At 40.6% G+C, this 64,606-nt stretch overlaps 1 protein-coding gene and 2 non-coding genes across 4 annotated transcripts; all 3 read right to left on the minus strand.

The window, feature by feature from the left end:
• Nucleotides 1-13,177: 13,177 nt before the first annotated feature.
• Nucleotides 13,178-56,193, minus strand: NAP1L4 (nucleosome assembly protein 1 like 4). 2 transcript variants are annotated; one of them, XM_063117179.1, is made up of 16 exons: nucleotides 56,100-56,193; nucleotides 52,188-52,221; nucleotides 50,391-50,452; nucleotides 48,983-49,082; nucleotides 46,829-46,970; nucleotides 44,331-44,417; nucleotides 43,234-43,365; nucleotides 40,759-40,830; nucleotides 34,997-35,136; nucleotides 34,189-34,334; nucleotides 31,825-31,847; nucleotides 30,997-31,116; nucleotides 28,944-28,973; nucleotides 27,704-27,760; nucleotides 26,499-26,536; nucleotides 13,178-14,770 (listed from the first exon to the last, which is right to left on the minus strand). In XM_063117179.1, the coding sequence occupies exons 2-15, from the start codon at nucleotides 52,199-52,201 to the stop codon at nucleotides 26,531-26,533; spliced, it is 1,131 nt and encodes a 376-aa protein (XP_062973249.1). In that variant the 5' UTR covers nucleotides 52,202-52,221; nucleotides 56,100-56,193; the 3' UTR covers nucleotides 13,178-14,770; nucleotides 26,499-26,530. The 2 variants fall into 2 exon arrangements, with proteins under 2 accessions (XP_062973249.1, XP_062973248.1); XM_063117178.1 differs by lacking the exon at nucleotides 26,499-26,536.
• On the minus strand, nucleotides 43,924-44,050 carry LOC134393832 (small nucleolar RNA SNORA54). Its single transcript, XR_010025116.1, has one exon. It is a non-coding gene; the product is annotated as a small nucleolar RNA SNORA54 (small nucleolar RNA).
• Nucleotides 46,084-46,210, minus strand: LOC134393831 (small nucleolar RNA SNORA54). Its single transcript, XR_010025115.1, has one exon. It is a non-coding gene; the product is annotated as a small nucleolar RNA SNORA54 (small nucleolar RNA).
• Nucleotides 56,194-64,606: the final 8,413 nt, after the last annotated feature.

The raw sequence follows: 64,606 nt of genomic DNA on the forward strand, positions 1-64,606 counted from the left end.
AGCACTGCAAGTCTGTGGGATGAAACAGGCATAGATTACAGCCATTACTAACATTTCAATGGATTTTGAAACACTTGTCATAGCAAGCCCTGTGAACAATAACAATGCCTACACCATCACAAGTAAAAACAAAAGCCAGTCTCATTCAACATAAAATCAATGTTAAATTGCATTTTGGCCCAATGAGACATTTCCAGAAATACACAATCAAATCTTTAACAGCTCTTTTCCAAACGGAAAAATTGCAGGCAGCTGTCATTTTACACCAAGACCAGGTTGGACACACTGAATTATTTCCCCACATTTTGCCCTGCTCTCATTTGTATCTAGTATAGCACCTGCAGCTTTAACTGTTGTGATGAAGAGGGAATTACACCCGGTGCTGCATGCATACAAATGACACCTGCTGAAATTCGCTTTTCAATACAACTGTTAAAGATGCAGGATCCCTGTCCTCCTTTTCATGTGGTCACCCTATAAAATGAGAATGTATTTTTCAAAATGTAGATACAAATCAGATTTTGAGCAAAAACACACTTTTTGAATGAGGCACTCATTTTAAGAGATGACCCTCAGAATATTTTTTTCTTTTTGTCCTTTTGTCCTAAGCTGGGTTGTCTTGATATCCTTATCTTTAAATTAGAACTCTATCCTGGTCTGAGCATTCCTCTGCTTCACGCCCACACTGCTGCCGATGTGCACTTTGTACAGGAGTAATCACTGACCTCTGTGTTTCCAGCTAAACACATTTTCTTTCTCCTTCACAAGAGACTGAACCAAAAGGGCCCTCAGCAACTAGGAAAAACAAGCCTATCTTACTGGAGATCTTTCCAATTTTATTTAAAATGTCACAGCACTTGCAGATGAGGGATTAAACATTAGCTGTAGGAAGTTCAGAAATGACTGAATTAATACACACACAAACTCCCAGAAGCTTCAGTCAGTGCATGTTTTCTTTAAGGCTAAATAAATACACTGTTTCACCTGAAAGTGCCCAGACAAATATGGAGAGAGCTGGCTGAAGTCTGTTAAATGGGCTGAGATATTGAAAGCAAGGAAGCCTTTGAGCACAACAGACTGCCTTTAGCTTCTCTGCATCACAGGTTTTTACTCAGGGCTTTTGTCAGCAGCCAGCATCATTGGGCAGCTGCCACGGTCCCGGGAGGACCCACAGCTCATGCCTCTCCTGGGTTCCACTTTTTTAAAAAAATCCTGGCCTAGCACTGAGCAATACTGGGTGGGGAGCCACATTTTTAATTCCCTCACCTAGTGTAGCTCTGGGGCATTTTGGGAAATGCCCTACAAACAGGCGGGGAGAATGCGGGGAGATACATAGTTTGCTCAGGGCCTCCTCAAACATGGAACTGACCTTGTTTTCCCTGGCTATTTTGCAAAGTTTTGTGTGCAAGTGTCAGGAAGGAGCATCTCCCAGAGCCTGAGCACTTTCTCAGAAGGAAGAGTCCTCCGCACATGGGTCTAAGAGGTGTTGGCACCCTCTAGCGGGGACTTTGGGACAGCAGCCCCAAGGATGATCTACTAACAAATCCAAAGACTCAGATGTACACTCTTCTTTACCCCTATTCTCACATGATCACTCCCTGGACCCAGGCAGAAGCTATCATTAGGGGATTCTCCACTTTTAGCAGAAATCCCGCAGCCATACCAGGGCTTTGACTTCTGGAGTCTTTGCAGGTTTGCCAATTAGCAAAATAATTCACTCCCCCAGCCTTCTTTTCGCTGATTCCTTCCCATATGTTTCACTTTTACCACCAGTAGATGGTGCAGCTTTATACCATGAGTTCAAGTTATTGCTACACTTTCAGGGTTTTATAAAATGGCACTTTCCAGCTTGAAAATGGTGGGAGGGGCATCAGAGGTTGGCAATATCATGAAAAGGACCAGCAAATTTCCATGAGGGGCCAATCATAAGCGTGCAATAAATCACTTGTATGGTGAAGCTCTAGAAGGCAAAACACTCACCTGGCATCATCATCATCATCATCATCATCATTTATTGCAGCTTGTTAACCATGTACTGTGGCTTGTTAACCATGCTGAACAACCCAACAACAAACCATGGGTTCTCAAGATGGTTTGTTCAAATAAAATAAGCCACACTGCATGATACTACCTGGGCACTGTTATTTATTCACTTTCATTGTGGGAGTAATTTCCCAGTGTTGGTATCCCAAAAACATTTTGGTAAGTCATTATTTTTTTAAATGGTCAGCCTGAAATTTGCAATAATAATAATGATGATGATGATGATGATGACAACTTTATTTTGCTAGTTCAGAAAGAATGACCAAATAACAATTTGAATATCCATTCTCCATTTAAATCAAGGTTTAAACAAAAAGGGCAAGTTTTATTCAGTTAAAACAGCTATAACATAACAAAAGGCATACAGATAATGTGCTACTATTGTATTTATTTTTTCTATCTTTTTATTGTGTCTATGAACAACGGACTGGTTTAAGATTGGGAAAGGAGTATGGCAGGGTTGTATACTCTCACCTTACCTATTCAACTTGTATGCAGAACACATCATGCGCCGTGCTGGGCTTGACGAATCTAAGGCTGGAGTTAAAATCGCAGGAAGAAACATTAACAATCTCAGATATGCAGATGACACCACCTTGATGGCTGAAAGTGAGGAGGAGCTGAGGAGCCTTATGACAAAGGTGAAAGAAGAAAGTGCAAAAGCTGGGTTGCAGTTAAACCTCAAAAACCAAGATTATGGCAACCAGCTTGATTGATAACTGGCAAATAGAGGGAGAAAACGTGGAGGCAGTGACAGACTTTGTATTTCTGGGTGCCAAGATTACTGCAGACGCTGACTGCAGCCAGGAAATCAGAAGACGTTTACTTCTTGGGAGAAGAGCAATGACAAATCTTGATAAAATAGTTAAGAGCAGAGACACCACACTGACAACAAAGATCCACATAGTTAAAGCAATGGTATTCCCCGTAGTAACCTATGGCTGCGAGAGCTGGACCATAAGGAAAGCTGAGCGAAGGAAGAGAGATGCTTTTGAACTGTGGTGTTGGAGGAAAATTCTGAGAGTGCCTTGGACTGCAAGAAGATCAAACCAGTCCATACCCCAGGAAATAAAGCCAGACTGCTCACTTGAGGGAATGGTATTAAAGGCAAAACTGAAGTACTTTGGCCACATAATGAGAAGACAGGATACCCTGGAGAAGAGGCTGATGCTAGGGAAAGTGGAAGGCAAAAGGAAGAGGGGCCGACCAAGGGCAAGATGGATGGATGATATTCTGGAGGTGACAGACTTGACCTTGGGGAAGCTGGGGGTGGCAACGGCCGACAGAAAGCTCTGGCGTGGGCTGGTCCATGAAGTCACGAAGAGTCGGAAACGACTGAACGAATAAACAACAAAAAGGCCACTGAAGAAGACAAAATTGTCAAAATGCATTTATTTAATTTATATGATGCCCCATAGCCGAAGCTCTCTGGGCAGTTTACAAAAGTCTAAAACAGTGAACATTAAAAAGTATACAAAATTTAAAACCATCAAAAATATAAAAATAACAGTAGAAAACAGTATCCATTTAAACAACAACAGTTCTGGGGGCCATTAAAAAACAAACAAACTTAGCATATGTTGTTAAATGTTGTTAAATGCCTGGGAGAAGAGAGAAGTCTTGACCTGGCAGCGAAAAGATAATAATGTTGGTGCCAGACAAACCTCATCGGGGAGATCATTCCATAATTGGGGGGCTACCACTGAAAAAGCTTCCCTCGGAGTAGGCACTCGGAGGAGGACCTTAGATGTTGAGCGCAGTGTAAGGGTAGGTTCATGTCGGGAGAGGAGTTCTGTCAGGTATTGTGGTCCCAAGCCTGTTTGTGATCCGTTTTTAATTCTTATGTAATAAATATTTTTGTACACATATTTGGTGACATATTAAGTTGCAACTGCTGGTACCATTTATGTTGTTTTCCTTAACTGTTTCAGTCATTTGTGGTTTTCTGTTAAGAATAAGTGTGGTTTTTCACTTGGGGTTTTTGTGGTATCAACCCAACAGCAAACCATGGCATCTCAAGATGGCTTGTTCAAATAAAATAAGCCACACTGCATACTATCTGGGCATTGTGATTTATTTGCTTTCAGGTTTGAGAACTTCATCTTTTATCACCACCTTTTGCCTCAATTCTTCACATCCTTTTCCTGAGAACATATTCTGGCTTGCATTTGGAAAAATACAATTCTGCACCTTCTCTTTAATTTTAATTTCTTGGTGGGTCCAATTCCCATTGTTCCTTCCCAGATTCAATTATCAAGAGGCACCTCTCCAGTGAAACTGTATTGTGCGTTGTTTATTTCCATTCCCCCAACCCTCAATTAAATCAAAGCTGAGAGCAAAGAAGAGTACAAATTGTATTTCAGTGACTCACTCCTACTTCAAAACAAAGCTTCATAAAGCTCATATTCATGGCAGCCCTGGATTTTTTCAGCTTCCACTTTGATTAATTTACAGCATGCTGTGTGTTCAAATACTTACGGCTTTGGAAATAAGACAGTTGTAGGTGTAAAAGCAATGAGGGAAGTGGATTGCATGCTTTGTTAAGCTCAGTGATGAAAATGAATGAAACATTTTCCCGGAAACCCATTGTCTGCTCTTGCCTGTGTAAGCGGTTCACACAGTTCAGAATTAATCTCCTTGGTTTAAAAAGAGAAAGTGATGGTTTAAACTACAACATTAAAACAATGGACTATCCCAAAATTTGATGCATGGGATATTTTTTGCTGTCTTTTTGAAAAGAGATTTTAACTTTTTTCACTCTTGTTCATTTATTTACTTATTTATTAGCAACTTTTACATACCACTGCACATCTAAGCAGATTCTGGAATGGTGAACAATAAAAGATTAAAAGGACTAAAGCGGCATATTAAAATGTTTTTAAAAAACAGTATCAATAAAATCGTGCCTAGTGAATTGAGGAAGGCAGAGAGTTCCATAGAAAGGTGGGCACCACACTGAAGGCTCTTCTCTGGGTGGACTCCAATCAGGCCATAGGTCCATGCAGAAGCACACCAGGAGCACACCCTCTGATGACCTTAGTGACCAGACAGGCTGATCATGGAGAAGGCGCTCTCCTTGCCATGCTCTGCATCAATTCCAAGGGTATAGTCCTCAGTTTTGAGGCTCTCCATCTGTATGTCCCCCTCTCCTCTGCTGTCTCTTCTCCTTTTTCCACATGACCTCATGCATTGTTGGTTTATTTCTCCAGCCTTCATTCTGTCACACCATCTCCTATGCCTCACATAGTCATCCCTCAGGCGACTCTGTATTTTCTCTCTTGCTGTCCTTTATGACTGGAACTGCCTTGTAGAACAGTTGTGATGTCACCTTTCTTATTTCCAATTCTTCCTCAAAATCACATATTCCTTTTAGTCCCTGCACCCTACAGCACAGGTCCTGGTGCCCTCTAGATGCTTTGAACTACAATTCCCATAACCCCTGACCATTGGCCATGTTGGATCAGGCTTATGGAAGTTGTAGTCCAAATCTTTTGGAGAGCATTTACTTTCCCCTGCTCCATTGTGTCTGAGTACATACTGCAAATAATCCCACATTCTTTCTGTTTGCCTCTGTTTCCTTCACCTTCCTGTTGCTTCATGTTGAACATCTGTAAGCTTCTCATTTTGTCAAAGTTTATACATTATAAACCAACAACATAAGAAGAGCCATGTTGGATCAGAACAAGGGTCCATCAACGGCCTCTTAAGAATCACATCTTTTTGCGAAGCATTTCTACACTTATCTGCTCCTGTTCTTGCAGATTCAACTCTGCTCCATGTTTCTAAATGAATGAATATTACATGGTTGCCTAATTCCTTTCCTGCAAGTTGGGGCTGTGATATCTTGTCTTTCCCCTGCTTCCCCTGGTTTTGTCATGCCCCACTTATTTATTGTTTATTTATTTAAAATATTTGTATCCTGCCTTATAGCATTAGGATCTCAGGGCTGCGTACAGATAAAAGCATACAGTAGAAAACAATAAATATACACAACTAAAAACAAATTAAACCACTTCCCCACCAAATATGGGCTCATCTACAACTAAAGGTGTACCGGGAGGGAGGGGGAAGGGTTGCGGACTTACCTGTTTCTGCAGTCCTCCCCCAGCTTCTCTATGGCTGTGCGACATCCCGGAAGGGAAAAGGGACATTGCTGGTGCCATTTTATTTATTTTTAGAAAAGGAGCCGGTCGCATGCCCTCAATCTGGGGGAAAGATAAGTTATAAAAACTCCACCCCCAGGGATGGTGAAATTGCTGCCTTTGCCCCTGAAGGGCACAGAGCCCCCCACCACCCCAACAGCTCCATGCCCATTTTTGAAAGTCAGAGGAAGCAGAAAGAAGCTGGGATGAGCATACACATACATACATACATACATACATACATACATACACACACACACACACACACACACACACACACACACACACACACACACACAGAGCTCAGGGTCTTCCTGAGACCACGGGAGAAGTCTCTGCCTGTCCCTGGTTGCCCCCGGGGTCCCATGTGCATCATATGGACGCACAGGGATGCTCCTGAGCTGATCCCAGGATAACTGCATGATGTAGACATGCCCAAAGTCTCTCTGTTAATCAGTCACCTTCCTCCATAGGACCAATCCAGTGGAAGCTGGTGGCTCCAACGTCGCCGGCTTTCAGTCAGAACTCTAAGGAGCTATTCAAGATGCAGAGCACCTTGGATAGCTACTTTGGAGTTCCGACTGAAACCCATAGCAGAGTTACAGCCCCACTGACATCGGAGTCACCAGCCTCCTCTGGACCAATCTCTACCTTTTCAGGCAAAATTCATACTTTGATGCTCTGCTGAAGGACAATGAGGGAGTTTCACTCCTATGTAATTGTGACCTAGACCCGCTTTCTCCTAGCTGTACAGATGTGTTGGACTACAACTCCTAGCATCCCCCAGCCAGGTTGGGGAGGACTGACCTACACTCAGGTTGCCCAAGAACACTACTACTACTTTTCTGCCACAGAAAGTCCAGATTGGAAGCCCCGGTTCTATCAAGATAACACTTAAATGGAAAAAGCAAATGCCTCCCATGGCACTTTCCGTCACCATGTCAGAGGATGACAGTCCGTGTGAAGTCGTGGAAAATCCAAGGGGTTTACTAAGGATGCTTGTGGAAGGAATGTGGCTTCATTTTGCCAGAGGGGAAACCAAAAAACAATTAAGAGGCAATCCAACTAAAATTTCCTCTTCCGGTCAGACCAGCCCAGGGACAACACATCCCCTGCCGATGAATGAATTAAATCTTTTTGGCAAGATTTAAGAGGCGGCTGTTTCCCAAGGCAGCCGAGAGCAGCATGACCGTGCCAGCCCATTTCACTGCTGGAATCAAAAGCAGTCATTTTCAGAGGAACTCGGGCTTAATTACAGGAAGAGAAGCATAACAGTTACGCTTGAACACAGAATGTGGGTGGATTTGCACATTTCACCCACAGCCCGGCATCGTTAATCTGGAGAGTCAATGGCTTTCATACGCGCAGTGATAGCATCACATGAGAGTCCAAAATGCAATACTTCTGTAAGGGCTCGCCTAATGGATTAATCTGTTTTCTAGTTTAATAACCTCTCTTTGCCCTTTGTTTGAAATACCATTGGTGCAAACAACAATGTAGATCAGTTTTAAGTCATAGACAAGTTGAACAATAACCAACAATTGCTCAAAAAGCGTCACCCAGTTGGCTAGCAAATAGACTTTGCTCCAATTTGGTCTCTAACTTCCTTGACATATTTCATGAGTTTTTTCTTTTACCTTACTATGCCCAACGTATTTATTTATATTTATTTATTTATTACATTTATTTATTACATACAGGGCAAAGCACATTTTTCATTTATTATTTTATGCATTATTGAATTGCCCCTCCACTCAATGGGTGCTCAAAATGATTTACAATAAAACAATAAGAATGATAAAATACAACCATTCCAAACAAATCAAAATAAAGCTTATAAAATATGTATATTGCAATAAAAAAGGGAACCTTCTAAAATCAAAGAGTGGTTATCTTTTTTTTTTCTTTTTTTTTTAAAGGAGATTCCCCCATGGGAGGCCAGAAACATGAGTAGCAGACCTGGACAGCCTTTTCTTTTCAAGTGCTTGTCCATTTAGAATTGTCTGTTTTTCTACCCCTAGGGGAAAATATCCAGTGAAGAGGGGGAAATAAACCACAATGGCTTATTTTCCCCACCGTCCATGTCGGTTGCATATCAAGGGGATTTGCAGTAATTACCTTCACTGGCATGGCTTGCCGTGTTGTGTGAACCTGGCTTGCTGCCATCGTTAATGAACCACCCATCACCCATGGGCTGTTGTAGGGTTCTGGGTGGCTTGTCAACCATGGCAACAAACCACCCTCAGACAACACAAGAAGCTGCAATGGCGAGGGTAATTATGCAAATCCCCCTGAACTGCGACGGGAAATAAGCCACCACGCCTGTGCTGATCTTGATCCTGTGATCACGTGAACAGGATGGCAACATAGTTTGCCCCCAAGCAGGATCCAATAGATGATCTTGTTGCTAACAGTTGCATTACATCTATGCCGATGATACCCAGGTTTACCAGTCCTTCAATCTGCTTGAGGAAGGAGAGTGGGCATCTGGGGGGAAATTGCCTGCTTGAGATTTCCTCATGGATGTCTGTTCACCACCTCAAGCTGAACATGAATAAAACTGAAATCTTGATTTTCCACCCTGACTGCCCTTCCTCTTTACCTCCACTCTGTCTTCAAGGTACCCAGTTGGTCCCGGTCCTTGGGAGTCCTGGTGGATGACTGCCTCTCACTGTGTTCCTTTATTGAGAACACAGTGGAGGGTCTGCAATTTCCATCTATTGAACATCCGCCGGATTCGCAGGTTCCTGTCTCAGGTGACTACAGACCTCTTGGTTCGGGCCTTGTCTCATGCCTGGATTACTGTAGTTGTCTCCTAGTGGGTCTTCTTCTTTCCTCTCTGCCCTTTGATCCTGGTCCAGAACGGTGCTGTTAGGACTGTTCTGGACCTCCCTCGATTTGCCCATATGCCCTTCCATTGTAGGGCCTTGCATTGGCTTCCATTGAAGGCCAGGGCCCAAATTAAGATCTTGCTCCTGGCCTTTTAAGGCCCTACGGTTGCACCACCCAATTGACCTTTCCTCCCTTTTGTCCTGATACGTTCTGGGCCGGGCCACCAGATCCATGGGTCAGGCCCTCCTGACCCGTTGTGCCTCACGGATCGTGATGTTCTGCTTCATGGATCATGCATTCCAGGATTTTGTCCCTCAGCTGTGAAATTCACTCTCCCTGCCACCGTGGTTAACTGTGGTTTGGAGCTGTTCAAGAAAGGTGTGAAAACCTTTCTTTTTTAATAGAGGGGGTTGGCTGGTTGTTCCCGAGACAGAGCATGCTGATGGTCCTTGTGGTGGCCACAACATATTTTATATGGGTTTTATTTTAAGGTTTTATTGTTATATTCTTTTAAATCCAGTTAAGGTCTTTTATTAGAATTGTTGCATTTTTGTAAACTGCTGACCTATTTTATCTCATGTAAAGTGCTTTGTTAGAAAGTGCTATATAAATCATCATCATCAAGACTGTGCAGATGAGAAATTTGCAGATCTGCATCTCAGATGATAAATTAATACATGTTCTAATTGCCCTTTAGTATTATTGCAATATTCCAGCAAGCACCGCACAATGCAATACCCAGGCTGCTCATTACAGAACAATCATTGGGAAAGGCCGTTAAGAAGGGATTCAGCATGATCTTGGCTCTCCTTACCATTGAGCTTTTCTTCCCATATTTGCTGGGCTATAAAAAGCCCCCAAAGCTGTGAAAAGAGGGGATGGAGATCCAATTTCAATAGGGTGGGGAGAATAGAGCTGAGAGAAGCTGAACTTTCTCCCCACCTGTGGCTTCGCTCTCTGCAGCTCCTCTCCCCAGCTGTTTTCCTCTGGCCAAGAGGCAGGTCTGGGAAGAAAGAGCCCGGAGGGAAGAGGCACAGGAAGGAGTCTGCCCTCATCTATGTGCCTCTTTTGCTTTTAAACCTGAACTCTGGCCCTTTCATTTGGACAAAAATCTCCTTGGCGCATTTAACTCGTGGCAGTCCTGTGAAGCCCAGCCGAGAGCCCCCCATCATCACATCTTGCTTGTGCCCCAGATACACCATCGGCCTTGACATCATCTTATGACCAAGAGTTCCAAAATCTAATTTTTGTCTTTATGCTTTTTTATTCTAATAATGTCAATTGACATCCAGCTGGATCTTACATTTTATTCAGGAGAAAGCCTGTAATCCAAGGGTAGAGAACCTCTTTGAGCCCAAAGGCCATTTGAGAGACAAGTGGTAGGTGGAACCAAAGGCAAAAGACGCAGGGCCAAAATACCAGCATATTTTCGCTTATAGCTCTTACTGCTTGTAATGAAGCCTTCAGAGAGCCATTCCAATCTTTCAGAATGGGGGAAGTCTGCACAAAAGCTGGGAAGCCACCAGACAATTGGTGGTTGGGGGGAAGGGGGCAGGGCTATCTGGGGAATCCTCGAGGGCCAGATTGCAACCTCAGGAGAGCCAGATCTGGCCCCTGGGCTTGAGGTTCTGCACTTCTGCTGTAACAGATATTTGCTTGCGCTCCTCAATTTTTCATGATTTAAAATCCTTATACCCCACCATTCCTCTAAAAGGCCTACAAGGTTAATAAAACAAGTTCCAGTAAAACAGCAATAAAATCTTACTATCACAATAAAACAATACAAAAAGAATAATCTATCCTAAAAACACAAAACCAACTAATAAAAAATGGTCTTTAACTTTGGTTGAACAGTATTATTATTATTATTATTATTATTATTATTAATTTATATAGCACCATCAGTGTACATGGTGCTGTACAGAGTAAAACAGTAAATAGCAAGTAAAAAGTAAAAAGTACCTCACAGTGGGGCTGTTCATGTCCTAATAATATTTAAAAAGTTGTTAGATACACACACTATATATACACACACACACATACATACACACATACATACACACACAAGCAAACAACATGAACCTGGCATATGAATGTCACAACATGCACCATGGCCAGGAAATGGGAGGAACAAACAGTGCCTCTTTTATGGACTCTATTACTTAGCAGTTAGGAGATGGACATATGGATGAGAATGCGGCTGGTCATGAACAATTTGACACAGCCTGATGCAACGATGTGAAAGGCCTTTCTTCTATGCCCTCCTCTGGGGCTGACATTTACATCACTAAGCGATGACATCAGGAACACGGGAAACAAGTGAGCCTTATAATCCTATGCTTCCTCTGAACTCTTTCAGTGCAGTTAGCTCCTTGCTTATCTACAAGCCTGCCAAGAGGAGCTGAAATACTACTTGAAAGAGTATTTACGGACATTACTTCTTAAAAAAAAATGTTGTTCAAGGAAATATTAGGCATACTAGCTGGGATGATATTTGTTAAGGGCTACAACTAATTTACAGGAAGACTTCACACACACACACACACACACACACGATTTTCTTGCTTCTTCACCACCCTGACATAAAGCCAAAGAGCAGGTCCCTCTGAGGCAAGCAGGCTGCTGCCAATGATGACAAGGAGCCCTTGGAACTTGTGAGGCTGTGATCATGCCACAAAGGCAGAATATGGCCCTAAAGCTGAATTCAGACTTTTTTAAAAATAAAAAATAAAAATAAAATGTCATATTTATTACATGTATACCCCCCATTTTCCTTTCTTGCAAGGAACCCAAGGTGGCTTACATAGTCCTCCTCCTCTCCATTTTATCCTCACAACAACCCCATGAGGTGGGTTATGTTGAGAGTCCTGGACTGGGTCAGTCACCCAGTGAACTTCATGACCATGGATGGATGGAAACCCAGATTTCCTGAGTCCCAATCTAACATGGCTGGAGCAGCTCCCCTATGAAGGCTACAAAAACTGGGATCATTTAACTTGGAGAAAAGAAGAATATGGGGAAACATGATAGAGGTGTACAAAATTATGCAAAGTGTGGAGAAAGTGGATAGTGAGGCGTTTGGCTCCCTCTCTCATCTGCCTCCGAATCATCCAGCATTCAATTTTTTTATTTTCCCCTACTGCTTGGATTTTTGTTATGACACAGATCTGCCTTGCTTCTCTTTCTCTTGACAGCTCCTACTTATAAGAGCTTTGTTGCATCAGATCAAAGGCCTATCTAGTCCAACATTCATTTCCCACAGTGCCCTGATTCCGTTGGAAAGCCCAAAAGCAGGGCATGAAGACAAGAGCTTTCTCCCACTGTTGCTTTCCAGCAACTGGTATCCATACTGCCTCTGATCCCAAAGGTAGCATATAGCCATCATGACTAGTAGCCATTGATAGCTTTTGCCTCCAGGAGTGGATCTTCTCAGGGTTCCTACCTGTCCACCAATCTTTCCTCTCTCTCTCATTCACAAACTAGGCTGCCAAATTAGACTCCTGTTGCAACCAGACAGCCTCCCTGCATTCTAAGGAGAGGCAGCCATTTCAGAGTGGCAAAAAGAATAAGAACAATCCTCAAATCATCATGTGCTGTACAGAGGACTGTATATGGCTATATAGAAAAACTAAAAAATAAGTTCTAAAAAGCATACAACTGAACAAGAATATTATAAGTAATAAAAAGGGGGGTAGGCAAACCAATACAACAGAAATTAGTTATATAAAAATGTACAAATAAGTACCCCCCTTTTTATCACTCATTATATTTTTGTGCAGTTGTACAAAAATAAGTTGCACTTATTTTTTGGTTCTTATTCAACTGGTGCCCTATTTTCTATATAGAAAAACTACCATTCTGACTACAAAATCTTCAATGTCAATAGGTGGACAACTGCTGCACTCTGTAACTCATTTTGCAAATCTGTTTCTTGCAGAGATTCCCAAACTTCTAAACACCTGAATCCTGCAATCAGAGTAATTTATTTATGGTACTAACATAAAATATCGAAGTGACACAATAAATGAAATTTCAACAGGGTTCATGTGGGCAGTTGCCCCCCCCCCACCTACCTACCTACCCACCCACACACACACATATACACACACACACACACACTTCAAGAGAAAAGTATTAGAGGAAGTGTCAGGACAATCTGCTTCATGTTTCACAACTTTAATAGAATATTCTAACTATTCTGTACAAATTGAAAACACCGTATTAAGTTACAAATGTATAAGGTAAGGCTGGAGCACTCTCTACATGCCTGGTAACAGCATTCATACAGTTGCTTATGGACTGTTGCCAGAAGCTGGCATTTATATGTTTAAGAAATGTGAACTGTAATTCTGAATAGATCTTTCGAAGGATTTTGGAGCTTTAAAAACCAGGGAGTGTGGAACAGAGGTATTTTGAGTATTGCAAATAAAATATCTTAACTACACAGTCACTTTGAATCCGATTTACATTTTCCCAATTAAATGACTCTCACAGGCCCAGTTCAGGCAATCCTCAAAACTATTCAAAACATCCCTTCGTTACCCAGTCTTGCGTGCCCTGCAGCATTTGCCTTGTTTTCTGTTTAGTGCAAACCATAGTTTGCTGTAATGTCTGGATTGGCAAGCTGTGATTTACACTTGATCTCCAAACCAGATTTTGAAAACATTCATTACAGAGTTTCTAATTTGGTTTGGAGATCAAGTGAAAAACACTGCATGTAAATTCAGACATCAGAGCACGCTGTGGTTTGTGCTAAACAAGAAACTGAAAAGTGATGTTGCACGACATGTGTGGGAGCACATGAACCTGCAGTTCATTTCCGATATTCCAAACCTTGATCTGGAGGATATCTGAACAAGGTCTAGTACTATATGCTAAGCTAATCCAGTGATACAGTTTAGTGCTGCAACCCACTTTCATCAAACTATGAGGCCCAACTCAGGACTCTCCTTTTCTTTATCGGTTTGTTTTGAAATATTTGATAAGCAATCATTCTGTGAGCAGAGTATGAGTTTTCCATGTACAAGTACCCATATTTTATAAACAGGAAAAATATTTTTCAAGTATATTTAAAACTATTAAAAGCACTAGTTCATCAAAGTACTTACAAACATGAATAAATAAGGTGAACAACTAAGTATCTCTCAACCACCACCACCTTTCAAAAAGATAAAGGAAATGTTACTTCAAATTCAAATGATCTTTACCGGAGATGACAATGTATTAAGCTGCTCTGTAGCACTAGTCTGATTGGAAGGTTGCAAGAAACATTTTAAAGGGAAAAAGGCTAGCAGAAATCATATTGCTCTGTTTTCACTGCATTTTATTAATTTAATATATTCTTATGTGAACTATTCCACATATTAAGACAAAAATTACTTCGCAATGAGGGCACGTTTTTCAGGAGAGATTAGGGTTCTTTAAAAAATTTAAATTGGAAAGCCTACTGAGACAGTTGAGCTACAGTGTACCAAAGGCTGTAGAGTGTGCTTTAATTAAACCTCATATTTCTCAAATGCATTAAGTTGCCACTGTACAAGTTAAGCAAAAAAATAAGAAAAAAAAAGTTAGTGAAAATCATGCATTTGAAAACAATTTAGTTTTAAGCATTGTTAATAAGATTGTGCTGCAGCAATGGAATATCCTGAACTGCAGGCCAGGTATCCAAATATTTGTTACAGGTTGTTCAAATATCACTCAGAAGTGGTATTTCCTTATTGTTGTTTGCATTCAGCAGGCTGGCTGGCATCTTTCTGTTTGAGAGGGAAAAGGGAAAAAAAGGAAGTTTACACAACAGGTACCCTAGTGTAACAGCAAGTTTAATCCACATTCATAAGCAATAGCAAAACTATGGTTCACAAGTGGCACCATGAAAACAAATATTCCCTATTAAGATCCTTTTGATCCTTTTTCATCTTTAGCATGAAGGCTGAGACTAACGGTCAGGCATCCATGTTCTTTATTTTAAATTGTGTTAAAAGTCTGCAGGATCAGACCAAAGGCTTACCTAGCTCAACATCCTGTTTCCCACAGTGGCCCACCACATGCTATGGGAAGCCCTCTCCCGTTCTGGTTTCCCAGCAAGGGATACAATGATCAATTTGAGTGTTAAAGCTAAACAAGCTCACACGAAGGGCACTTAATATTTGGCTTCCCAAAACTGTGGACAGAACGTATTTAACTGTTTGAATCCCTTGACCATGTAATTTGCCCTGATAATCTGATAAGGGGCAAGAGATAAAATAGAGCACTTCTCACAAAGAGGATTGTAAGAGGTATTCACTGTATTTTTTCCTGTGATTTTTACATTGGTATCCCACTCTAGAAGAAGCTTGGAGTACATAGATGCCCCCTGCCCTACTCCCTGGAGGATGACATGCCGTATTGGTAAGGCCCAGACCATCTTAACTTCAGAGACAACACTCATCAGGTACTTTCAGACATTCTGAAGGCAGGAGTTCTTCTTGGTATCCCAGTCATTCTATCAGTTTCCAAAATATTCAATAGCCCTAACCATGGAGATTTAGCCCTAGACTGTTATGAGGAGAGCATTCTTGTGTCTTAGGATAGTAGCCTCAAACCAAGCTTTTCACACTGGCTAAATACCAAACAGCTAGATATTTTCAAAAAGTTAAAATATGCTGTTCAGCTGATGGCACACAGCATCCCAGTTTTGAGAGGAAACCAACTGACCTAGGACAATAATACCATGTTAAGATAGGGGTGGGCAACTTGTGACCCTCCAATTGTGATTGGACTACAACTGCTATCATCCATGATCACTGCTATGCTGATTGGGGCTTACAGGAGTTGGGAAACCAACAACATCTGGAGGGCCACAGTTTGCTCACCTGTGGTTTTAAGATCAATGATTGGGACACTCACAAGAGGCAAGGACTTGTGAAAAGTTGTAGAGAGCTGTATGTCTACATTCCAGCACAAAAAGTGAAAACCTCTAGGCTAGAAGGTAGAGGCTGCTCAGCTAAATTTGGAAAAATTGAGGTAATGGATAGAAAAGCCCTAATCCTTCCTGTCAAGTGTGTTTCCCTCACTTTTCCAATCTACATTTACATTTAGGTTTAACTAATTTTTATCCAACTTTTTAGCAGAAAAGAGAACAGAAATCAAAAGTTATTTTCTTCAGTAAAAAAACTGACAGTCATGTAATCCTGAAAAGTAATGCTTTACTTAATTTTAAGAGATATAATTTGATAAGCATAATATCTATTGTAGAAAACATACTGTAATTTCTCAAAAGCAGGAGCACAAGTAATATAGGCAATATTCAAACACCACATTCATAATTTAAAATTAAATCAAATTGGCTTATGAAGACAAACAGGCTTTTTGGATGCTGAAGTTCATTTCTTTTATTCTATTATTATGAATTCATCCAAAGTGTGTTATGATGAGATATATTAGAAGCAAGTCTATACTGAAGAACTAAACAGGGGAAAAATAGTGGAATTGACAGGATATCCTAAAAAAAAATTAATTTTTGTGAACCGCCCAGAGAGCTTCGGCTATTGGGCGGTATAAAAATGTAATAAATAAATAAATAAATAAATAAATAAATAAATAAATAATCCTAATGATTTTCTCTTGGAGCAGTTAGCTAAAGTCCAGCTTTAGCGACCCAACCAACAACCCACTTCAAACCATCTAAGCAAAAGCTTTCACAACATCCCTGGGAAAGTTTCTTCCAGAGTGGTATTTAGGATACGTCTCCTTTGCCTCCTAGAGCCACAAACGGAAGAGAAAATAGAAACAGAATTGTATAAAGAAGGAGTGCAATGCCTAGTTGATTAATTCATTAAAAAATATCAATACAAAGTATCTTATCCTAGGTAAAGATGCTGGAGAATTTTCTGTCCCTTCCCCTCTGTGTTAACCAACTGCAACCCAACATCTGCTCTTCTCTTGGGTATATAAGGTGGGGTTGCTTGAGGAACTGTGCGAAGATTGGGCAGGATTGCTGGAGATAGCCTGCTATCTTAGAAGAGGCTTCTTCCCCATTTCAAGAGAATAGGCATTCCCCCTCCTGTTGGATGTTGCTGCTCATGCATACATCATCTTTTCTGAGGAGAAAATTTGCCTTTTGCTTTAAAACTATTTTTGCCCAAATTCAGGTTTCTGCAGAAGTAATATAGATTATTCAGAGGACATCCCTAAAAAGCTATGTTGTTTTGAGAATGGCCAATATAAGCAGAGTCATGGGTTAGTAGCGCTGGATGTTATGACATCATATATATCCCTATAAATTACAGTTTGAAAAGCTCAAGGACTTATCTAACAGTACTTTCATTAAAATATTATAAGCAATTTGGGCATGACAGAAATATAGGACTACATCTAATTTATTTATTACATTTCTATACCGCCCAATAGCCGGAGCTCTCTAGCAGATGTGTGCTAGCTTCTACAAGACAAAGTATCTGATTTTTCCCCCAAAACAAGAAATCCCATCCACTACAACTCCTTTTTAGCAAATACAAATTCCAGGTGCTGACTCCAGACTGAAAGACTTAAAGTCCCCATCCTCCAGGATCCTTTATCAGGACCTCAGATCCTACTATTTGCACTATGAACAAAAACTCTCATTGAGCAATTGTGACGGTGGTGCATGTATGTGTGAGGGAGGTGTTACAAGGTAGCTTCTGTGAGCAGTACTGACTCCATTTTGAAGCAACCCAAAACCCCACCTACAGACTGAGAGCATTCACAAAAGGCCTGGGTCAAGTAACCATTTCCTGATAGACTTCTCCAAATGCATTCCCCAGAGACAAAGGTAGGGGTAAAACTAAGCTGAATATGAATGCTGGATGGCAAGAGTCATACCTGGTCATACCCAGGCTAATGCAGCCCTGTTGCTGAACTCCAAGCTGCATCAAGTACAGCCATCATCCCAAATCACCCTCTTGTGTTCCCATAGCAAGTAGATATTTAAATAAGATCAGACATAAACCCTCAAGTTTGAAGGAAAAAGAGTAGGGATGTGCTCCACTTCTAATCGGACCGGCGAATTAGAAGCAGAGCGGGGGGCTTCGCCTGCCCTTAAGGCGGAGGCGAAGAGGATTGGGGGGCTGGCGGAGCATGGTGAAGAGGATCAAGGTGAAGGCGGATCCTTCGCCTCGATCCAGAGCTCCGCCGGAAAGGTAAGTGGGGTTTACCGGGCCCTGCCGCTGTCGCCCATGCGGCGACAGCGGCAGGGCCCGGTAACCCCACCCTCTCCCTTACCTGCCTCCGTCCGCGGTCCGTCGGCGTCTTCAATTGAGCCCGCGGCCCAGACTTCCTGGTTGAACCGCGGGCTCAATTGAAGACGCCGACGGACCGCGGACGGAGGCAGGTAAGCCCCCCCCCCCCCAGTCCCTTACCGGGCTCTGCCGCCATCACCGCACAGGTGGCGATGGCAGCAGGGCCCGGTAAACCTCCCGCCCTCCTCTCCTGGCCTTACCTGGCGCCACTCCCCTCCACTGCGGAGCTCCGATTCGGAGCCGGAGCTCCGCGACGAAGAGGAGAGGAGTATGGGCGGATCAGCCCGCGGGGCCGAGCAGGGGGTCCCTGCACACCCCTAAAAAAGAGGCTAGCTCTCTCTGTCTCTTGAACCAGAAACACAGGGCATACTACACATTCCAGACTGCGAGAGCAAGCGGCCATGAGTGAGTGGCTTTGCCTGGCTGCATTCTTTTCCTCTTCACCTAAGACCAAGAATTGCAACTCTCCCCAGTTCTGGTCTACAGGAAAGGGCTGCAGCCCAAGGAAAGGTATACTGCCTTTAAAGATTCCCTCTACTCTTTCCCTTGTTGTCTGTGTGTGTGTATGCTCTTAAGTCTCAAAAAGTCTATTTTTCAGTCTTGAAACTGCTTCTAAGCCTCTACTTGCTCAGCTAATTCCCCCCAAACCAGCTTGTACCTTTGTATTTGTTTCAACCTCAATAAATGTGCCATTGTGGCGTTATCCCCTTCAGTGCTGTAAATTTCTTGAGTAAGAATCGCCTTACTTAGCCACAGACGCTCTATTGCCAATGTCAAAAGATTCCTTATAAGCAGGTGTAAGTCTCATTGGAACATGTGCAAGTTTGTACACGGGTCTAATGAGTGCACATCACGTAACAGAGGGAATGGATGGGAGCACAGGAATGTGGGATGCCCCACCCACTTCTGGCTCTGGCACCACTGGCATGCAGCTTCAAACACATTGTCCCTAACTGAATGCAGCCCTCTAGGGGAAGGTTTCCCTCACACCTGGTGTAGGGGGAAAATGATGTTGGAACAAGTTCCATGCTATGAACAGCTCTAGAACTCCAAGACACTTCTTGATAGCAAGTAAACACGCTGCCTCTAACTACCACTATCCCACTGCTATATAATGTACTGCAGACTTGGCCAACCTGGTGTCCTCCAGATGTTTTGGACTTTAACTCCCATCATCCCTAGCCATCAGACATAGTGGTTGGGGTTCATGGGAGTAGTTCAACTTTAAGGGCACTGGCTGTGGATGTTATTAGCAGCTCAGTGAGACCACTGGTTGACTGTTATGCTAGTGCAGCTCCTGGTTCAAGATGACACTTGAGTCAATATCCATAGTGCAATACTACTACAAGTGTGGCCTTCCATGAACCCACTCCTACTCATATGTTTACCAATGCAGTAGATTACAGGATCAGGCCATATGTCTGTAAAGATAACACAAAAACTGTTAACATTTAAGTTCTTGATGTAACAGATGCTTCAACAGCTCCTTCCAGAGTTGACACAATGATCTTGGGATCTTAAAAGTAGTAGTAGTAATAGTTTTATGTGCAATATTGAAGATGACGAGGACACAATGTGTTTCTTATGAAATAGTGAGGCAATATTGAAGGTTGATTTCCTAATGTTAAGTGCAATAGGAATAAGTGATAACATGCCCTACTGTGTTTTATGAGTGAATTAAATACTGCACACTTGTCAGAAAATCAGTTATTAGAACTTACTTTAAAAATATTTCCATATTTTCACAAGATGACCAACACCCACATTTTTATTTATTAATGAATGCCTTGAGCATAGGGAGGCATAAAACATTAATCCAAGAAGTTCCTATTTAGCAGCCTTTTAGAAGATGGATTCTAATATTTTAGGAGTTAGGCAGCACCATATCTTTAAACAGACTGAGGTCTATACTAGGTATCAAAGCCAACACCTCTACATACACAGATTTCTACATGCACACTCCAGATTAATGTTGGGAACAGAAGAAGCGGGCAAGATGAGCCTGAGAAACAGTCCAACTCATATGAGAGAATACGATTTAGCACAATTGTAAGCATATTTCGAAGCATTTTCCAATGCCCTCCTCAAGAGAGTTGAGAACACCAAGAGGTGTTTGTTTTTTACAGAGCATGGAAATGCACTAGTGCTCTGTCTGACTCCAGACTACGCTAGGTAAAATGTCTTAAGTCCACAATTCCTCTTCATAAGATATAAACAGATTCAGTTGTCAGCGTCAGGCCATCAGTCACAAGTTCAGACACGGTCAACATGGGGGGAAAACAGCTTTCACCCTCAACATTTTTAGGCTGCCAATTGCTGAAAGAGAGCCAGTCGTACTCATACATCGATGATATGAAATTACTCTCAGCTCTCTGGAGGGAACCATATTGTAAAACGTTACCATCAAATTTACCAAGATCATAATTTGGTCTTGGAAAATTTACCATTGCTAGATGACATGGAAAGTGTAATGCAACTCAGTCACACAAAAAGTTCTTTGAAAAGTGTAGCATTCTTTAAAATATTGCCATTTATAAAACCTAGATTCACGTCCTAGTATTTTTGCACATTACTGGTGCTTCTGAAATTCCCTCCCAATTAGAATCATGAATACCAGGGGGCGGGGGAGACAGACCCCTGGAAACAGAAAAAGATGGAACAGAAAAGTTCAAAAATTTAGAAGGAAACCTCTTAGTATTATTTTGTGTAAGTGAAACTTTTTAAATTTATTTTTAAAACAATGGTACAGCCAATCCATGCCATTTGTTTCATGTCCCTTCCGTTCAAGATTCAAAGCTAGTTAAGCAGTGATAGCACTGCTGCTGCATTTGTCTGGATTATTAAACACTTAGAATTTGAAACTGGAAAAGTAATTTCAATTCCAGGAGTCTGTCAAGCACACTGCTCCTGCAATATTGCCTTCATACAACACACACTTGCCTCAGATTCCTACACAGTTTGCTTTATCTGAAAGAAACTGATGGCTGAATATGCAATAGCAAGCAACTAGCATATGAGAGAGCCTAAAAGTTTGCCTAAATTCATGCAAAACTTTCATTTCGGACATCCAGGAAACTTAAAAGTGTGGAAGTTCAGAATCAGTAGCTATGGAACTTTCAGACAGCAATTCCAATTATGTGGATATTCTCAAGTATATATTGTTTATTAGATGGGGTGGGGTACAACTATGGGTTTGAAATAGCCTTTCTTTTCTTTTTTTACCGTTGAGCCTGGCAGCCCACAGTTACAATATTTTATTTAGAATTTAGTGGGAATTGCTTTAATAAAGTTTACTCTCATATGAGTGTGAATAGAAATTTAGCCTGTGTACAGTGATGATATACTACTGAAGAGGTCAATACTACTATTATTTTTAATTGAATATTTAGATGCATTACTGCTCATTTATAGCAGGCTGGATCTAAACAACTGTAAGAGAAAGCACTGCTAGAGCTGTTCTGGAAATGCTTGTGTAAAAAGTTCACACCATATTACCATGGTGCAGGCTATGGAGCAGCTCTCATGCTTCGGCAAGATGTTTCATAAGCTCTTGCACAAGCAGAACCTTTGTATTTCACAAGAGAAATAAGAGTGCCTGGGAGCAGAAGACACCAGTCATATGGAAAAGGTACTTTTGGATCACCCTTTTATAAGGATGTTTATTTTATCAACTTTTACTCTAAATACATGGGCTTCTTCCATTTCTGTACAATAAGCCTGGAGGTCTGTATATGGTCTTACCACAACACCTTCCTTTTCTTTACTACAATGGTCTTGGCTTCAATTTTCAACTCTTATTTTAGTTTTTGACAGCTGGAAAAGAGATACCAATGGGGCTACAAGTTGCAACATCCTAAATGCTTAGTGTAGTTTGTCATGTATTTGCAAGCCAAAGGTCATTAATAAAACCTTTACAACATTACAAAATGTGTATCAGGAATAAAACACTGAAGTAATTAAAGAGATTAAAAAAGAGCTCAATGAATCTGAACTAAAATGTCTCTAGGCCTTTGCACCAAAGAATCATATTTACAGTTAACCATGATGGCGGTTAGAGCTGCAACACAATTTTTTGAAGCCCTAAAGTAAAGAGTTCAACCTGCTGTGTCATTTGACTATCTTGATCAAACAGCAGGTGACACTGATTTCTTAAGGTATATTCAGGTTACAACCCAGATATAGTATTTCCCAGGAATTTTGAACACTGTAATGCATATGAAAGATACACCCATAGATAGTGTATCAGAACTTCAATCACTGGGGATATAGTTGCTGGTCATAATAGATATGATGGCACGTGGTATAGTTGTAAGTATTGCTTAAATACCACCGAGGAATTTATTCACAAATTCTCCGCTATTTCCCCTTCCCTCCAAAAAGGAAGTGCTCTCTCTCCCCCATCACTTCAAAATTTCTCAGAGTATTATGTTTATTCCCAGTAATCATGGAATATATCAGGGTTGGGGAACCATTTTGAGTCTGGGGGCTGGACTGCTTAATGTAGTGGGTCTCCGACCAAAGCACCAGCCAGAACAATTCCAGTTGTCAATTTGGCAAGGGAGGAACTTCACACTGCCCAGGCTTTCCACAGCTAGGGAACCGCCCAGAGAGCTTCGGCTATTGGGCGGTATAAAAATGTAATAAATAAATAAATAAAAAAGCTGGTGGTGTGAATGAAGATGCTAGCTTCATTCCTCTCTCACATTCCTGAGTGAGAAATATGAGAAGGGATAGGATCAGACAGGCTGAGTGCTCCTCCATCGCAAGAGGATGGAAGAGCCAAGGTGATGGAGCCACAGCTCCATCACTCTCCAGCCCCATTTCCCTTCTGATGGTGTGGGACTTCAAGGAGCCTTGCCTGAGGCCCTGAAGGGCTGGCCTGGATGGCCAAATTGCCCCATAGGCTGGAGGTTCCCCATCCTTGGCATATATAATATTGGTTAGTGCTAGAATTACCACTAAAGTGTTGGACTGGGAGAAGGGAGATCCAGGTTCTAGTCCCCACTCGGCCATGGAAACCCACTGGGTGACTTTGGGCCAGTCACAGACTCTCAGCCCGGCCTATCTCACAGGGATGTTGTGAGGATAAAGTGGAGAGAAGGAGGATTATGTACACCGCCTTGGGTTCCTTGGAGGAAACAAGTCGGGATATAAATGCAATAAATGAATAAATAAAATAAATTCTACCATCCACACTTCTAGGATGCAATCTGGAAGATTTTCTACACATCAAGACTGATCTATGTGCCTGATAAAATGCTATATACAAATAAATCCATCAGATGCTAGCCTGAGACTGATCTCTTTGTTACTAACTCGGCTGCCAATTGCAGTAGTTAAATATAGGGTGGAATCCAACTAGTGATGCAAGATTTCCATTAGTGGAATGGCGAGGATTCCCCACATGCCCTCCAAATCTGTTCTGGCGGACATGAGTGACCAAGCTGTGACTCGGGAACCTCATGTGGCTCTTTGACAGTTAAATGCAGCTCATGAGTCAACTTAAGTGCAACTCCTGGCATCTTCCTAAGTCACCAAACTGGGCAATCCCTGCCCTCTTCAGCTACATGCGCTGCTGTGGGCAAAGAGGAAGCATCTGGCATTCAACAAAGTAGTAACTGAAGAGGCATAGACAGCATTCAGGAGAGACAAGGAGCCACGAAGGCACGAACACAAGCCCAGAGTAGAAAGGAAAGCGGCAGCTACCAAATCCTGGAGAAGGGTATGGGGCCTTGCCACCTTTCTGCTCTGCCCATGCTCTGAGGAATCACCCAAGAAGGAAGGAGATTCACTTGCACCTTGCAAGGCAAAAATTGTTTGGCTGTGAATGTTCGTACTATTCAAAGTGATCTTGTGTGACAAGGTGTGAAGAATTGGTGCAGGCAATGAGTTGGACATCTCACCAACACACAGTGCACCATTTCTAATCTGATGCTGTAGCTTGCTGTAGCACTGAAGCCCACATCTAACTCTACAGATACATTGAAGCATCTTGCAAAAGCATGACATCATCAAGTCGTAAGAAATGCATAAAGAAAATCTAACTTTTAAGCCCGATGGAAGATCTTGCATTCACTGTTGAAGGAAACAAATTCCTCTGCCTTATCTGAAATACAACACTCACTTCAAAGCAAGCAACTTGAAATACCACTATTATACAAATCACAAAAACCTCATCTGAATATCCTCCTGGATCAAAATTGAGGGGAAAAGCAAGCTAGCCACATTAAAATCATGCCTATGCATTCCTATACTACTTCCCACATTTATTGGAGAAGTTGACACAAATTAAACAAATATCTAATGTGTACTTAAAGGTCGTGCATATCTTGTTCCTATAAAATGCTTAAAAGTTATATGAGAGGGTCTGAAGCTGGCCAGACCAATATGTGTCTCTCTATAAAAAACATTTATTACACAAATTCAAGTTAAACAGTCCACACATACTGCATACTGGTAACATGCTTCTGCCCACTGATGTAAGACAAAATTGAAACATACAAGGATACAGGAGAGAGACTGAAATGCTTACCAAAAAATCTAGGTTAATTCTAATATTTTCAGAAATATAGGGAGTAAAAGACTAACTAGTTTACAGAGGAAAGAAAGTAGAAAGAACAGGATATTAGAAAGACAGGCTTCAAGATGAACAGAAAGAAGTGCATCTATTTTTAACAGCATTATTAAAACAGACAAAACATGGAGAGAAACACTGTCAAACAGTCCTTCCAGTAGTTGAAAAAGAGACAATATTTAATTATGTTATGATGCTACCATAAATGCATGAAGAGTCTTTTAGGAAGCCTAACAAATGATGGGTCATCTCAATCTATACATGATTTAACACATGCAATACTGGAATGTTTACCTCACTACCTCAGAGATGTATAGATATTAGTTGAATAACAATTCTAATACTCCAATGATTCATGAATTCTATTTCATATGTGTAAAATTAAGCACTATACATAAATAATTTGGGTTTAAATAACCGCCATGATAGCACTGCTAAAGGAACGATGATTTAAAGACCTGTGAACTATTTCCTTTCATAGGGATCCTCTTCATTATCTCATATATTGATCTTCTTCAAGGGATAATAGCCCTTTAGCTTAAATAAATCTCACTGGAATTTTCTCAAACTGTTGTTAACCTCTTTAAGTGTTAGTTAATATGATGCTGCACTGTTAAATGCTGTGAAAAGGGGGGGAAAGTGGTGCATTTCAAGGCACAGGGAACATAAACAACTGAGATGGAAAATTAGATTGTAAAAGAACCTGATTGAGTTCATGGCTTAGACTGAAAATACACATGCGAGAGGGCGGCAAAAGTGACAGGAAATGTCAGTAAGTACAACTATAGATGTTGAATATTTTACGGATTAACTTCAGCTGCAATTCCACAGGATTGCAGCTGAATCGTTTGAACTACAAGAGAATGAATGAATGAATTTGGGAGACATTCAGGGTTGGTTACATTAGCTCAGGAAGAGAAAGAGAACCAGATGTTCAAGTTTTATTAGAAAAATTGGCAATTTTTGCAAACCACCAAGATATAAAAGTTGCAAGTCTCACACTTACTATTTTAGTGTGATTTAAGAAGAATGCAATAGACACTATTGAACACTAATAAGGTCAGAAGTTCAAAACAATGTTACAAGATAAAGTAGGAGAGATGTATTAGCATGTAAGAGACAACGATGTATAATACACTATAACAGTATGAGGGGAAGAAGATCAGGGAAATTCAAGAATTTCAGTTCAAGTAAATAGGATGAAATAGGTGACACGGGTGACTTATTTGGCACCCAGTTGACAAGTTTATCTGAAACTCAAGAGTTTGGAAAACAGTTGTCCTGTAACAAAGTACAACACTCTGAAGATATGCAGAAATGCAACTATCAAGTTTAAACACTGACGCCTACACAAAGTAACACTCACAGCCAATGCAGTCACAACAGAAATATGTCTAGCACATACCTAAGGCAAGAGGAGCATAAAGTGCATCAGGAAGAAAGAGGAGTTCCTATAAATACAGCATCACTCATGATTTTACAGTTATAAGTGTTCTATACATTTTTCTAAATAGCAGCTAAGTCCCAGAGGGTATCCAAGTTAGGTACCCAATTTTTCTATATATCAAAGAAAAAAAATCCCAAACAGGTACATTGCATGGGCTACAAAAAGTGGAAGCCTGGAAGTTATGTATTAATGGAATTCAACCTTACCTATAAATGAATGAATGATAAACAGACTTAAATTACACCTAAATGGAAAAAAAATTGAAAGGAACTGTCAGCATGAAAGAAAAGTGAAATGGATAAAAAAGACAGCAATAACTAGTGTTCCAAAAGATACAAGAAATGGTTTGTCACATACAACCACTCTCCAAAGTAATCATGGTCATATTTTTCAAATAACCCACAAAATACACTTCCCAACCACAAGATCTTTGACACAGACACTGATAAGCTTCACTTGTCTACTCAGTTACAACCCTATCACTACAATAATTATGTGATGCAGAAAAGACATTATCAGGAAGCCACGTATAATATTGTGCAGAGTGTGATGGTTACTCATGCAAGTCTAGGTGCACATGTCTTCATCAAGACGCAAGTTCAATTTTTGCCTTATTTGCTCTTTTTGCTTTTAATATAGGTCCCCATCAACACATATTACATATTGTACATGTCTAGCCATCAGCGTAAATGAAGAATGTTTAGAACTATTACAAGAAATGTCCTGGCCATGCAGAAGTTTTATAACAAGCCTATTTCAGGGTGTGGGTAGAAGAGACAGAAAGACAGACAAGTTACCTAATCCATCTCAAAGCCACTTCACTTAGGATTTCCCACCCCCACCCCCATATGGCCATAATATTCATTTAGGGGGGAAATGAATGCACAAATGTAAAGTGACAATCACCCTAGCGTAAACTTTGCAGCAGTTACATTTTGCAGTGTGGAAGCTAAAATGCAATATGCAAACAGGATTTTTTTAGATCACATGTAGGAAAAGTGGAATTTGTAAAGCAGCCTTTAGTAAAACAAAAACAAAAAAAGCCAATGTACATAAAATACAGCGTCAAAATAACACTTATTCTGCAACAAGCTCCCACATCTTGTGAAATGCGCACACATGCTTTGTTAAATTTATATGTAATTTATATACATTTATATGAGGACAGCCATGGTGTGTTAGTTATATCTGTGCCTTAATAAAAGAACATACATGTGTACTGTTAAGAATGAAACAGACTATTATTAACTTGGTCTCTAGAAACAAACAGAAAAGAAATTTTCAACCTATGTTCAAGTTACGTTGAACAAAAATAAAACTGGGTCTTATGACACAGTGAGTAAACTACAATTCATGGTTACATGGCATGCTCTGTAACATGACTTAACACACACGCTTTAATAAAGCTAACCTTAGGTTCACTTTCTGCTTCTTCATCCTCCTCTCCTTCTTCTTCACCTTCCAATTCCTTATGTGTAAAAGAAAAGGAGTATGATTAGAATGTTTTTTAGAAGCACAGAACATTAGTACTCACCGTGAAGGTTCCTTCTTGCTGGTGTGCAAATTTATGTTCTCTCTTTCTACAGTTTCTATTTTTATTTATTACATTTTTATACTGCCTAACAGCCGAAGTTCTCAGTTTGTAAGGCAGGCACCATGTGACTTGATTCCAGCCCACCCACCTGCCCTCCCACCCCAACTCCTCATACAGGCCCCTTGTTCCATTTCTTTCCATGTTTCAGCAGGAAAAAAAAGACATGAGGAATATAGAGACATAAATGGGGGTGGGGGAGAGAGAACTGTGAGCAGTACGAAGTGAAAAGTTGCACTCTTAATTTGGACCATATGTGCTGCAGGAAGCCACATGTCCTGGAGATGTGGTGTTGGATGCCTCTATATGCCAAAAAGAAGAAACCTTCATGGTGAGTACCAATGTTATATTCTCCTCTTGGTCTGGGGGGGCATCCAACTATAAGATATGCAATAGTTGTGCAATATCCTGGGGAAATCAGGGACTACCCTAGAAAGAAGAGAGATTGTGCTGGATCCTCTTGGCCGGAGATGAGTTCCTAGGATGTACTAATGGTGATGGCCTAGGACTTTTGCGGGTCCATTACATGACAGGAGGTGAGTTTTTCCTTAATGCAGTGATGCTCTATAAGAACAGGAGTACTGCTTATTAAGAATCTTTTCATCAAGAAGCAGCATATAAGAAAAAACTGGACAGCGCTTACATTCATATATATACACACACACACACAGCCACACCTCAGAGCAAATATTTTGTATGGTGCCCAGTCTCTAACTCCATTCCGAGGGGGCAATTCCTTAAACAATGAAGATGGATTTTTATTAGCCTGTGCTTCCGGGAGCCATTATCTTTCACAAGTCTTACTTTACAGAGTATGATTTGGTAGGCATTTCAAACAACAACTGCTTAAGCATGGAGGTAGACCACCTCCCAGCACCAGTGCAAAGGGTTGTTAAAGGAGACAAGTGTTCTGACAATCACCTCATACCAAGACCTGCAGCCAACAATGATATTTTTATGGCTCTGAAACATTGTGCCTCCTAGGGTTATTGAAAAACGAAAAATTCTCTTTCCCCCTAATAGAAAATTGGATCAGTAGATAAAACAGGATTTAACTCACCTCCTCTTCTCCTTCCTCTCCTTCTTCAAACTAATAAGGGGGAAAACTTGATTAGCTGTGACTTTGAACATTAGCAAATTAAACATTTAAGTGAAGATGTGCATTCTAGATTGTACCTCTACCCCTTCAATATATTATTCAAGTACACCCACCCACACTTTCATATGTAGACCAGTGAAGAACTAAAAGTAGTATTTCTATACTACCATCAATTTGATTTGCATTCAGACTGGGCTATTCCTCCAGACTTCTTTCAGAAGTACACACTGTCTCATTTTGGTTAAATGTGAAACTGCATAGATATCCTAGATCACAGCATTAACAATTTTTGCCAAACGATCTTCAGTCATGTAACTGAATTCATCTCTATTATTTATGGGGTCAGCAACACTGTAGCAACAAGCACAACCCTCAGGCACCACCACCACCCCTCGGTGCCTGCCAAAGCCTCCTGCTCCTCCCAATTAAAAAAGGCTTTAAAAATGTTTACATTTATTTTGAATTTTAAAAGCTTTTTTCCACTTTTAAAAGCAGCACATCTCCAGCCTCCCAGCCCTCTTCCACTCCCTTGCCCAGCATGCCTCTGCCATTCCCCAAAGTAAAGGAAAAGGGTGGGGTAGCCGCAGGCTGGAGATCTGCTGTTTTCCAGCCAGCTGTCCAAATTGAAATAAGGGGGCTGGGGAAGAGAACAAACTTAGAGGACTAGAAAATTAGAAAAGCCAGCACAAGAGGGAGCCGGTAAGAAGCTGTTGGGGAGTGACACCGGGGGGGGGGGGGAAGGGGGGAGAAAGGGTCTATATGTGTTTGTGTGATGGATGAATGGGATGCATGGCTGTGTGTCTCTAGACCTATCCTGAGAGCACGAGTGTAGTGTAGTGTAGTGTAGTGTGTGTGTGTGTGTTTGTGTTTGGAGATTCTTCATATTTTGGAGAAAGAAATTTGAGGGAATTTACATGAAGTGCATTGCCAGAGCAGAAAACTGGCTTCAAAAGCATGTGAATGTCTTCTAACATCCCTAGTTTGCCTTTCTATAAAACGGGTGTTTTGTTACTGCACTACATTGTGTGACTGCCAACAACCTGTTCTGAGACAATGTCCAAAACACTTAATCAAAAATAAAAATGAGCTTATGAGCCCAAAAAGGATAGAGACCCTTGAAGACTAGGTAGAGGGCAATTATACTAGCAAGGGAAAGGGTCTGTAGGATAATTTTGCCTTAAACGTGGGTTAGTATAATGATTATGAGACCAAGCTGGGAAGTCCCAGACAAATGTCACGCTCAGCTGCAAGTTCAGTAGGTAGCACTAGGCAAGCCGATATTCTTTCAGCCTCCATCAGCACCTATGGGGATAATCCCAACCTACTTCACAGGGCTGTTGTAAGGATTGCTATTATACTGCACGGCAGTGGTTTGAACATTATTTCAATGCTATTAACATGACTTTCTGGATCAAGAATTATGCTCGAAACAAAATTAGGCTTGAAACAAAATGTTACAGTGTATTCCTCACCTGGCTCCTCAGGGTTCCAGTTAGTCCTCCCTCCCTCTTCCAGGTTCTATACACTCCTCTTTCCAAGTACTATGCAAGTATTCACCCTCCAGTTTTGTGTTTCTCTTTTCCAACTGACATCCAACATTACATGAGTGCTGAATATGTTCAATCCTCATTAGGCCTATGAGGGTGGGACTTGCACTTTTAGTACTTTCTTTTAAATTGGTGCAGCTGCCAACTCTGGGAGTTCCCTGAGCATGACCAAACCATCATTCTGTTTCTCAATGGCCCATGTTTAACTCCATTTCTGTCAACACTCACCAACTGAGTTCACTATTAGAGGGAGTGATAAGAAGAAAGCAAAACTCAAATGTAATGGGACTCAACCAGTTATCCAAGCAGAACCTGACAATCTGAGTAAAGTTATCCTGCCCTTAAAAAAGGAAAGATGAGTTCTCCCTTATAATCAACAAAAGCTCAAAATAGAACAAAATGCCTCTTTACATGGGAAAGAAAAATTTGAAGTTGACACACATTAAGGTAAGGTAAAATATACATACATTATCGTCATCCTCTATAGCTTCCCCAGTGAAATAGAGTACAGCACGGGGCACTATTCTTTCACGGAAGAAGTGCCCGACTTCAAAATCTATAGCTAAAGTACACTCTGAATCTTCATCCTGGAAAATTAAGGGGGGAAAATAAGGAAATATGCCACCACAAAGCGTGAAAGATTTGAGATCAATACATTTATTCAACTTTGAGTTTCTACCTCCACCACATATTTAACTTTGCCAGAAGAGAAACAATGAACTATAAAGCTGTTTCCTGCACCCCACACCTGGACTTTTTTCAATGGCGCATGTCAGCATAGCATTTTTTTAGAAGCAATCAATCATGTTTAGTGACCATTCTAAGGTGTGAACATCAATTTCTGATAAAAGAGAAAATACTAATTCACCACATTTGAACAATTTGTAGCCAGCTCTGGAAGACAGTTAAAGATGTTAAGCAGTGCTTAGGACAAAGAGCAGAGGAGGAAAAGGAAATTAAAAGCTACTCCTGAATAGATGAGATTTAATTTTATTATGCACAACTTTTAATACTGCCAGTGAAAAAGTGTGCATGCATAGTCCAACATGTGTGATTGCATCTCCAGAAATGAAGCAGCAGTTCAGAAATAAACTAAAGAACAATACAACTGCTATAAACATCCAGCCCAAGATAGTTTGATGCCTCATGCAAAAAATGTGTTTAAATTGCATCCTTGCCCACATAGTAGCACGGATGTATAATAGACTATCTGCTACACTTTGAAGTTTGCTGCTTGAGACAGGCGTAATGGTAAAGGTGTCCTGAGCATAAAAATATTAAAATAAAAAACTTACCAGTGATTCTCCATCTCCTGAAACTATAAAAAGATAACAAATCAGTCTAAACCCTTTAAAAACTCTATCCTGCTGCATATTCTAATATGAGAACTATCCATATGAATTGTCAGAGCAAGAAATATCCTCAGTCTTCTGTGTGTATCATTACTAAGAGAGAACTAGGGCTCCATTTGCAAAGTCTTTCTTTTCTATTTGCATCTTGAAACAATAGCTTAGTGAGAAAAATTGTAAGGTACAAATAAAGTACCTGAGGACTGTAGAGTCCTGCTACATCTTCCAACATGGAAGATGTAGTACTGTGCTTATGCAGCTTTGGAACAAAAGCCCATATAGGAACTAAGTTTGCATCAAAAAGAAGTTATTCACTAAGCTGTTATTTACCTCACATAATGGGAATTCAAAAGACATTCACTGACATTTAAAGTGCACCATAAAGTTAAATGCAAGCACCACCATCTGATATAGTTATACACTGCTACTGAATAATGTTGACCCACAAGATTAAAAACTCAAGGTCAAACTTAAAGAGTTGGTTCATATGACAAGCACTAAACACTTTGTGTTTACAGTCGTGTGGAAGAATTAACCTATGAGGCAACATGACCACACTGCTTCCTAGCAGTAACTCACATAAGTCTCCCTCCTTTCTTTTTAGCCTCCTGTGCTTGTGAGAATGGTCACTAGAAGCTGTGTACTCCAGCTGGCTCATATGTTGCTTCCTCTACACAGCTGCAGTTCATTTCCCTTTTCAGGAGAAAAAATGTCACAACTTGTGAGTCCTAACCACCACCAAAAAAAACCCCTCTTCCAAAAAAAACCCCTCACATATAATCAAACTGCTTTTGAACTTGGACGTACAAAGAGCAGTTTGGGGGCTCAAGGGACCCCAACAGCAAAACAAGTTCCGCAAAAAAGAGAACCATAAAGCCCAACTCTCATCTCCTGCCAAACACTTAAGTGTTCCAGATTTCAATAGAACAGTTTGAAAAAAATCAGCCCAGCTGGACAATCAACTATCCAGAAGCTCACATCCCTTTACAAACTGGCCTTCTCTCTATGCCCACTCACATAAATGATGCACAACCATTCTAATCAGATATCTGGGACACCCAAAGGCAAAGACCACTTTAATTTTTCGATTAGGAATGCCCTTTTCCTGACTTTGCAGCGTAAATAAGATGGACTGTTAAACCAATTCTGCGTTTTCATGCAGATTATTAAAACATAGGACTCTAGAGCCCTCATGTGGTAGAAACTAAAACTCAATGGCTATGTAACAGATTTATAGCCCACCTTTCTTAGGCAGTTAAAACAAGCAACTCACAGCCAGGTTGAGCTGTAGCTCAAATTATGGTGTGTGATGTGCGTACGAGGTATTGGAAGTTTGAACTATTAAATATGCAGTGTTGCAGATCTATATGTGACAGCAGGTTTCAGACCCCTACTAACATAAGCCTATGCAACTTCTACCACTAGTTACCTACAAAAAAGCCTTACAGTTGAAAGGTTCCCCTATCCTCCCACACAAAACATTACTGTCTATTAGGGAAAGAAGTTTGGTATGTAGTGCCTGATTAATTTCTTCTCTTTCTTAAAGCAATTAATGGAGGGGCTGCTTCTGTGGGATGGCAAATTTACCATCAGCCAAGGCTGGTACCTGGACTGCCAGGGACCAAAAGACTGTGATACATAGCCCAACATAGCCCTATTGTACCTGTGCATGTATATTTAAATTGTTAACTACTTTGAAAGCCACATTTATGCTGGAAAGGGGGCTATAAAATAAATGTAATAAAATGGATGGAGAGGAAAGATTGTTAAGGACCCGAGTCCTACATATCATAACATATCCTATCCTAGAGGTGAGCATTAAGGTGGGGAGGAGAGAAGAAATGCTTGCTATGAGGTTAAAAGCCTCTCCTTTCCATACATCTGCTCCCACCTACCCACCCCGGTCATATAGCATTCAAGCTTTCAGGTTGAGCCCTTTTGACACAAGATGGAAAGGTTTCAAGAGGGCGAGAAAGAAAAATGTGTCCTCTGAGCCCCAAAAAACCACAACAAGGTTCATGTTCCAGGCTGGCTAGAGCCCTGAACAGAACACTCCTTTCAGCTGGGGAGTGGACACACTGCAACACTTTCGTGCAGGAGCCCACCTGTAATTCATATATAAACTGCTTACTCATAAACTTAGAACTTACTTAGCCTCACAATACTAAAGCTTTTATGAAAGCTATTACAGCCTAGACAGTATTCTGAACATATAATATTCAACTATTTTCTTCATATTTGATATATGGAAACATTTGCTAAAATATATGCAAGTATCCCTAACAAGAAATTACATTGAACCATGCTTACCTTTTATTGGACTGAAGAAGTTAAAAAACGAGTCATTGGGTACTTGTTTAGTAATTGTTCTGACTGTGCCTCGGCCCTTGTGTTTCTGTTTCTTTTTTATTGTTTTAACTGTAACATTTTTCCCTTTCTTCCAATCAATAGTACATCTGGAATTAAAAGTATATATCAGTGATATTAAAAAGGAAGGAGATGCATTGAACATTTGGTACCTTTTCAGACAAAAGGTTAGCTCCCATTACGGTGGTAGCTTTCTTTAGCACTGCAGTAGCATTAGCCATCTCCAACCCAACGTAACGAAAAGGGGAAAGCCAGCCTTGCTGAACAGAAAGGGCCATTAAGAAAATGGCAGAGCTCTACATCGTTGTGCTAAAGACAGTGATGCACAATGCATCTAACCAAAAAGAAGTGGGGAAAGGGAAGCAACAGGAAAAAGACATTTCATTGGTAGATTGTGAAAATGGCAATATAGGTCCCCTCAAGTGAGTTTGGCAATACACCTCATAGTCAGCAACCAATGCCTGTGACACAAACAAGTTCACCTTCTCTACAGAAAAGTGCCAAGAAACCAGTGGTTGTTTGGGAGATGCCGTAACTGACCCACAAAGCTTTATCCACCCAAGCTGACACAGCTATTGTATTGCCAAGGTTCATATTCCCTCCCTCACACCAGGCCAATGGCTGAAAGCTTTATAGCATACATATACTTGCCATATTTGATGTATTTTACATTCTGACTGCATGTTTTTATAGTACAACTTCACATTCAGATTAGAAACAAACAATTAAAAATAGAAATAGATTTCCTTACCCCTCACAGTCAACAATTTCAGGGCCTTCAAATGAAAAAGGATCCGTCTTATCTGGTTCTGACTTCATCTTGTAGGTTTTTGTCAAAACTGAATTAGTAAAGTAGTCGTTGGGCTCAAAGTGGAACTCTAATGTGAAAGACTAAAAGAGGTCCATTATTGTTCTAAAGTTATCATAATTTTCAAGCAGGTAGAAAGAAGTGATCAACTGTTAGTACTAGAAAATATTTGGATTGGCAATGCCCCCTTCGTAAAGTGAATGTTGAGGGGTAGGAACTTAGCTTTGAGTTTCGTATTGTTCTGCTAAACTGTAAATAATGCGTGATCAACACAAAAAATGTTTACACAAAACTTGAGTTTATAATTTGAAACTATCAGTGAACTCAATATTTTCTTGACAGGTTTTGTACTACAGCTATTCATAGTACCTAATTGTGTACAAAATTGGGTTTTATTTATTGGATTTTCAAACAAAGATCAAAGGGTAAGCTGAATATATTGCACATTTAGTTCATAAAGAAAAAAATGCCCCATTTCAACTTGTTAATCATGAACACAGGATTATCATTAGGAACAGGGAACTAAGTACACAAACCTCAGGTGCACAAACTACATAGATTTTTGTATCTGTCTAGGGCTAACATGATACTGTAAAGACTTTAGAAATTCTTCAAATTGAAAGATGGAATACAAATACTAAAATAAAATTTAGATCACTGCAGTCTATTGGGTGATTCAAGTAATTACATTCTTTCATTTCTAAACCCATCTTTCCATTATAGCTGTAATCTCACAACTGTGAAATACTACAGCTAGTTTGGATCAGCAAGTGTGTGCACAAGAAGAGTGCACTGCTGGAAGTCAGATCCTGTGCCTAGTTCCTGTGTAGTGTGTGCTCATATATACCAAGATGCAAAGAAAGACATAAGTTTGTATTTGTGATTGTGTGTTTTATAAATAATATGCATATATAGGACACACATCACAGCAGCAAACCTTAAGTTATTTAACCCCTTATTTGTGGGGATTTGCAGAGTGCATGAGCCACTTCCACTTTCTGTAAACAACCTACAATCTCCCTATTCATATGTTGTGAGTGCATTGGTGAACAGACACTCTGGATTATTTATTGGTTAAGCAACCCAGAATTAACCCAAGAACAAACCATGGGTTAACTCTGGGGTTGTTTAACCCATACACAATCCAGGGACCTGGTTTGCATGATTAAAACATGCATCACATGTTAAAACAAGCAGGATTTGCATATTCTATGCCATGTTGTGTGAACCTGGGGACCATGGGTTATGTGAAGGTTATTTAACGTTTTAGTTGTTTATTTTTACCCCAAATTGGTTTTAATTTTGAGTAAATAGCCAGGTTAATCAGGACGCAAAAAAAATTTCAGCTATAATGGCAAGGCGGATGAATACGTTTATAGGCAATTATATTGGGGAGGATCAGTGTGGTTTTGTGGCAGGGAGACAAATGCATAACTTAGTTGGAAGAGTTTTAAACACAGTACAGAAGGTAAAAAAGATGAAGACAAAAGCAGGAATAATAGCGTTGGATATCTTTAAGGCGTTTGATTGTGTGAGCTGGCAAGCACTTAAGATGATAATAGGGAAAATGGGGCTTGGAGATAGATTTAAAGGTTTAATTGGACAATTATATTCAAATAACACAGCCTCAAATGTGAAAAACGATGGAGTTACAGAAAAGTTACAACTGGCCCGAGGAACAAGACAGGGATGCCCGCTCTCACCGGTCCTATTTGTATTGGTTATAGAACTATTGGCGAACGTGATAAGAGATGATGATAATATAGAGGGAGTAGGATATAACCAAAAAATAAAAATAAAATGTTTGCAGATGATACATTGTTGACAATTAAGAATCCATTGGAGAAAATGGAAAGAATAAAGTATCATCTGAGGGAGTTTGAGGAAGTTACAGGATTAAGAATAAATTGGACAAAATCAGAGATGATGTTATTTAATTATAGTAAAAAGGAAGGGAAAGATTGGGAAAGTAAAGAGAAGAATATGAAAATTAAAGAAATAATTAAATATTTGGGAATTAAAATTACAAAAAATTTAGAGGATTTAGAAAAGGAGAATTTAAATAATTTGAAAAAAGAAGTTATAGATAAATTAGAAAAATATAAAGGATTAAATTTATCTTGGTTTGGAAGAATGGCTTTAGTAAAAATGAGGATATTACCAAAGGTAAATTTTGTATTTAGAATATTACCAATAAGAATATCGGAAAAAGAGTTAAAAAGTTGGCAAAATATTATAAATAAGTTTTGTAATGGGGATAGGAAAGCGAGAATAAATAAAAGAGGTGGTATATAATGCAAAAAAAAGGAGGGTTAGGACTCCCAAATATAAAACTATATTACGTAGCTAATAGGCTAAGACATATAGTAGAAAGTATGATAGGAGTAGGAGATTTAAGTTGGCTGGAGGATAGAAAAGGAATGGATAAAGAATGGAAACTGGAAAATATAATAAAAAATGGGGGGAAGAAATAGAGAACCCCCTTTTAAAAAAATCATTGGGAAATATGGAGAGTATATAAAAAGGATTTACTTCCAAGCATTTCCCCAATAACTCTAGTGATAATGTTACGAAATTTTCCATGAAATTTAAAAGATAAGTTGGGGAAAATCTTAATAGAGAGGAATATAATGAAGTTAAAAAATTGGTTAAGGAAGATGAACACTCGAGAAGAATTAGAAGAGGTATTTAAGGAGAAGAATTTATCGTGGTTAAATTATTGTCAATTAGAACAATGGACGAAGAAATGGTTAAAGGACAACGGAGAGTGCAGAGAAATGATGAAATTTGAGGAGTTGATCTTAAATAGAGAAACTGAGAAAGGAGAAAATAAAATGATAAAAGGACTAACGAGTGAAATATATAGATTATTGGTTGGGAAGGGGGAGACTGAAAATATGGGTAAGATGGTGTGGGAAACTGATTTGAAGGTACAAATAGGACAACAGAGTTGGGAAGGAATATGGAGACAAAGAGTGTTGAGAAATATGTCAGTGAGGATAAAAGAAAATTATTTCAAAATTATATGGAGGTGGTATCTAACCCTGATGAGATTAAATAAAATAAATAAGCTGAATTCAGCAAATTGTTGGAGAGGATGTCAAAAAAAAGGAATGTATTTACATATGTGGTGGGAATGTGAATTTGTTCAAAAATTGTGGAAAATGGTGTTTAATGAGATAAAAGAAATTGTTGGAATGGAGATTGAAGAGACACCTACAGTGGCATTGCTATCATTATATGGAGAATTAAATTGTAATAAAGAAACAAAAGAATTGATAATGAATTTGCTGACAGCAGCAAGGTTAATCATATCTAGGAACTGGAAGATTCAAGGAGATTATCATGTTGAAGATTGGTATAAAGAGATATGGGATATTGCTATTAATGATAAATTAATATGTAATATAAAAGTAAGAAGAGGGATAACAAAAACGAATGATTTTGAGGGAATTTGGAAAAGTTCCTAGAATATGTTTTATCTAAGGGGAGTGGGAAACCACCTCCAGAAGAAACAATGAGATTTTGGAAACAGGAATAGATCCCGGGGTGGGGGGGGGAGCACTTTATGTTATATGAGTATGTTAAAATATTAAATTAGAAAATGTTATAAGGTCAATTTAAATTTATGTATTGTGGGGGTTTTTTGTCATTGTATTGATGTATGTTTAAGTTTTGAAATAAAAAAAGGATTACAAACATACCCATTAAGTATGAATATTTTTCTATCTCTGTAGCCTGTCAAAATTATTCACAGATGTGTAATCATGACTATGCATAGAGGTGTCTCAGTTAGCAACAACTGAAGAATAGGTAAGAAAGGCAGACAAATAGGGGCAAATGTATCAGTTTCTCCTGAAAGTAAAATGGTTTGTATAACCAATCAATAAGATTGAGATAATCAACATGTGATCTGTTTATTAACTATAAACTACAAAAGAACAAGGCTAGTCAACCAGCATGTTCACCATTCACTTGCACAGCTGTCACTTCTACTGTGCCCAATTTAATCCTCACACCATTTGTTTTGACTTATCAGTTTGGAACTGGGGTCCAACGAACGCTTTAAAGTTCTACCTAGAAATAAATATATGATTTTATTTTAAATTATTCCAGTTTATCATAAAAATGTATTTATTATTTCATTCCAAATTAAGTGTAAAAGATAAATTACTGGGGTACACTGTTGCAGTGAGGCTACTGCATGTGCATAACTCATGGTGTGTTTTAAGGTTATGTTAGGGTAAAACAACTGGGTTTGCATGACACAACGCTTGAGTAAGGTTTGCTCATGCAACTATGGCCACAGCGGCTCTGGGTTAACAAACCATGATTTGTTATCCATGAACAACGCACAAAAAGAACCTATGGTTTGTTGTTGGATCGTGAACAGCAAGTTGCTCATAGTTAACAAACCATAATTGTTAGTGCGGCTGGGTTCACACTACCACAAAACCCATGGTTCAACGACAACCCACACTAAACCTTGAGTATGGGTTGGAATATTGGGTAAATTTAGTTAATGGGCAGGTTCGCACCACACCAGCAAACAACCCACAAGTATTTCCAACAACTACTGGGGACCACAGCAACCCCTCTGGCTTGGGAGGCTTAAACCATCTCAAAAGAAAATCAAATCCAACAGACAAGTCAAAACATATATGAAGTGGGATAGATAATGATATGTGAACTACCCTATGAAGGTGAAGCCATGTAGTGTTACTGAGCAGTCAGTAACTGGCCATACAACTGTGAGTGCTAGCAACACTCATAAATTACGTCAATATAGTTATTATTATTATTATTTATTTATATAGCACCATCAGTGTACATGGTGCTGTACAGAGTAAAACAGTAAATAGCAAGACCCTGCCGCATAGGCTTACAATCTAAGGCTTTTTGCTTTATTCACTGCGGTTAAAGCCATGGTTTAAGGTGTCTTCTGAACAGGGCCAATAGGAGACAGGGCAAGAAGAGGAAGGGGCTGCCAGAGATGCGAGGAGAGACGTGAGAAATCTCAGCCGCTACTGGTGCTTACTGTCTCAGCCTCTGAAGGGAGTAGGAACAGGGATGCAGAAAGGGGAAGGGAGAGCTAGGAAGCCGGGATTGTTAAATGGCCAAGGCTCGGACGACATTTGTGTTGTTAAAGGAGCGGGATCAAGGGGCAGAGAAGGAGGGAGAGAAGAGTGAAGAGACAGGAACTGAACTCTGTATAAAGGCTGATCTAGTAAAAAAAAAGAAAGAAGAGTAGCTGACTACTGAATAGATTCACTTTCAAATAAAATGTTCCACTACATAATTTTATTTTAGCTACTTTAGATTCAACTTGCATAGAAAGTTTGAAGAGAGAACTTAATAATTTAAAATTTGCAGTCGTAATAACGGTCATTAACACCCTAACTGAGAGCCCAGGAAAAACCTCCATCTTCCCTAGCTCCATGGATGAGAACACATTTCAAAGCTGCTTAAAAGAAATTCAAATGGTCTTTACTTTCATTAACTGTCAGTAGCAGTAGGTGGAGCTATTGTCATAACTATACTTTTAAAATATTGCTCCAATGCAGAAGTGTCCTTTGGGAAGCAGGGCTGCGAAGTCCATACTTACTAACCTAATACATTAAGATAACAACTGAACATCTCTATATTCAAACCATTAATGCCCACCATGTCACTCAACATTATATTACAAGTTAAACAATACGAACCATTGGCTGTCCGGGCTCAGAAAATTTCACTTTGATATCCTGCAGATGCTTCAAAATTGGTTCATCATATTCCTAAATATAAATGGAAAATGCATTAATGAAATGATGAACACTTCCAGTTCTTAGTTTAAGTATGCCATCTTGTTAACTGTTTTTGCCTCAATCCTTGAATGCACTTTATTCTGATTAAAAGCTATGTGTTGCAGAAGAAAGGATACTTTTATTTTTATAACCACTGGCATATTCAATGGATAATTATTTTAAGAGTTGTTAGTGAAACATTTATCAGAACTCTGTATACACACACAAAAACACCTTTAAGTGTCATCCTTGACTGCAGGCTAAGCCAGAAAAGATACAAGGGCGACAAGGAATGGAAATAGGGGGGAAATATAGGCAAGGCACCAATCCCAAGAGAAAAAGACATCCACTAAGGAAAGCAAAAATTAAGTATTGCTTCGTTTCTAAAGACAATGTTAATATTGGACGAATGGCAGGAAAAGAAGAACTTAATTAGACTTACCTGTGAATTCTCCTTAGAGAGAAGCCCTAAGATTGGGTGCTCTCACTTCTATCCACTAGCAGGCAGGTTCTCTGAAAAAAGACTCTGCCGGGGACTGGATAAGGAGGTACCTCCCACTTCCTTTCTAAAGCCAGTAACTACTGATATAGCAATAGGGGGAAATACCACTACCCAACTGATCAGGTAGGGACAACGGTACTCAGGCTAAAGGCTGATGCCAAAAGAAAAAATGCTTATTTACCACTGAAATATAAAAACAAAGCCTTTTATCTGAGCCATGATTGTGTGCTGCTTGACTCAAGCGAGTATGGGGTTGTGAGCAGGCTGTAGAAAGTCTTGATTCTTAAAGGGGGAAGATACGCATTTTATGAGAAGTGCCTGACAACTCCTTAAGTGGGTTTTAATAGTTCTCTTCCAGGAAGAGCCAACTTTGAGACAGACTGCACCTCTGAGTCATTAAAGCCAACTGGAATGGATGAGTAATAGCTACAACGTTCACAAAACATCTGCATCTGTCATCCAAGATGCAGCCTGGGATTCAAATTGAGTCAAACATACTTGTTGCAATATGGTGAGGTCCCACACAAGTCAACGTGGATTGCCAGTACCAAGAACCAATTTGTTTAAACTATCTGACCAAGTTATGGCAAAGTGATCCTGCATCCAGGCTGATATAACACAGAATGCTAAAGAGCAAGCCACAAGAAACATGCACACTAATCGCTTCCAACAATGGCCAGCCAGGTATTTTGAAGATGCCCAACACCTCTTTCCCCACCTCATTGTTTGCCCCAGCATCTGGCATCCAGAGGTGAATTGTCTCTACGCATAAAGGTTCCATTTAGCCATCATGGGTAACAGACCTATCTTCCATTAATTTGCCTAACTCCTTTTAAAGCCATCTAAGCTTGCGGCCAGGGTCCAAACCCACAGGAAAGCTGCCTAGGATTTGGCTGCAAAGCCTGTCCCCACGACACCATTTACTCATACCAGAATTTCATGTTTTTTTTCTGCACAGAAGAAAGAGACGCAAGAGGCAGCTGTAAGGTTGGCTCAAACAACTGTTGGCACTCTAGAACTGTGGGTGATGAAAGGTTCAGCCCAATAAGGGCAGATTTAAGACTTTTCTTTGTCTTTAATTTAATTCCCGCCTTTTCACCAAAAAACACAGTCAAAGCAGCAAACAATATTAAACTAAGGGTTCAAAAAAATCTTCATTAAAACACAGCAAACAGAACCATAAAAAACACAATTTAAAAAACCATAGAATAGACAGTACCCAACTAATTAAAACTTGCTTCAGTAACAGCCCAGCTTACATGTCAAAGGCCTGCCTGAACAGAAACATCTTTGCCTACCAGCGGAAGGGCAACAGAAAAGGGGCCAGCCTAGCGTCTCTTAGCAGGTAGTTCCAGAGCCTGGGAGAATCCATGAAAAGTCCCTCCCCACCCGACTCACGTCCAATGGCAGAAAGGCCTCTGCCAAAAATCTTATAACCCAGCCAGGCTCAAATGGTACTTTAGGTAGCCTGGTCCCAAGCTGTATAGGGCTGTATAGGTCATAACTAGAACTTTGAATTGTGCCTGGAAATAGACTGGCAGGCAGTGAAGATGTAGTAGAAGAGTCAAGGGCTCTCTGTAACTGGCCCAGGTCAACAGTCTGGTGGCACCATTCTGGAGTTTCTGAACACTTTTCAAAGGCAGCCTCATGTAGAGCACATTACTGTAGTCCAAACGGGATAAAATGAAGGCAAGGTAAGGTGTAACCATGTCTAGATCAGACATCTCTAGGAATGGGTTAAGTTCTTCAGACTGGCAGCAAAACAGGATTGATGAGCAACATTTTCCAATGGAAGCAGGAGAAAGATTTTCCATGAAAGGTCTATTTAATATTCAAATTGAGATGGCATACGTTTTACACACAGAAATAAAAATCCCCTTTTAATGTATTACCTGTACTAATTCACTCAGCATATCTACATTTCTAAATATTGTGAACCAAAAATCTGGGATTCCTTTGGGGTTTGTCTCCTCAGTTGCTCCCGCTTCTTTTTCTTCTATTACTACTTTATTTTTCAGGTCTCCCTAGAAATAGAAGAGAGATGCACTTAGATTACTTGAAGAAAAAAAAACAGGCCAGAAACTCTTCAAATGCACTCCAGGTTTCTTGAAACTGTAAATACTTTGTCTGCTAGGTGTCTTCACAATTTTCTTAATGCTAACCAGTTGACACTCCATTGTTAAATGTAATCACTTGCTTATTACTATACTTAGATTAGGTCCTGTATTTATCAATTTCGAAGTTAAACAGATCTACAGCATGAATAATTCTGTGCTGCTGATTTCTGGTAGGCAAATGGCACTATCCCACAACTGCTCAGGAGCCTACACAGGTAACAGATGCAGAAAAAGAGAGAGGGGAAAGGAAAGTGTATGGCTGGATGGAACATAGGATAGCAGCCACTCTAAGACCACTTGCAAGGTTGTCTGAAGTGCCTTGGAGAGGCGCAAAACCACACTGTTGCAAAGGAAATAAGCTGGCAGATGAATCTGCGTCAAATACTAAATGTGTGACATTAAATGGAATGTCACATTCCATTTCTCTCTCCCCCCCACCCTTTCACCCCTTTTAACTAATACACATAATGTCACCCAAAATAGAAAAGACATAGGCAGAAATAGCCAGCCTTTACTCATCTTGGGTGTTACTCTAGCACTGGAATGGAACCCATTTTCAGAAGTTGCTGTCAACAGGTTACGAACAGTGCAAATGACTAAATTATAGTACTGGAATAAAACTACATGGAAATGTTCAGTTTTGTTAAGCAAACTTTTGGAACAAGTTATTTTCTGAAGCTCCCGAAGAGGTAAACACCTCAAAATATCCCAGTTACCTGAGCTGACAAAACCTTCCAATGTTTTCCAGCAGGAGACATCTATTATTTTATTGGGATCACTTCATTAATAGTTTTTATAGGAAACAAAAAAGATCACGTTTTAAGTTATTTTACTAATTCTGTCTTTCAAAATACTTAATTATTTTTACTTACAGCTAGTTTTTCTTCTTCCTCATTTTCACTGTGCCACTCTGCCTCTGCGTCTGTAGGTTCTGCACCACCAGTGATAAAATCCCTTCTCTGTGCAAGAGTTGTATAAAGATTGAAGACACATTAGAACATACTGCGTTCCAACAAGAAACATGAATGCGACAGGAAACTGAACAGTGTTTTCCAGCGTTGCTCAAGTGAATTAATGATCATATCAACTACATATTAAGAAGTACCAAGACTATGCTTTACTTTTACATCTCTAACACTCTCAAACTAGTTTATCTTAAATCAAATAAGCAATATTTGAAAAATAATTGAACTTTTGTTATATTAAATACTCTAACCAAAATAAAATGTACTGAATACTTTAAACATAGTTTTGAGCTGTGTTTTCACTTAGTTATTTTAACTTAATACCTAAACATGTTTTAATGCTTTTTCTATTATTCCTGAAAAGAGATGGTAAAGTGAAGTTCAAACTATAGCTTCTACCTGCTGAAACATAAAAATGACCAGTTCAAACATAAAAAATGAACAGAATCTGAGGAATCATGAATTACTACAATGTAAGTGAACATTGTAGTAATACTAGTAATGCATGCATTCAGAATACTCACTTCCTACAATGTGAATATTCTAAATGCTCGTCAAGATAAACACAGAAGACGAGAGGAATAGCTCAAGTAAGACTACAAAACAATACAAAATTTAATGTTTCAAGTCTATTAGTTACTCTGACAAGAGAACCATTCTGCCTGTTGTTCTTAATCTCCCTTTTGTCAATACAGACAAAAGCAGTACATTAGTACTCAGGCCTCTAGAACCCTTAAAATGGCTTCATACAAGTTCTTATAAGTGACAGCTGCACGCTAGAGAGCTATGCATAAGAATTACACAGTATGGAACAGCAGTTTTGGAACAAGAGGATAGCAGCCACTCTAAGACTACTTGCAAGGCTGTTTGAAGTGACTGATAGTAATAATTATTGGAAGTGACTTGGAGAGGGGCAAAACCATAGCGCTGAGAGAGGAGAGAATGTGACAGATGAATCTGAATCAATCTTTCAGCTGTGATGTTTAGACAGCAAATACTAAATAATATAATGTAACTATCGGGTATTCATCCCAGAGGAGGGGTGTGAAAATAGACCTAGAGATTGGTTTCTGCTGCTGATCATAAATATTAACTGCAATAAAGTTCACCTTCCTCTTGCTCATCTCTTTTAACTTTTATTTATTTTATTACTTTTATATACCGCCCCATAGCCAAAGCTCTCTGGGCGGTTTACAAAAGTTAAAAACAATGAACTTTAAAAACTGATACACAAAAATTTTAACCATCAAAAGCATAAAAACAATATCGATTTAAAACAACTATTCTGGTGTCAATTAAAAATTCAGCATATGTTGTTAGCTGCCTGAGAGAAAAGTCTTAACCTGGTGCTGAAAAAATAACAATGTTGGTGCCAGGCGAGCCTTGTAGGGGAGTTCATTCCATAATGGGGGGGGGGCACCACTGAGAAGGCCCTCTCCCTTGTTGCAATCCCCCAAGCTTCCCTCGGAGTAGGCACTTAGAGGAAGACCTTAGATGTTGAGCGTAGTGTACGGGTAGGTTCATGTCAGGAGAGGCGCTCCATCAGGTATTGTGGTCCCAAGCCGTGTAAGGCTTTATAGGTTAAAACCAGCACCTTGAATTGGGCTCGGAAATGTAAGGGCAGCCAATCCAAGCAGGCCAGAAGTGGTCTTAATACACAAAATGTCACCCAAAATAGAGAAGACATAGGCAGAAATAGCCAGCTTTTTCTCACCTCGGGTGTTACTATAGCACTGGAATGGAACCCATTAGCAGAAGAGGCTGTCAACAGGTTACGAACAGTGCAAATAACCAATATCTTTTTATCAATACAGACTAAATCAGCACATCAGTAGCCAGGCCTTGAGAACCCTTAAAATGGCTTCATACAAATTATTATAAGTGACAGCTGCATACTAGAGAACTAAGCATAGGAATTATAGAATGGAAGAACAACACTTTGGCTGGGTTCACAAACATGCCAAACGATGATGGGGGTTTTCCTGAGCCCTGCTTTTGCACACACAAAAAAGGTTCCCGACCTCGATCAGAGTCAAGACGGGGGACTTGGAGACAGAAAAGATAGGCTCTGCCATCAAGTCCCCCAGGATGCTGGGTGGAGCTGTCTGGAAGACTGGGGGAGAACAAGCTACACACTATGGTGGTGTGCCCGATCTTCGGTCAGACACAGCAATCACACACTGTGGCTTGTTCCTAGAACAAGCCACAGTGCGTAGCTTGTTATCCATTGTGAATTAGCATGTCATGCGAGCATGCCCTTTGTCTAATTCTGCCTAAGTTGAATCTACTCAGTAATAAGAGTTGTTTGAATAACAAAAAATAAGGCACTTTTTTTTACTAGTATTACTGAGAAGATTTACAGAAGAATTTACATGCCTAGTACCACCCACCACCACTCACCTTACCTTATCAAAGAGAGGTTGGTAGAGGGCTGCGTATTTTCTCTCTAAATCATGAACTTCTTCATAAAATTTAGCTTCTATATGGGCACATTTCACCTGAAGCTGTTTCAAGGCATCAATTCTTCTTTTCACTGCTTTTGGTAAGCTAGAAACAACATTATTTAAATGTATGCAGCAGAAGCATGTAGCGTCCTCCACCCAATTTCAATTATCTTCCCTTCATCTTGTTTTTTTAATCATGAAATGTTATTTTATTTCAAAGAAAGGCTAACAAAATGAAGGCAACAAAAAGAAGAACATAATAAAAATATATCAAAATCACTAGAAAAACAAAGAAACTCACTCATTATAAATCTTAGTCTATAACTGATATACATCTACAATAAAATAACCTAGGCAGATGCTCCATGCCTAATGAAAGTTTTTAAAAAATACAAGTTCTACATAAAAGCAGCATGTGCAAGGGTATGTCACTATGTGTGTTTGTGCATATTAATCAGAAAAGATATAGGAAACTGTTCTTTGTTGGAACTTTATCAAAATTTTGAAGTGCCTCAACATAGGAAATGAATGGAAACCATGAAGCCATAATATCATTCTTCAAGTTAGGATTTCTTGCTTGCTCCACTTGCTGAGTAAGTCTATACATACTCATAGTCTCCCAAATTTTATTAATTCTCTGCTCTTTAGTTGGTTGCTTTGCAGAGCTCCAGTTACATGCTATACATAACTTTGCAGCTGTATACAATTGCTTAAGAAGGTCTTTATGCAGGAATCCTGGATCATTAGATTCAAAAAGATGAAACAGCATTGTTTTAGGAGTTACCAGTGGTCTAACGTGAATAAATTCCTGACAGTAATCAGCAACCGTGTTCCAAAACTCCCATACTGTAAAACATTTCCACCAAGATTATTATTATTAATTAATTACTGCCCCATTGTTGAAGCTCTCTGGGTGATTTACAAAAGATTAGAACACTAAAAATGATATAGATTCTGCTAAATGCCCAGGAAAAGAGAAAAGTCTTGATCTGGCACTGAAAAGATAGCAATGCTAGTGCCAAGCAGGGCTTGTCAGGGAGATTATTTCATAATTGGGGGGCCACCACTGAGAAGACCCTCTCCCTTGTTGCCATCTTCCAAGCCTCCCTTGGAGTAGGCACCTGAATATGTTAGTATATGGGTGGGTTTGTGTCAGCAGAGGCGTTCCGTCAGGTATTGCAGCCCCAAGCGGTGTAAGGCTTTATAGGTTAGAATCAGCACCTTGAATCAGGCTCAGAAACATACAGGCAGCCAATGCAAGCAGGCCAGAGCTGGTCTTATATGTTCAAACCTCCAGGTCCCTGTTATCAATCTGGCTGCCGCATTTTGAACAAGCTGCAGTTTTCAAACCATCTTCAAAGGCAGCCCCACATAAGAGTGCATTGCAGTAATCTAACTTGGAGGTTAACAGAGCATAGACAACTGAAGCCACTGGCTTCAGTGAAGCCAGGTTATCCTTCTCCAGACAGGCCACCAATCGGAGTTGGTAGAAGGCACTCCATGCCACTGAGGCCACATGATGAAAGTATGAACCAATCTGACCACACCCCTTCCAACAATATTGACTATAATTTGGATATATTAGGTGAAGCCTTCCAGGAATAATGTACCACCTACTCAGAACTTTGCATTGTGCTTCCTTATTTTAATATCTCATTGCCACTCATTGCCAACTGCTACAGAGAGTCCCTAAAGGCAACTCCAACCCTTTATTAATTACCATCTAATCTGACAGAGTTCTTTCCACCACTAATAGAAAGACAATAGGATAGCACTGTATAACTTAATTATCTATGAACAAATTGCTTTCCTTCATGTTGGTAACATTTCGGAGGGGTTCACATTGACTGCCCTTGGTAACCAACCCAAAACTGTAGCCACCACTAATCCTGCCTCTCCTAAATTATGGCATGGTCTAAATCCTTGACATTGCACTGAGCCTTCTCACTGCTCTCCAGGCATCTCCAAAGCTCCTGCCCTTCTACCAAAAACTGGAAAAGCACCCCTTCTGTCAGGGTGATCTCACCAGACTAAGATGCACTTACTACCAGTAGTAAATGCATTTTTGAACCCCTGCGTTTTCAGCTTATAACAAGCCAAGATTCTCAAACTTACGTTTCAATATAACTGGAAGGAGTGTGAGGTGCATTGTCAAGTCGATCCTGCAAAGCTGCCAAGACTTGTGGATTCTGCATTACCTGGTCTGCTAACTTTTCTGTAAGAGAAGCAGAAGAATTTAACAAATCAGACTATAACTGAATGGTATAATTTAATACATGTTTATTTTGGCTCCACTTCCATGAATTCAAATTAAGGATGTTTAGCTGCAATTCCTGCAGTACTGTGCTTCTAAAGCAGCAATACTGGAGCTAACTGGCAAGACATTCAAATGATGCAAATTGTTAATGAAGAAAATAGGATGACATAAAATAATGACCCTGTTCAGATAACATGCTAAGCCATGGTAGCTAAGTATTTGAGCTAAACATTATGGCTTAGTGTGTCATGTGCACCATTCCTAACCATGGTGGCTACAGAACCACAGTATAAACATACCCACTAACCAATTATTGCAAAAGGGTTAGCAGCCTAGCCATGGCTTAGTGTGTTGCCTGAACAGGCCCATAGTCATAAACCCTCAGAGGTATAAAAGTCCATGGTCAAAAGCTCGTAAGCATATCTAAGTTTTTCTTATTGTCCCAGGCAATATCCTATCTTTGTAGCCCAAGAGCATGCAACAGAAACAGGTAATTAAAACACATTTCTTACTCTGAGGCCTGTACTAAAGAACCTTCCCCATTCACATCCAGCACTAAATACTTGCCCAAATATCTTATCTCATTTCCTGAAGAATCATGCTTTACTACAGCGGTACACAACATTTAAGGCCCCAAGGACCATGTCCACTGTTGGCAAGGATATGGGATCCCACACACATGTATCCCATCCCAGCAATCCTGCAGCAAGATTCCTGGGATGGAAGCTTTAACCTTACTCCATCCTAGCGAATCTGCAGCAAGATTGCTGGGGATGGGAGTAGCAGGGTTGCCCTCCCTATTTCGCTTGCTAATGGGTGGAGTTCCCTTAGATCTGCAGGCTATGCACCCCTGTTTTACTAGGGCTCTGGAGAAATTGTATACACCAAGGCACTAGTCACCAAGAATGCTTTGCTATATACCTTTGATGTCTACCCAATACATAAAAGGCAGAATGAATGTCTTAGCAAAGCTTTAAAATTAAAATACTCAATGGAAGGAAGTAGTCAGTCACTGTGTCTCCAACCGTATTCCTCTGCCAGCCCCCTTCACTAAGTCTACTGACGCACCGCTCTCCAACTAGAACTTTTATCCCACTGAAGATGAATACAGAAATGTGCCAAACCACAAAAACCAGGATGCGAAACACATCAGCTTCATCATTCCTCACTGCTTCAGGATTTTTAAAGGGATAAATATGATCTCTGGCAATCATATCTGTACGCGCATTCTCTTTGCTTACTTTGAAATATGTTTTAATTAGTTACCTTTTTTGTCACCTGTACCTTTAGCAGCTTCCACAGAATCTGAGGCAGCATCTTCTGCTTTACTGCAAAAACATATTCGAGACACACACTTGAACAAGTGCAGCACTCAAGCTTTTGAAAATGGACATTTTTAATAATAATAATAATAATCTGAGACATTGTTGCCAATCTGACATCTAAATGCATTCTACAGTGGGGACTAAAAAATTAATCATTTTTTTTATCTCGTTACATGTGCCAACATTGCGCATAGGAGAAACACTAAAAGTGCTGTTAGTCCTGTTACACTGAGTTCCCAGAAGAACATTCCCATAACATGCCAATCTTCCAACTGCTTGCTAAGAGGATTTCACTAGTCATCATCACTTTCAAATTTCCAGCTTCAAAAGTACAAGAGAACAGGTGGCCAAATTGCAGCAGGAATTCTCAAGTAACAGACAAAGCAGAAAATTGTGGCATATACAAAACAAAGAGCAGATAAAAGCACACAATTAAAAATCAGATACCTTAAAATATTTTAAGGTAGTAAAAATGTTTTCAAATGCCTGAATCTTTTAAGGGGTTTGCCTGGCACCTAGGAGACAGCAAATTTGGTACTAGGCATACTTCCATGAGGAGGACACTTCATAGCTGAAGTACTACTATAAAAAAGAGACTCTCTCTTTTTGTAACAAACCTCAATTCTAATGGAGGTGTTATTTGGAGAAAAGTGTTAGAGTTAGGGCAGGTTGGGAAGGAAGAAAGCACTCCTTCAAGTACTTTGATCCCAAGCCATTTTGGGCTTTAAAAGGTAAGCGCCAATAGTTTGAATTGCACCCAGTAGTGAAAAGGCTCTCTGCGAAGTTCTTTTAAGACAGGCAAAATACAATCTCAGCAAGCAGTGCCAGTCAAAACAGCCACTGCATTCTGCACTAACTGGAATTGGACTGCCACCACTCACTCAAGCATTTGCCGAAGAAGAGGAAATTTGTAAATGGCTGATAGTTATTAAGACTCACCTGGGTCTCAAAAGACCTTTTCATGAGTGGTCGCACTAATAACATCTTCAAGGTGTCCAGAATCACTACCTCTCTCAAAGTGACATTAATTACTCCCTGGACCCACCCAATGAATCAATCTCTCTGCTAGATGTTCCCAGCTATGACAGGATTTTTTTAAAAAATATCAGCGACTGGCCAACCCATCCCCTCTCCCAAGCATTTTATCAACATCAAACTGCAACAACTGGAAGACCAGACTGGAGTCATCCAGAGAACTAGATAGACTCACTCAACTACAGAGTGGACAAGATATGAGGGATTTTACCCTCAAAATATCTAATAAAACTTATCACAGCAGGTTTCTTGCAGTTCTCCCATTTAAGGAAATCCCTCATCAGCTAGTGATAGAAAGGTAACATAACAGGAGGAAATGCCCTGAAACTAGTAAAGGCTCATCCTTTTGACAAGTTACCCTAAGTCAAAAATATAGAATGAGAGAGTGCCACTCTAATGCACACTTTAGATGAACATGTGCTCCAATATATTATGAAAATACTGGAGAAGGGAGGATAGTTTTATCCCAAGCAAAATCAGAATAATCTGAGTGAAGAATTGTACAGTCAAATAGATTCAGAAGCAGAACTTCTGTAAAAGCAGTACTAAATTTTGAAATTTAAAGCAGTACTGAAACTTTGAGATCTGGCAACCCACATATTTTATGATCTCTGAATACATTTTCACAAATAATTCTTTTGCAACAAAGTTGCCATTGCTTACACATTCAGAGTTTTTAAGAGATGGACTGTTCAGAACTTACCTATTATCTGCCATCTGTAGGGTCTTTTAACCACCTGCAAGACAATAAATTCAGAAAGTTTTAAGTATGCCTAAACAAGACGGCAAAATAACAATTAGAGAAAAGGCCATTCTTGCATTTTACAGCATGATCCAGATGTTAATGACAAGAACTCTGCTCATGTAACACTCCACAGGGAAAACAATTTTCACCAATTCCTCCTACTCTGTGAAATTCCTATCACCACCTTCCATATTATTCGAGATGGTCCCCCAACCCATGGAGCAGTTTTCTAGGAAGTATAATGTGACTGGGCAAAAATCATCTCCACTTCTTCTTTCAGTAAGAACCTCTGCCAGACTGGAGTTCCTTCCATTCACAGTATATCTAGATTGAACCCAATATCTTTAATTAAGTTCCTATTAATTCAATATAAAACATTTAGGGAGTGTTATATTCACCTTTATATCCAGAGATTTTAAAGTAAACATACTAATTACTACCATTAAATGCATCACCAGACTTACAGAACAATATAAAGTATTTCTGCAACATTTCATGGAGAAACAGGAAATGTTTTGGTGGTAGGATTTCTGAAGAATTGAATGATTGCAAGGATAATGACCAATCTTTTAATTAAATCAGTAAAGAAAATGTTATGAGATAGTAACAGCTGCAATTAACACGGTTCAAATTTCAGCAAATTGAATGTTACCAGAGTTTTTATTTTTGTTTCAAACAATTCCAATTATATAATGAATTATTTTGAATATGTAACAGAGGCTAATTGAATTTGAAAGCAAAAGTGACACTCCGGCTTACAATCCCTTGGTATTTATGAACTAGCCGCTGCCACCTATTCTGAATAAGTTTATAAAATTGGAATTGTTTGAAAGAGAAATAAGAAGTTTGATACTATGTGCTAACTTCTGTCTTTTCATTAAGTCTGCCTTCATTCATTCAATTAAAATGCATATAGCTAGCACTATAATTATTCAGTTTAAAATTAAGACCTCATTTGTGCTTGAAGTTTGTTTGATTTATAAAAGCAACATTTCCAATATCTGTTAGTTTGGGCTACATTTTAGCAAGATTGTAGCCTGTTTAAAAATGAAAAGTACTGCAGATTCATATATGATTTGGTCCTCTAAGCAAACTGAGATTGTTCTTTACTCACTGCAACTCCCATCCACTCTAGCCAGCATAGAAAATGGTGAGGGATGCTAGGAACTGCAGTTCAACCACATTTTCCCCATTACAATGGGCTACTGTTTTAGACAACGACCTGATTCGCACATAATGGGTTAAATCATGGGTTTATTAGTTCTTGGTTAACTCTAGGTTGCTTAACCCACAATTAACCCATATTATCTGGATGCCCATGCCACAAATCAATCTCTGATTGGGCAAAAGTGGAAGAAGCACAAATCATAGCAAATCACAATTTGCTTCTGTTACTTGCGAGCCGGCCCAACATAATATCTTAACACCTTGAACAACAGGAAAGAGCAAATAACCTGAGGGAACTGTATTTTGAAAAACATGTTCATTAGTGAGCGTGAGTCAATTGACAATTGAGCTTCGTAAGTTTAAGGTGAAGTGCTTCTACATTATAAAAAAGATTAAGAAAACAATTAAACATATAGTAGCACAAAAGTGTTATAAGAAATCAGGCTGTACTTAACACCCAATATGGGACTGCTGCCAAAAGTGTAATCTCTATGGCAAGCTCTGCCCCTCCCCCCTCCTAACATTTGAGATAATGCATTCAAAGTTGTGACAATATCACATTCTGCATTTCCTATTTCATGGCATTGGCTTTAGTTGGTGGGGTGGGTACAAGAAACACAGAATGTAATGAGAGCATCTCTATCAGAGTAAATGATGGTGCAATTCCAGACACCTACTTTAAAAATATTAGAACAATACTGCTTAGAAGACCAGAGGATATAAATATTTGCTATCAAAAGCCCAAGTGCCAACCCTGTGCAATATCAGATTATTTTAACCATTATTAGAGCAGCAGCCTCCATGACGGTGCCGGCTGCAATAAGGGCAGAATTAAAGTGTGCTATACCTCCAAATTATCTTATGGTCCAAAAAAATAAAGGCACTTTCCCCAAAGTTACTGACAAGTAGTAACACAAGATTTCTGAGAAATTTAGCGAGCAATACAAAGTACTTTACAAATAAAAAAAAGTGAATATGTGCATAAACACCAATGACTCGACATCTTGTAACGTAGGATACCAAGTTTTATTAAGCATGGGAGTCAATATAGTGGTTAGAGAGTTGGACTGGGGCTCAGGAGATCCAGGTTCTTGTCACCACACAGCCATGAAACACACTGGATGACTCTCAGCCTAGTTATCCATGCTCTGTTACAACACAGTAAAATACTGTTCATGCTTTCTCAGAAGGAAGCTCAATGGGGCTTACTCCCAAGTAATTACAAATAGGACTGCAGCCTAAGAAGTGTAGTAAACATGGGTATTATAAGAGACCATATGCATTACCAGCTGTTTTGATAACTTTCAACTGATGAGTACTTATATTTTGGGAGCTTTGCTACACACTGGACTATTCATTATGGTTACTACAACCACACCTAAACTACAAGGTTCAGAGTCTAATCATACACAAGTTTACTCAAAAGCAAACCCACTATGTTCAATGGGACTTACGTATACTTACTAAGGCGCAACCCTCACTGGCTGGGGAATGCTGAGATTGTAGGATTTTTTTCTGCCTAAGTATGCATGCGATTGCACTCTAAAATAACTTTCTCAAATGTAGCTTTTTTGACTATCCTCCCACAGGAGGATTTCAGTCCATATGGATTATTGTAAACGATCAACGAGCTGCAAAGTATTGACCATAGTGACTACTGTTGTAAGCAAGAATATAAGCTTTGTTAGAAGAGCCTTAAAATAGTGCTTAAAAGCCAGGAGTTTTTTTATACATCAGTTGAATTGATCAGCCAAGCTAACTTTGGACGTTTTTTCCTGATCCGGCTGACCCAGAATGATTAAATTTAAGAAGTTCCTATGTCTTTCATGTATCAGGCTCTTTCAAACTTGAACCAAGTGCGAGTCACAAGCTGTGCGGCTCCTGCTGGAGTTACACGTAGCGACGCCAAACCACAGATGAAAATTATGGCTTCTGTTACAGAACTCAGTCACAAACACGCGGGCGACACGACTATGCATTTTGCAACAGCGACGATTTGGGGGAGGAAGGGAAGAGGAAGAAGGAGGGCGGTGTATAGAAAACACTGGGAGACAAACTTCCCGGGATAAGTACTAGGATACCTAACTCGGGAAAAAATGGGCTTTTAACGATGCATTTTCGCGAGGAGAGAGACTTTCACAACACGTACGGGGCACCAATAAGTTGCTGCTTTAATTTCCGCCTTTATTACTCACGGCACGCCTCTCACAGAGCCGTTTCTAAACGGCGGGGCCTACCCAGCTGGACCGGAGCAGAAAGCCCCGAACACATGGCTGAGGAGAGGGACGGGAGGAGGAAATGCGGCGGGCGCGTGCGGCGGGCGCAATCCAGCGTGAGCCAAACGAGGGGAACCGCCCTGAGAAGTGGAAAGGAAGCGTGTGGCAGCCCGAGCCGAGGCAGCAGGGCCCCGCGGAGCGAAAGGACGAGCCTCCGTTGTCTCCTCCTTCCTGAAGCACTGCAACCCGGAATGACCCACCTTCCCCCGCGGTAGCTTCTTAAAATGGTGCCCGTGCTGGGACCATACTGCCCCACCCGTTCTCCCACTTGTTTCCCCCACCAGTCGGGCCTCGGCTGAGCAACCGGGCCTGCCTGCCTGCCTGCCTATTCACCGGCCTTCGCCACCTTTTAGCCGGACAGCAACCGAAACGGAAAAGGCCTGCTACGTGCCCCGCGCTGACCCAGCCCCCGCCATCCCCGCCTCACCTGGCCCGGCCTTTGCGTCTCCTCACGCCCGCAACAGCAGCACCCAGGCTGATCCTCTCTCAGATTCACTCGGGGCTGCGCCGCCCTTAACAAGGCTGCCTCCCATTTGGTAATGCCGCCGCACCCCTCGCAGTAACAGCCTCCACGATTGGTCCAAGGTTAGCTACGGCCGCTGCTCCACACGCGGGACATGTTGACTTTCCGGCAGAAAGAGGATTAGCCAATCACTGCGCTGGAAAGGAGGGAGGGGAGGGAAGGCAAAGGAGAGCGGCGGCTCACTGCGCGTGCGCAGAGCCACTCTAAGCGCCAGAGAGTTCGGAGGTGCAGAGGGAAGAGGAGCCGGGGTGGGCGGAGCTTAGGCGGTGGGACGAGGGTGGTGCCGGAGCGCCCCGCGGTAGTTAAAGGAGCCGGAGCGTAAAGGATACCGAAGTGGGAGGAGAGACCCCCGCGCGGCTGGCTCAGCCAATGTTTGCGTTTTATGGCAGTATTTGTGAGGGAGCAGCCGGCAGCACCTGAAGCCAAGGAACGGGTACCCGAGTCTTATGTCAACTGGAAATGAGTTTTTAAGTTGAAGGGGGAAAGGGTGACCCCAAAGTAAATTTAATGTCGGGTAATATTGTCTTTGGAGACAATAACACTCAGGGTGTCGGCCCATGCAGCGTGAGCGACATGGTAGAGAGGCTTCTGTGAAGGGACATTACATTTTCCTCGAGGGATAAACCCTGCTAGTCGGCTGCAGCAAAACAACAACGAGTCTTGCCGCATCTTAAAGATGAGCGCTTTTATTTTTATTTTGGCATAAGCTTTCGCGGACACTGCCCACTTCATCACATCCGTGAAGAATTCACCTGAAGTTTGCCAATTGGACGTTAACACTCCACGCATGTGATGAAGTGGAGAGTGTCTACTAAAGCCTATGCCAGACGAAATGTGTTCGTCTTTAAAGTGCCACAAGGCTCATTGTTGTTTATATTACATTTACACATTTTATATCATTACGTGTGCACATGTGTTGGGAAGAAGCAGCAATCGCAGCCTCCCACTCCTCCGGCCATACAGCAATTTGCAAATGTATAGATTTATCGCAGACGTGTGTAACGTGTTAATTCCAACACAGGTGCTTTTGGTGTAGCAATTTTGTAAAAGGTGAACTGGCTCACCCAATAAAATTATTTAACACTTCCAAAATGGTGTTTATTGCTATGTGGGTCGGTGGGGAATCTTGGGAGAGCAGTGCAGGTATACCCAAGGCCAGCTAACCTTACCATGAATGAAGATGAAGAGGCCACTTTCCAGAGAGGGTGGCATTGTCCTGTGTCTTAAGTCTCCATCTCTGTGTGTCAGATGAAAAGGGGGAAAAAGCAAGGTAGGGTTACTCTTTGTGCCTGGTTTAAAAATGTCTAAGGCTGCTATCCTATGCATACAGACTTAAAAGTCAGGTCCACTAACATTCACATAGAATTGCCCTGTGAGGCAAGCAGTTACATTCAAAAGGGTTAGAAAACATTTTGGGGTGCTATGTTTCTGCTTAATATGTAGTACCAACCACAAGTTTTGCTTCCCCTGCCCACTGAAGATAAGACACTCCTTGCATTGCATCCCCCTCTGTCAGTGAGCCCATCTCCTCTGGGCTAGAACAAGAAAGTGAGTAGGACAGCAAGTGGTGGCAGTGATGGGTGATTCCATGACTCTGAAAGTAAAAAGTCATGTCCCTTGAAGATACAGAGGAGCCTTCTGATCAAGCTGGTTTGAACAAATCACTCAAATGGGGGGGGGGGGAGAAAAGGGGTATTTATTTAGTTATCGATAGTTACTGAAAAGAGAAAAATCAATGCTTGACAATATACATAGATTCTTAATGGGACTATTCCTATAGGGCAGGGACAGGCAGGCTTTAGACTTGCAGGACCGACGTTATTTTTTTGCTAGAACTCTAAGACCCACCAACTGAAATCTGGTGCAAAAACCAGATATTTAGAATTAAAGAATTCTGAAACCGGAAATTTGTTTTGGGTACCAAAACTGAATGGAGTAGATCACAGTCCTTACACACAAAGAACCACAACTGGTTAATGCCCCCCCCCCTCCACACACAAAATGACTTCTCCTGCAAGTCATTTTGTGGTTTCTTACTGTTAAAGAAACAGGCGTCTGAAATCCGGCTGATCTTTTGCAAATCACCCCAAGATCTACCTTCAGCCCTCCCTTGCTATAGAGTTTCCAACACACCTCATCAAAAAGCTGAGGATGAACTGACAACCCTCACAATAGTCTGTTCACTTTCATTGCTAAATAAATGGTGAAGACCTGAATAATCAGTGTTGTGTTCCTTGGCATAATTAGGGGAAAGTTTGAAACAGAAGCCACTTGCTATGGAATACCTTTCAAACAATAAGACCACTGTTTTCTCTTACTCCTCATTCATTCAAGAACATAAGAAAAGCTCCTGCTGTATCAGGCCAAAGGTCCATCTAGTTCAGCAACCTGATTTCTACAGTGACCAATCACAGACTTCCAGAAAGACCACAAGTAGCACTTGGAGGTGTAACAAGGTCCTGTTTTTCTCTTAAATTATTATTATTATTATTATATTATTATTATTATTTATTTATTTATTTATATAGCACCATCAATGTACATGGTGCTGTACAGAGTAAAACAGTAAATAGCGGACACTCTGATTTTGAAGGCAACTCAGCACCTTGGCTGTATTCTGCATATATAATATAAAGAAGGACTTTCCTTTGTCTATTCTCAATCTCTGTGGAAGGAGGGAAGGCGATGAAGGACGATCAGGGATTTAAGACTAATGAAGACACTTTTGCTTTTAGAGAAAAAGGCAGTGGTAAAATTGAGGATATTTTAGTGCATAAGCAGTCATGTGTTGCACCTCACTATGCTTTGCTCACTGCTGTTTTTAGATATGCTCCCTGTTGCCTTTATAGAAGTGCTTCTGAAATGGTTCCCATGGAGGCCTTTGGAAGGAACTATTCAATTGAACTGTGTCAAAATTAGTCAATTGAATTTCCTGATTTTTTTTTAGAAAAGACCTGCTTTTTAAGAGTGGAACTTTGGGTTTAGGGTTTTTCTGTAAGTCTTTATACATAATTGTAGGTCCTAATTATATTTTTGGACTACCAGAATAATAATTACCTAATAATATGTGCTATCCAGTCCTATGCATGCTTACTTAGAAGTAACACCAACTGAATAGAGCTTCCTCACAAATATGTCTGCATAGGATGCAGAGCTAAGGGGGAGAAGGGAAGCAAGGTTATTCCATTGGTTCCGCAGAAAGACTAGATGCTTTGGCCGCTCCCTTAACTATCATCTAACAGGAGCCGTTCCTTCAGGCTACATGAACTGTTTCCATCCTAGCTGGCCATTAATTGAAGTGTAACTTTAAGAACTGGTGCCTGAGTTTTGTTTTTTCCTCTTCCTGTCCCATCCTTTTTCCTTTTGTGACATGTCCTTTGGATTGTAATCCTGAGGGCAGTAAATATACGTATCCGTAAGTCATTTATGGAGCCTTTTCAGCTGAATTGTAAAGTAAAAATGCTTTAAAACATATAAAGTGCATTTCCCAAGGGTGTGATATTTTAGATCTATACCATTGCTAGACAAATAGTTTTACTTTTGGGGCCAGCTCCAAAGGAACAAATAATGCAACAAGCAAACAAACAAGACCACGGAAGGATTTTTCCCTTTTCTTAATAGGAGGTTTCAAGTCTTGTCCCCAGTCCATCTGGGCATATCATTATCTCTCAGCCAAACCTTGACTTGGTTAATTGTGAGGCTCAACTGCTGAATTCCTTGAAGAAAGGGTGCTGCCGCAGCAGCAGAGAAAGGAAAAAAAGCAGGACATTTACAAGGAAGTCTCCCAGGAGTGCAATTTTGCTTGCAAACAAGTTGCAAAAATGCCCAGTGATTTTTCAGAGAAGCCACCACCAGCAAATTTGGCAGTGGAGTGTGGTGTTGCCCCTGGTGAATTCTGGGGTGCAATGTGCCCCACCCACCCACTCCCTGGATGTGGCCACCCCTAGCCTAAAGTAATGAGATGAGTGAATTTTGCAAAGCAAATCTCAAAACCATTCCCAAATGATCTAAACTGCTTTCCCTAGTTTTACAAAGGGAATGTATAAGCAAAGCTTGACATTTGGATGTTTATTACTTCTAAGCTGCCCACCGACCTCCGTATGTGTAAGCTGTTGCTTACCTGTGTGGCTCACGTTCATTTTTGGCCCTTGATAGTCAAACATGGGAGTCCTTGGCCCTTTCCTTACTGTGTGTGGTCGTGGGAGATGGGGTTGACTCCTAAGCATGCAAATAGCTCTGTGACATGGGCAGGAATGGATGTTATGGCTGCTGATGTCACAAAGCCACTGATGAATATCTAAACCTTGGGGAAACAGTGATAATGATCTGGTTCGCATGACAAGACAGCTTGCCATGGGTTAAGTTACCTGCGGGGGTGGGGGGTGGAGGACTGTTATAGCCTGCCAGGTGGCTGCAAGCACCAGATTGCTATGGCTTATCACATTGTGTGCACCCAGGCAGCAGGGGTTATTTGAGGATTAGACAACCCTCAAATAACCCTAAAACAAGCCATGGGTTCATGAATGTTATAGAATTCTAGAAGAATTAGGACTCCATCGCACCTACTTTTTTTAATCCGTGGTTTCCCCTTCCGTTTCCTTAGCGAGTCAAGTGCTTGGGCACTTTCACCTCTGTGCATTGTTGCACTCTTTCAGCTCATGTATCTTTTCAGCTGGAGCACTACTATGCTGGTGAAATGTCAAGCCTCGCCCCTTGGGAACAGTTTACAGGGGAGGAGGAGCGAAGGTTTGTTTTGCTCAATTCAAAAGAGGGGGGCAGATGAACAATCATTTTAATTTCTTTTGTAAAGGTGGTCAGTGTGAAGAACAAGGGGTCTGTTCTTCTTAGTTGCCCCCCTCAAAAAATCAGCTGTGAAGCTTGGGCCTATGGGCTACCTTGCCAGGCTGGTGTTTACAAGAATCAAATTATTGGGGAGGGCACATGGGCCTTGTTGCTGGGGGGGGGGGTTGTTCGGCTGTCCTTGGGCAGAATGATCAGTCAAGCAGCCAGCTGTCTCTATTATCAGGTTTTGCTGAAGCAACCAGTACTCCAAGGCAGTTCATGCTTTGCAGCTCAAGGTGGGAACCTTCTTGCCGCACGGGGGAGGGGGAATAAGTTAGTTAGCCTTTTCCAGTTTACAGTCTCTGTTCATTTGGAGTTCATGCTGCTCAGGACCCCGAAGGCTGGTGAAGGGACCCCTAAGTTGTCAAGTATTAGGTAGCCAGGATTTGTTTTTCTTTGGGTTGCTCTGAGTCAACAGCTTGCTGTGATATTGCTTTTATTGCTCTTTTAAAGTTGTTTTATTGCTGTTGTGGTCTTTTACTTTCATTGTAACTTTTAGACTGTTTTCCCCCTCCCCCACTGTCTCTTGTTAATTGTTTGTATGCTCAGGGCCTTACACTGATTTAATAAATTGCCTGGAGCCTTTGTGAAGTGTGTTTACTTTCAGGTGTACTGGTTCTATTATCAGTGTTCCACTGGTAACTAGTGGGAAAGGGGTGGCTGGGTTGGGAACTTTGACCCAGGCCTACCTTGCAAGGGAGGTGCAGTTTTGTGCCTCCTTCACAGTCAGGTCCCCTCTTTTGCTCCAAAGGTGAAAGAAGAAAGTGCAAAAGCCGGGTTGCAGTTAAACTTCAAAAAAACCAAGATTATGGCAACTAGCTTGATTGATAACTGGCAAATAGAGGGCGAAAACGTGGAGGCAGTGACAGACTTTGTATTTCTGGGCGCAAAGATTACTGCAGACGCTGACTGCAGCCAGGAAATCAGAAGACGTTTACTTCTTGGGAGGAGAGCAATGACAAATCTTGATAAAATAGTTAAGAGCAGAGACACCACACTGACAACAAAGGTCCGCATAGTTAAAGCAATGGTATTCCCCGTAGTAACCTATGGCTGCGAGAGCTGGACCATAAGGAAAGCTGAGCGAAGGAAGATAGATGCTTTTGAACTGTGGTGTTGGAGGAAAATCCTGAGAGTGCCTTGGACTGCAAGAAGATCAAACCAGTCCATACTCCAGGAGAAGAGGCTGATGCTAGGGAAAGTGGAAGGCAAAAGGAAGAGGGGCCGACCAAGGGCAAGATGGATGGATGATATTCTGGAGGTGACAGACTTGACCTTGGGGAAGCTGGGGGTGGCGACAGCCGACAGAAAGCTCTGGCGTGGGCTGGTCCATGAAGTCACGAAGAGTCGGAAACGACTGAACGAATAAACAACAACAACCAAAATGCTTACATCTGCATATGTTTTAAAGATAAATAGCTCAAAATTGGCACAATGATAGCATTTAATGAGGGCTTTCAGCATGCCAAGTTTGAATCATATTGGTTCATCTCTTGAGGTTTTATGATTTTTTTAAAAAAACACACACCCCAAAACCCATTTTCCTGGGTTTAAGGGGGGGAAGTGTGAAGGATTGATCTTCCATTCCTTTGATCATGTGAAGCTCCAAGTTCATAAACTACAGATCTGCTGGTTCCTTTACTCAAGAGTAAATCCCATTGATTTCAACTGCATTTACATCTAAGTCATGCTAAAATCCCATGCATGCTTCCCTTTGAGTAAACCCCATTGAACAGAGACTTACTTCTGAGTAAACAGAAGCAAGACCTCAGAAGCATAAGGTTGCAGAGCACATCTTTCCAGTTTGCTGTTTTAGACTTTTAAAAAAAGCTTCTGAGTGACCACACTATTAAAAGTCAGTTCTATATGTGTTTACAAACTTGAAGATGCACAGCTTTGCATGATCAAAGGAATAGAAAATATATCCTTCGCACTTGTGGACTACTAGGAAAATGAGTTTAAGGAGGGGGGAGATTAAAAAATTCACAAAAAATCAAGGGACGAACCAATCTGATTCAAACTTGGCATGCTGAAAACCCTCTGTTGGTGCTATCACTGTGCCAATTCTGATCTCTTTATCTTTAAAACTTAGGCAGATGTAAGCATTCTTTAAATTTCCATTTAAAAATTACGTAATATCAAGGGATTACCCAATCTGATTCAAACTTGGGGTGGCTAAAGCCCTCCTTAAGTTACCACTGTGCCAATTTTGATTCCTTTATCTTTTAAAATAAGGGAGCTGCAGGTAAGGAGGGTGCATTTTCCACATTTCTTTTAAGGTGAAAACGCCTACTCAGGAGTACGAACAGAGTTAAATGGGACCTCTCTCTCTCCCTCTTCATAGTTGAGTGGAGAACCGCCCCACCCTCTACTTTTGTTAGTGAGACCATCCTTAGATACACATGACCCCAACAAAGAGCGGGATGGTGGGATAGAACACAACGACAGTAATGCATGGAGGGAAAAGTACATTTATTTTGCAGGGAGGGAAAATAATCCAGACTTTCCCCGCTCCAAAAAGAAACCAAACATGGAAGGTAAGAGGCGAAATTAGTGTAGGATATGGACAATGTTATATGAGTACCAGGCTGAAAAACTGCATACCAGGCATGGCGAATGTGCGATAAATCGCTTATGTAATGGAGCACTTAGAAGCTGGCGGTTCAAGTCTCAGCCTTTTTTTCTTTTTGCTGTGGAGGGAGGAGCAGAGCTGAGAAAAGTTGCTTACCTGTAACTGGAGTTCTTCGAGTGGTCATCTGTACATTCTTCTATACAGGTTCCAAAGACATGATATGAACAATCTGATGTAGAGCTACTGAAAATATTACTTCCTGCTCAGCTTTCCCCAGCCTGTTGGGAGTTGCAATCCAACAATATTTGGAAGCAACCAGGCTGCAGAAGGCTGTATTACAACATACAAATGCCAATTTTAAATGAAGTTGAAAGGAAAGGAAAGGAACCTCTCATGCAAGCACTGAGTCATGGAGGGACGCCAGCTTTCGCTGACATTTTCTTGGCAGGCCTTCTAGCGAGGTGGTTTGCCATTGCCTTTTCCGGCCGTTATTACCTTTCCCCCAGCTAACTGGGTACTAATTTTACCAACCTCAGGAGGATGGAAGGCTGAGTCGACCCGAGCTGGCTGCCTGAAACCAGCTTCCGTTGGGATCGAACTCAGGCCGTGGGGAGAGTTTCAGCTGCAGAAACTGCTGCTTTACCGCTCTGTGCCACACAAGGCTCTTAAATCAAGTTAGAAGCCTCCTAATAGAGGGACAACAAAATCAATGGCAATGAGAGACATAAAACTTCCATGACACAAATAAATACTAGAGAGATGCTGTCCTGATAGTCTCTGGAAAATCTGGGAGTTCGTAAGAGTTCGGAGTTTCTGTTCCACTAAATTTTGCAAGGTTAGGATTTCAATGGGACCAAACTTTTTGTGTGTTATTGTATATGTAGAAGTAATTTATTCTGTACAGACCATAGGTCATAACAAAATGAAAACTGAACATTATACAAATTCAAGAGTTACAGACAAACATCAATGCATGCATATGCTAGTCCCTATGCAT

This window comes from Elgaria multicarinata, chromosome 2, assembly GCF_023053635.1.
Source record: "Elgaria multicarinata webbii isolate HBS135686 ecotype San Diego chromosome 2, rElgMul1.1.pri, whole genome shotgun sequence".
Classification (NCBI taxonomy): domain Eukaryota; kingdom Metazoa; phylum Chordata; class Lepidosauria; order Squamata; family Anguidae; genus Elgaria; species Elgaria multicarinata.

Bases quoted from the DNA above. Each gene is read 5' to 3' on its own strand.
- NAP1L4 (XM_063117178.1), bottom strand. The intron at 43,366-44,330 runs GTAAGTAAAAAT...TTCTATTTCTAG, and splicing joins AGGAAGAAGAAAAACTAGCT to GGAGACCTGAAAAATAAAGT. The intron at 27,761-28,943 runs GTGAGTTAAATC...TTTACACATAAG, and splicing joins GAGAGGAAGGAGAAGAGGAG to GAATTGGAAGGTGAAGAAGA.